Genomic DNA, 59,108 nt, shown 5'->3' with positions numbered 1-59,108 from the left:
CAGACAGGTTTTCCGTGCCAGGGAGCCAGTTGCACAGACTCCTGCAGCGAAGGTCCTTGAATGTGCATCAGGTTGAGTAATAATAGTCCCTAGAACATTACCTAGAAGAAAGGACTTTGTAGATTTTCATGAGATGGGGGTGGTGGTGACCATGAATTATCTGGTTGGTCCTACACGCAGTCACATTTGTATGTCCTTATAGGAGAGCGACAGCTGAAGCAGATGTCATGCCTCTGGCCTTGAAGGCCATAAAAAGGTTAAAGAACTAATGGCTTCAGCTCTGAAAGCTGGCACTGGCAGGAAGCCAGATTCCTCCTCAGAACCCCAGAGGGAGCCCAGTCCGCTTAGAGCTTACAGGCATTGGGGTAATTTATATCACTTTCAGGGCCTGGTATTTATGGTGGTCTGCTGCAACTGTGGGGAAGGAACACTTTCTGCTTGCTCTGAGTCAAGGAGAGGGTATCAATAGGTGGATTTGCAAAGATCAATAGGTCCAGTTCTCATCGCCCTGATCAAGGATTTGGTCTCGACTTTGGAATCTATAGAGGTAAGTGTTGTGGCACATGCCTGTAGTCCAAACACTCATTCCTGAGTGCTCAGTGAGAGGATTTAGCATTTAATCTGGCCTGGGCTATGAGGTGAGAATATATGTAAAATAAGGCCAAGCTATTGGCATGTTCTAAGCAGGGGAGATATGATCTAACTTTCCCTTAACAAAGAACTTCATTCTCCGGTGGAGTTGTGATCCAAACTCATACGGGTGGGGATAAGAGGAGGAAGTGGGAAGGCACTGAGGAGCTAGGGCAGGCTGGGTATGGAAGAGATAGAGCTAGGAGTATAGACCTCAGAGATTCTCTGGAAGCAGATGCCCAGGGGCTGATGGGTAGATAGAGAGGGCCCAAGGAAAGCGAATTGTCTAGACTGACTGAGTTTAGCCCTGAGTTCCTGGAGGTGGGGGACAGCAAGTACAATAAACTCAGAAGGAAGAGACTTCTGTTTTGGGTAGTCAAGTTTCCTGCTCCTAAGAGAGGCATTTATTCTGATGAGCCTGGAGCCTGGAGTGGGTACCACCAGAGAGAACAGGGTGGGTGTCCTCAGCACCAAAATGAGTTCTTAGAGCTGGATGACATCATCCAGGGAGAGGTTAGGAAGAAATAAGAGGTCAAAGCCAAGTGTGGGGGTGCGCACTAGTAATCCCAGTGCTCTGGAGGTACAAGTACGGAAACAACTAGGGTCCTCTTTGGCTACATAGTGAGTTGAGGTCAACCTGAACTATGTGAGACTCCGTATCAAATGAGAGAGAGACAGAGACAGAGACAGAGAGATCAGGGAGAAAGATGGAGAGAAGGGGGATAGGGAGAGAGATGGAGAGAGTGTGGGGAAGAGAAAGAGAGAGGGAGAGAGAGATTACATAGAACAGGGAGAGAGAGGTGGTGGCGCACGCCTGTAATCCCAGCACTCTGGGAAGCAGAGGCAGACGGATTTCTAAGTTCGAGGCCAGCCTGATCTACAGAGTGAGTTCCAGGACAGCCAGAGCTATACAGAGAAACTCTGTCTCCAAAAAACCAACCAACCAACCAACCAACCAAACAAAAAAACCCCAAAAGAGCAGGCAGAGAGTTGGAGAGAGGGTGATGGAGAAAGAGAACAGGGAATGAGATGGAGAGGGAGAGAGAGAGAGAGAGAGAGAGAGAGAGAGAGAGAGAGAGAGAGAGAGAGAGAGAGAGAGAGAGAGAATTGATTGATTACAAGGACCCAGACAAGAGGATGGCACCCAGATTTTGGTAGGAAAATTGTGGTGAGTTCAGTGATGAAGAACTTCCCAGACTTTGAGAAGGCCAGCAGACAGCACTGAAAGGACTCTTGGGCCTGAACAGCTAACCAGTGAACTTGAGTTCTTAGTCTTACATTTCTTTGGCTGAGAGGGTCCTGGAGAAGCACGTGGGCTTACAGCGGTTGGCTTAGCCTGGCACTTGCACGTTTCCCATGTGGCCAAAAGTACCTAATTCCTGTGTGCAGAACAAAAGGTACCAGAGCGGGACACTTTTCTAGATTTTAGTTTAGGAAGCTCTTCAGACTTCAGTTACAGTCATCATGACCCTGGGAGAAAAGGGATCTTGAGTGTTCCCCTCACCCCTGCTTCAGCCTCCTCCACAGTCAGGAAATAAGATACTGAAATGAGTATGTGGCATAGAAATGTGATCAAAAGGCTGGGGGCGGAGCTCAGTTGGAAAGCCCTTGCTTAGCCTGTGTGCAGGCCAGGGTTGAGTCTCCAACACTAAAAAAGAGAGAGAGAGCAAGAGAGCGAGAGAGCGAGAGAGCGAGAGAGCGAGAGAGAGAGAGAGAGAGAGAGAGAGACAAAGAAATGAAAAGAAAGAAAGAAAGAAAGAAAGAAAGAAAGAAAGAAAGAAAGAAAAAACAAAGAAACAAAGAAACAAAGAGAGAAAAGAAAGAAACCTAGGATTTGGGATAGTGGCGCCAGGTCATCTGGGACATGGGGGCTGAGCTGATCAATTTCCTGTTTGAGAGTTACATCCAAACAGACTATTTCTGTGTAGACTGGCAACGGAGGAGCTCTTTGCCAGCTCTTTAGCCATGCTCCTCTGAGATTCTTGTTGTTTTGGTTCTAAATTTCATCACAACCTATAATTCCCTTCTCCAGCAGCCCACTAGCCAATCTCTCCAATCAGTCTTTCAGTCAACGTACCGGAACCACTTCCTTCCTTTGTCTCTTTCCAAGCTTTTTTTCTCCTTGATCCTCCCCGGCCCCCCCATGATTCCTGCACTGGCTTTGAGCGTGTCATCTTCCTGCCACAGACTTCCTCCTTGTTTGGGTGACAAGTGTGGACTGCCATGTCCAGAGAGCTTCTTTTTTTTGGCCCCTTGGTTCCATGTTCTTCCGTTTCTACTGCTTCCATCCCAGGAAACAAGGGGCCTCTTGCCTGTAGCAATCGCTTAGCAGGTCTCCTTGCTTCTGTCCCCGGCCTGAAGACCAAGCCCAGTAGAACCAACACAAGACAATGTCAGCCACTGCTCTGCTCTAAGCCCTCGTGACCTCTCACCCAGGGTAGAATAAAGACAAGGTCTCCTTCTGGGGTTCCCTTTGTCACAGGACACCATGTTCTCTACAGTATTCCTTTGCTGAGGGGTTCTTTGCTGCTTCCAGACATGCCCAGCTGCCTTATCATTCCTGTGGTGCCACTATTCTCTGTGGTATATTTGTGCCTAGTTCCTTGTTTGTTTGTTTTGTTTTGTTTTGTTTTTTATAATCACCTCCTTGAGGAAATCCTTCCTTGAACAGTATGCCCCCCCCCCTCCAACCCTTACCCCTGCCTGTCTCAGGGTCTTCTCAGTGTGGACTCTGGGTGCATTTGCCTCTTTCTTCTTGATAGAGAGTTTGGGTCTTGACTATCCCCTGAAGTCTCATGTTTTACAGACCTAATTGCCAATCTGTGGTTCTATGGAGATGCGGGCTGGAGCCCACTGAGATGTCTTCTGTTTATTTGGGCCTCTTCTTCACGTCTCTTTTGCTTCTTGGCTGCCACAAGGGAATCGATTGCCACCCTATAATAGTTTGAAACCATAGGCCCGAAGCAACAGATCAAAGCACCCATAGAGACACTTCTTCCTTACATACATGAGAAAGTTAATTTTCTCACGTATTCTGTCACCACAACAGAAGGCTGACATACGTTCCCTGGAATAGCAGCTACTTGAGAACTGGGACCAAGCTCACTACAGTGCCGCACAGGGTACACAGCACAGAGTAGGCACTCAACTGTTTTTTTTTTTTTGTTGTTGTTGTTGTTGTTTTTTAAACTAAGTGAAGAGCTCACTCAGCCTCTTGCCTGCACGTGTGCAGTCCTGTATGTCTGGTGCCCTTGGAGTTCAGAAGAAGGCATCAGATCCCCCTAGAACTGGAGTCACAGGTGGTTGTGACCCACCATGTGGGTAGTAGGAATTGAACCTGGGTCCTCTGAAAGAGCAGCAAGGGATGATGACTGCACTGGACACGAGACCATGCTTAGTGTGTGCACTGCCCCAGATGGGTTCCAGATGTGGCACAAATGTGTCAGAGAGGAGCACTAAGCCTTTTTCTCTGTGTGCTTTAGACTAGGCCACAGAAATCACTCATCACTGATAATAATACTGATAAGGGCTCAAAGTAGGGAGCAGTGGCTCAGTTGGGTTAGCTTCAAAATGATTAAAGCAATCCTTTTTATCACATTGAAAAGAGCTTTCCAGTGGTCAGAGTAAAAGCTTCCAGATGGAGTCTTCAGGTGTGCCAGGAGTCCCCTTCTCCAGAGGCAAGAACATCTGTAACAGAGAGTTCTCAGAGGGTACTCCTCACCCATGATCACGACACCCACCATGGCGGCTTCTGTGGAGAAAGCGATGGTACCCTATCCTCACCTGCAGGGATATCTGTCTACCGTAGCTTTTGTGGCTCGGAGCCATGTTCACGGGATTGGTGGGAACACATCAGGAATCATAGAAGCTGGATTTGTGACTGGAAGTCATCATTCACGGGGCTGAGGACTGGCAGGGACAGGGGGCAGAGGATTGTGTTAAATACAGATGTGGAGTAAGCAGAATAATATGAAATAAACGCAGGGCTTGGTGAGGCCTGGGGTAGCCCCGGGAGGTTCGGAGCAAGCAGGGTCTATGTCAGGGGCGTGTCAGCGCTACTAAGAAACGTTTCCTTCGGTACCCACTGTGAGTTGCTCAACAGCTCCTTAAAATGCTATCTGGATGCAGTCTAGAGAGGGCTGCACCCAATTCAATGGCCGTGCCGTGGGGCTCCTACACATACAGTAAGGGAATTAGCTGAGACAGCGTGGGATCACATTCACAACAGGGCTAAAAACCCTTCAAGGAGTCCCACTACTCCAGGCCTGAGGACCCACCTGGCTCTGACACAGGGCAGCAGCGTGCTATGGTGACAGCGTTTTCCCTTCTCAGTTCTCTCACCAGGTCGTGCACTTCCTGTTCCCTTTGGGGTGTCCCCTCAGCCCCTGCTGACATTCATGATTGCTCTCTTACTTTGCAGGAGCCTTTTCAGGCTGCTTCAGAACTCCCAGAGTTCTTAGACAGTTCTTTTCCTGACACTGAGCTGTCAACGGGGACCGCAGGAGGGGGCGGGGCACTCAGCGCCCCTCCCCCAGGAAGGCAGACCAGCTTTCCTCTTTTCTACTTAGATGTTTCCTGATAGCCGCTCAGCTACTTAACCTGATCTGCAGGGAGCCAAGCCTGGGTTCGGTGGGACAGGCTGAGGGTAGGGAAGCGCTGAGTGCCCCGCCCCCTCCTGCGGTCGCTGTTGACAGCTCAGCCCCATCAGTGGGGTCTGGAGCCATCTGAAAGGATTGTGGGGAGAATTTGGACTTGGGTTGGGCCTTACTTGGAGCGAGGATTGTGGAGGTATAGTAAGCACTTCAGTCAGAGATACCATTTAAACACAGGCGACGAAACAGCTTCTGTGTGACTGAGGGAAGCTATTTTCCCCATTCTGGACCTTCATCTCCCGTAAAACGAGAATGAAAGATGAAGAACTGCAAATAATATCTAGCATGACGATGACATAATTTACGTGCAGTTCTAGGCAACAGTACCAACTGACCTGGAACAGTGACTAAGGGAGAGTCTGCATGTAAGCTTTGCCTTGGCTGATGATCTTGGATGAAGTCAGGCCTTGACTGACACCTGACCCAGTGAGCATGTGTCAATGGGGGTGGGTAGGTGGGGGAACAAGTGAGGTCCCTGATGGTGGAGTGGCAAGTCATGCTGAAGCAGAGTGCTCAGTTGTACTAGATGCCACCATCAGAAAGGACATAAAGACACTTTCACCAGGAGTGGCAAATCTCATCTCCAGGAGCCAAGGGACAATGAGCGTGAGAGAAAGGATTTGAGGAGAGAAATCAGAATGGGGAGGACTGTGGCAATCTGGAGAAAATAAGACTGCTTGACTCACTAAAAGATTCCCAAAGTCCACTTCCTCCACTCTTCTCTTCCTTAGTGGATGGAGTCAAGCATAATGTTTTCCCACACAGCCAGATTGGATCTCTGGATCCTGCCAGTGTCGTGGGAGAATTCAGATCTATAGGGGAGTGTTGCTGTCTAAGGCAACTGCGTACTGCTATTGATTTATATCACGTTGCCAGAGCTCAGGAAGCTGGGAACAGGCTATGTGCATACCAATGGGAAACAGAGAGTGGAGGCTTCGGTTTTCAAAAGATGCCAATTTCATCACGGGCGATTTCAGCAGGGAGAGGAGTGGTGAGTGTATACGGTCAGTAATCACCCATGTGTCTGTCTGCTCCTCTGTTCTTACTAGATTCCATTCTTTGGATTTTCAGAAACATGGCAGTCTCCACCGGGGAAATTTGTGTCATGATTAAACACACACACACACACACACACACACACCTCTTTCTTTCTCAGTATTAATCACCTTCTCCCATAATTAGTAGTTAAAATGTCAAAGGAGAACGAATTAATTAAGAGAACTATCCAGTGAAGAAAGACATGTGCTGCCAGGCTCTGGGACTGATTATTAAAAGAGTTTCTTTAAATATTTTGAGCACTTTTGGGAGTCAGAATCCTCCTTTCTAATTGAAAGATCCTTCGCTATACTCTCAGTTCTGGCTGGTGGCCAGAGATGCAGTCCTTGCAGTCCTGGGTAAGGTGGGAAAGCCTTTTTTTTTTTTTTTTTTTTTTTTTTTTTTTTTTTTTTTTTTTAAATCCTTAGAAGACTCTCTCCAACCTGGGAGAGGTGGCCACAAAAGTTCAAAAAACAGCATCTGTCTCAGACCCCATCTGAGGGCAGGAAGAGCTTCAATTTGTACAGAGAGTCTACTGTTAGGAGATATTATGTAGCATTTCACAATAATCCGGTAAAACAGGTGGTATTAACACTTCCATTCTACAGATGAGGAAATCGAGGCTCAGTATGGTTGGGAGTTTCCCGTGTTACATGTTGACAAACTGAGAAAGAAAACATTGACTCTAGGAGTAACTCTAAGCTTTGCTCTTTCATGGAATCCTGAAAACTATTCTCAGTTCTTCTCTGGATCGCTTCCCACCCTAGTTTTGACAGCTAAGCCAAGAGCCAGACCCGCGCAAGGAAGGTGGAGCTAAGAGCACAGCGCCCCGCCCAGGTGTGGTTTCAGCCAATGGTGTCGTGGCACTGGCAGCCTTTAGCCAATCAGTCATTGCTTTTCCGCCCCCTCCGCCCCTTCTCCTCCCCTCCGCCCCTTCGCTTTCCCTTTGGCTCCACCGAGCTTGACCGAGCGGAAAGTCCCTTCAGCCCGCACCGTGCCAGCAGCCATTGGAGGAAGGTCTGTTACAGAAAGACCCAATCAGAGCACGCGCAGGGACGGATCTCTGGATGTGATTGGCTAGCGAGGCATCTACCCTCCCCGCCTTCGCTCCTCCCTCCCCGCGGGCGGTTCGGAGGCGGGGCAGGTGGGGGCGGGCCCAGGTAGCAGGTTCGGCTGCGCGGGGGCCCGCGCGCCTGAGGTAAATATTGGGGTGGTGGGTGTGGGGCGCCGGGCCGGCCCGGGACGCCGGTTCTGAAGCCGGGGCTGCGGCGCTTGTGCGGCGGCCGACGCGGGTGAGTGTGCGCGGCCGCGCGGCTGAGGCTAGGTCCTCAGCGTTCCTGCCCTGCCTCAGGCGCCCTGAACCGCGGAGGCGACCGTCGGGCCTCTGCGCCCGCCCGTTAGCTGCCCCGGGCCGGACGAGCTTCTGACGTCAACCGCGGCTGTCCACCTCCAGCCTGCCGGAGGGCTCCGGAGTCGCGGGACTCCTGCCCCAGAGGGCTGGGGTAGGAGCAGCGCAAGGCAGGGCTCAGTTTCTCTCTGGCCCGCCGTCGTTGACAGATGGGGAAACTGAGGCCGGGACCCTGCTTGGCTCCCAACGGCTGCAGGAGGCAGGGAGAAATTTCGGGTTATGGTACCTCACGTCTGTGCTGTTTTGTAGGGTGTTGGTGACTCCGCTCCCGGAAGAGCAGCTAATGGCGTGTTCTGCTTTTTCTTTCAGTTTCTCTGGTCCGGGTGGGTAGGGGGAGGGGGAGGATGGTGTTGCACAGTTGTGTGGTTGGAAGGTGCACCCTGTTGAGACAGGTACCTTCCTTTCTTTTTATTATGGTCAGCCTTGGAGGAGAATGGCAAGTCGTGAATGATCACGGTCTTGAACTGAGTTCAGCCGGGTCAGCTGCAGGTTATTCATGTCCCTGGCATCTTTTTCTATTCCACCCCTTGGCATTTGCATGTTTTAGGGGTATGTCATCCTCTAGCCACCAAGCCTTGCAATCTCCCAACCCTCATCTATCCTGCCACCTTCCTCTCTGATTTTCCCTGCAAGTTGTTTTTTTAGAGGAGCATTCATTCATACCTTGCATTGTGTGTGGTGTGTGTGTGTGTGTGTGTGTGTGTGTGTGTGTGTTGGGGCTAATCAGGGATTCCTAATAAGATTGCTCATTTTTGTAATCATTGGCTCCAGAGAAGAATGCAGGCATCAAGAGGGCGTGCATTCGAGCATCAGTCTCCTGCACACCCCCTCATACCTCAAGTAGGTTGAATGGCCCCAAGAATTTAGCCTGCTGCTCCCCGCTGGGTAGTGGGTGGATTTGCACTAGAACAGTATTAAGAGAAAATGATTTGCTGGGAATTCTTACTGAAGTTCATGTAATTTGAATGTTGACAGTACCCAGAACATTCTCTAATGTTCTACTGCAAATTTTTAAGGTATTCTTTCAAAGAAAGCCTTGTTTGGACTGGTAACTTTTGAGATGAGCTGATAAGACCAGCAACTTGTTATGTAAAAGTGACATATTAAACAGAAGATACCTCAACTGTGGTTAAGTGATTTAAGGAAGTCTTTAATACATGAAGAAAGGGCAGTAATTATGCTGCCCATCAATCTATACTTAGTGTTTTGCTCCTAGTCTGTATACTGTCGTCTTACATTTAGTTTAAATGAAGCTCCAAACAACCCGTTTTCATAATTGTTTCTACTTACACTGTGTAGCAGCATACTATAACATTGATTGCGATTTTTTTTCCCAGAGAATTAATGATATTTTAGGCAAAAGTCATCTGTCTCCATTTCTTGAATCTTATTTTTAACAGTAGAAACTTCTGGTCACTTAAATAGGACAAGGAAATAGCATTTTGACTTCCACTGTTACCACCAAAGCTTATTAAGTTTTCTGGTCTAGACCTTGGAAAGACAAGGAGTAGAGAAGTCACAGTTTTAGAGCCCAGTGACTAGGTTTAACCCACAAGAGACAGCATTGTTCCTGTCTTCCTGATGTGACTGCAGATGCAAGAGACAGACTTGGTGTGTGTGTGTATAAACCTTATAAGTTCTACTTGGTTTTGTGACTGTCCTTGTGTCACAAGTTATTCTGGTCTTCATTTCTATTTACTGTTTAGGCATGTAACAACTTGTTCTTTTAGTAAGAGTTGTTTTTTCTTAAATTAGTCATTCTAACTGACGAGAAGCATTTGGAAAAGAGGTGGCTCTTTTTCTTGCATATCCATGCCAGCCTGCTTACCTCTTTGCCATTTGTGATTTGAGCTGTATTTAGTATTGTAATTTCTATTGTGCTTTAGAAAGCTTTCCATGGTGTTTTAGAACAAGGAGGCTACCTCAGAACAGGCCAGAAGTTGTTGAATTACACCTGTCTGTGTGAGTTTCTTAGGGATGGTACAGCTTGGTCGCTTGAGCATCCAGATGTCTTACAGTCTAGAAAAGCTATGTTACCACTTTTATGTAGCTGATAACCATTCATATTGTGATACTTAAAACTTGGTAATTCTGATATTTGTTGTAAGACTTATATCCTGATCATCTAATCATTTTGTTCACTGAAAATTGGTCAACATTTATTTTTTTAACCCTCATTTAGTTTAATGACTTTTATCTTAATATAATGAAACCTTCCTTTACTCAGAATTCAGGCCGTCAACAGTCAACAAGCTCATAACCAGATAATAATTTCAGATTTCTGTGATTCTTTTCTGCTCCCTCATCTCCAGTGTCCCCAAGAAAGGCCTCTTTTCATTTTTGTTTCAGGCTGAACAGTTTGAGGCTATACTGTTGTGATCCAGCTCTTTGATACTCTTCTTTCAGTATTTCAGGACTTAATCAAAATATACAGGATTACTGTTACCCAGTTGGCATAGGACAATGTTTAGCTGAGTTGTTCCTGATACACTCGCCTTCACAGTGATTCCATTTGCCAAGAAACAAGAGAGTATACTTGAAAATCTCTCCCTCCATACTAACTCTCTCCTTGTCACTGTGAACTTGCTGTCTAATAGCAGTCATGACCTGTACTTGAAGCCGAAGCCGAATGGGTGGAAAATAGTCATCACACCTTAAACTGTGTGGTTTTCAGGATCTAACCCTGACTGTATCAGGATATTGAATGCGATCTGGAAAGAGCTCACAATGTGATTTTGATGTTTCTCTTTGTAGAGTCTTGAGGCAGTTTTTATTGCTTGGGATTCTAAGGCTTTATTTAACTCCTGTGCAGATCCCAGAGGAATGAGAATGTTGGTATTATATTCATTACTACAGGGGGAGGAAAGATGTGTTAGGGTATTTCTGTTGTAATGCTGATATTTTGAGATGATAAATGATCATTTGGTTTTTTTCATCAGGTATGTGTCTAGAGACAAAGTTCTCCATATTATTTGTAATAAAGGAAATTAATTTTAATGTTTCAAACATACTCTTTTTTTCTTTTTATACAGTTTATTCTTATTTTACGTGCATTAGTGTTTTGCCTGCATGTATGTCTGTGTGAGGGTGTCAGATCCTGGGTTACAGATAGTTGTGAGCTTCAATGTAGGTGCTGGGATTGAACCTGGGTCCTCTGGAATTATAGTCAGTGCTCTTAACTGCTGAACCATCTCTCCAACCCACTGAAACCTATTCTTGATATATTCCTTCTGAAAGTGCAAAGCTTCACACATTTCTTCTCTTTGGATAATACCTTCAAAAAGTATTTTGTAATGTTTGCTTTGACTATTCTAGTTGTCTGTTGTACCTGTCCTGTTACTGAGTATAAACTCAGGTTCACTTGTGCAACAAGTTGCAGACATTTATCATTCTTTGTCTAATTCATTTAAAAAATATTCTTGAAAACTTCTGTTTATTGCCATAGACCTTTTTACAAACCAAGCAGTTATATAATTCTTAAAACTGTGTACTACCTTTTGAGATCAAATTCATTTAAATATAATATCCTGAAACATACACAATTATTTGTTTTGTTTTGATAACATTTCATTAATACTATTTTTTTAAACTTCAAATTGTGGCATTAATTGTTTAGTTAGAGAGTCAATAGAATAGGCCGGTTCCAAATTACCATCTAAAGATATCCAGTTTTAGAAAATTTTAGAAATAAAAATAATTTATTTAAAAAATAAAATGTTTTTGGTCAAAAATTCTGAAATGCATTTTAAAGAGACCTCCAAACAATAACTACAATAACTCACTGCTTTTTGATTCCCTCAACTTGGGAGCAGTCTTAACAGTCTTAACAACCTCTTTGTAATAAGGCCTTGTGTTCCTTTTTTCTTCAGTACCCCTCTAGAATTCGTCTTCACTACCCCTCTAGAATTTCCTCTTTATTTGTGTTGCTTTGCTTTTTTCAGACACACAAACATAGCTCATCACCTCACTTCTTAGAACTGTTTAGAAACAGTAAATAGAAAAGCAAGAAGACCACAAAAACAGTCACAGGCAGACTGCAGGAAACCACAGAAAATGGCTGATTGCAAGAGGGACATATAAGTATATACTATGATTTATATAAAACAGGCAAGAGAGCAAGAGGACAGGATGAAAAGCTTTATAATAAAGTAATAAAGTCTTCTATATTAAGACACACTAATAATAATTTATATTTCTAATGATACCTTGGTGATCAAGAAAAAAGTAATTTCCTTAATGCTGACATAATAGCATTTTAGTAAAAAACCCAAACACTATCTTTGTTCCTCAGAGGCACAGAGCCATATTAAAGGGTTGTGTAGCTTCTTGGGTGTCCTTTTGAGGGAATTGGTTTACATGGAGGTAAGATTGAGGTGTCTACAGGTGTATTATGTAAGCGGCAGATATAAAATGATTCCCTCTCTGTTGAAGTAGACAGTGCCCTCAAGTGGAATTAAAGAGCACATTACCAAAGGAAGCAGAAGGAGAAGCTCATGCTATCACTGCCTCCATCCTCAGCGAGTGTGCAGATGCTTCAAGTGACAGGGGTTTGGAGGAGTGCCTGCCTTATCCTGTCTTGGATGACCTGAGTCTCTCTTTTGGGTTTGCAAAGGGACAGACTTGTGAAAATGATGGAATATTTCTAAGAGATATGTTACTCTGTGTGTGAAATTCCCATGTTGCCTTGTCATTGAGTCAAATAATACCATTTCTGCTTTACTTCTAAGTGTATTTGATTTTAATTGCAAGAATAAAATGGGTATATATGATAGCTTTATTAATTGCTACCTTTAGCCACAGTGCTGGAGATAGATACCTCTGTCTCAAAGAAGGATGAAACAAATAACCACATTCTTAGGACAGAGATACATGGAACTCTTTTTTTCAGAAAAATAAATAATGAAGCCCTTAATTTGAAAGGATGTAATCGTGTTTTTAAAAATTTGTTCTTTAGCAGTGAGCCCCTATGCCATGGATTCTGAACTGGCTTATAATATCTGGCATGGATTCCTTTTAGCAGAGCAGTCCTCCAATCTGATAGAGCATGGTTGCTTGATCCCATCATGGTCATGCCAACTAGTGGCTCCTGCTGGGTTAGTATTGTACTTCACAGGGTTCAAATAAGTATGTAGTATGTTTTGGTTACCCTTGCCTCACCTCAGTTTTCTTCCACCCCATCATACGCCCTCCCTGCAGGTCTCTTTATTACATTCAGGTCTTTTTTCTTTTGTGACCCATTAAGCTTAATGAAGGCCACCTGTTGAGCCTGGTTGGTCTCTATATTGATACATATCTGAAGATGATGATTATCTTTCCCCCAGGATCATCTAGTAGCCAATAGTTTAGCAGGGATATACCATGAACCCCTTCCTAAAACATGACTAATTATTGACATGGCCAGTCTTAGATGGGCCCAATAAGCAACCACAGCTGCTATGAGTGAATGATTGCAGTGGCTGTGTTATGGCCAGAAGATAGTGTTTTGCTCTTATTTCCCCTATCTTCCAGGTTTTATATGCTCCACCCCAACTCCACCCCATTCTGCAACATTGTCTGAGCCTTAGAGGGAGTGGTATGAATGTTCTGTTTGGAGCTGAGTATGCAAGTTGTCCCCTTTTCTCAGACCTTGGACAGCCCAGACTCTCTACATTCACTGCTGCTCATTGTAAAAAAGCAGCTTCTCTGATTAAGGCTGATAATGTTTGCTGTGGCTATAACCAGAGATGTTTAGAAGACAGTTGGACACCGTGCCAGTTTATGTAAACAACAGTAATAAGTTAAACCCTAAGCTGTGGGTTTCTGAACTTGTTTATAATATCCCATCACAGTCTTGCTACTAGTAGGCATGTTGGGTTAACTTGCTTGCTGAGTTGCTATTGTAGTCCTGGGGTTCACAGTTGGGTAAGACCGCTGATGTCCTCCTCTCCCCAGTGTACATAGCATCTTTCAGCACTGTGAAAGCTACTTAGCAGGGAGGAAGTGTCCTTCTCGGCTCTAACTTGGTTTCTCTATATCTTATAGCTAAGGAGTGTGCTGTCTTCAGCAATAGAATCTCATCATCTAGTTCTGGTGGCAACCAAGAGGATTGACAAGAACCTGTATTGTCTGGGGGCCTTTAGGACCTCCATGACTGACAGTTCATAAGGAGGGTATCCCATACCTGCCACTGGGAATTTTGTTTTAATAACCATGGCTTCCAGGATCAGTAGTCTAGCCAAGTAGGATATCTTCCTTCTAATTCTAATTTTCTTTCAACTTGTATTTTTAAATTGACTTATAAAATAGTAGATTTTGAACTGTCAAGATGGCTTGGCAGGTAAAGGTGCTTGTTGTCAAACCTTATGACCTGAGTTTGATTCCTAGAGCTGACATGGTAGACGGAGAGAACCAGTTCCTGCATGTTGACCGTGTACTTTTCTTATGAACTATGGTACTCATGTGTAGCAAGAGTGAATAACTTTGCCTTGCTCCTTATTTTAGGAGAATTGCTTTAGGTTTTTCTCTAGCATGGTGTTGGCTATGGGCTTGTCATATACAGCATTTGAAATTATATAGTTTAAAATTATCAATTAAAGTAGGCTTTAAAATGAGGCTACAGATTTGTGTAATTATTTTTCTAACAGTTTTAAGTTTAAAATTGTAGCTGGAAAATAATCACTTGTATATTCTTTTCTTTTATACATAGTTAAATCTGTGGCATAAACCCCACAATTTATAGATATAAACATCTATAAGTCAGTATTATTATCCTATAGTTATAGTCATTATTACATAGTCTAAATTTTGAGGCTATAAACCTTTTAAAATATTCTTTATGTACTTAGATTATAATATTTATGCTTATTAATTATAAGAGATTAAATAGTAGTTATAATTAATATAGTTAACCTCTCCCTGTCTAAGCACAAAATATACAAGATTATGAAAATGAAAGTGAGGGGGGCTAAAGAGATGGGTTAGCAATATGTACTGCTCTTCCAGGGTACCTGAGTTCAGTTTCCTGTACTCATGGTGGGTAGCTCACAGCTACCTATAAATTCAGCTCCAGAGGATCCAACCATCCCTTCTTCTGGCTCCCTGAAATACCTATACACATGTGGCATATAATCTCACAAATACAGCATATATACATGTAAATAAAAATGTATAAAAATAAAATTGAGTCAGATAAAACAAATGAATTATAGATGAAGTTTCCAAATGTAATATTGTCATATTTGTATTGATAAAGGATGATCAGTACTATAATGTGTAACTTTTACTTAAGTTGCATGCTTAAGCCGCTCCTCACAGTTAGAAATAATAGCCTTTTTAATTAATAAGATTATACGTGCTTTCTCAAAGCACTGTGTCTTATCCATTCAAGTAAGACAGAAATGCTACTTTATAGTTTAAAAACTGGGCAGTAGTGGTCCACACCTTTAATCTTATTACTCAGGAAGTAGAGGCAGGTGGATCTCTGTATTCAAGGCTAGCCTGGTTTACAAAGCAAGTTCTAGGACAGCAAGGGCTTACACAGAGAAACCCAGTCTCAAAAAATTAAAGCCAAACCAACCAACCAAACAAAAAACTGAAAGAAAGAAATCTTAGAGTCTGTATGTGAAGGTAACCTTAAAGTTTTTGTTAGATTCTGATTTTATAATTTTGAAATAGTCATCATTGTTAATGTCGGCAAATACTTTGTTACTGACTTTCTTAAAAACGCAGTTACAGTAGACATAGTCACATATCTTTTAGCTCTTTGAGATGTGTGTATATGTATGTATGTGTGTATATATGTATATATATATGTATGTTTAAATGAGATTTAAAAAATCTTTAGCTTTAATTTAAAGTTGTACTGAATGGAGTCTAAAGCTTGCTTTGCTTGTTTGCCAGGCACTTTGAATTGCTGTCTTTTTACAACATGGATACCAGGTTGCTAAAATCTTGCTTTGGGACTTACAGTGAGTTCATTTTATTGGATTTTATGACAGATTTACTAATGGTTCCTTTTTGCCAGTTAATGTTCTGAAAGTTACTGTCACAATGAGTTCAGGCCTGTGGAGCCAAGAGAAAGTTACTTCACCCTACTGGGAAGAACGGATTTTTTATCTGCTTCTTCAAGAATGCAGTGTAACAGACAAACAAACACAGAAGCTCCTGAAAGTACCCAAAGGGAGTATAGGACAGTACATCCAAGACCGTGCTGTGGGGCATTCAAGAGTTCCTTCTGCAAAAGGCAAGAGAAATCAGATTGGATTAAAAATCTTAGAGCAACCACATGCAGTTCTGTTTGTTGATGAAAAGGATGTTGTAGAAATAAATGAAAAATTCACAGAGTTACTGTTGGCAATTACCAACTGTGAGGAGAGGCTCAGCCTATTTAGGAACAGAATCCGACTAAGTAAAGGCCTCCAGGTAGACGTGGGCAGTCCTGTGAAAGTACAGCTGCGATCTGGGGAAGAGAAATTTCCAGGAGTTGTACGCTTCAGAGGACCTTTATTAGCGGAGAGGACGGTGTCGGGAATTTTCTTTGGAGTAGAATTACTGGTAAGTTTGATAAGACATTTTAGTGTTTTTGTGAGTGTGTGTGTTGTGCAAGCACATACATATTTCCCCCTTTTATATGCAGTATATTTTTTATATTCATGATTCTTAGGATTTATGTTTTGTGTTTGTTTATGGTGTAATTCTCAGGATAGACCCCAGGGCCCTCTACCACTTAGCTGTATCTCAGCCCCTAAGTTTATTTAATGATAAATTGAGAGGATCTAAAGTCATTGCTTGAAAATTTTAATTTTAACTTAAAAATTGTCTCTTATGACAGAAATATATAAGTTATTATTTTGGACTTCTGTATTTAAGAAGTTTTAAGTTATCTATATTAAAAATTAACTCTACCAATTTTAATTAAATACTTCAAAAATTGTGAACTATCTTGTGATATTATCTACAGGGTCCTCAGTTCAATATGTATGCTATTAAGTATAACAGTTTTGAGGCAAGAGTTTTGAAATATGTTATAACAATTTCAGTTTGTTTATGCTTCCTGATTTTTATAAACTGCCTTGGAATTTATTTCTTTTGGAAACATACCTAAAATTTTTTTTGAGTATTTCCAAACTGAGTATTGGTTCTCAGCAAAGTCACATTCTGACATTCTTGTGACTAGAATGCTTTATTTTCTTCTTGATTTGGTTTTTCAAGCAGTGAGATAGTTAGGTTTTGACAGCTGGTTGCGGTTTATACTAGCAGGGTTGCTATACCTGGTTAACCAGCCTACAACAAGTTCTCCAAATCTTACTCCTCTGTGAAGTGCTTATAGCACGTGACTTGGAGTGTGGCTAGGATACACTAATACGGTAGATGGCATACAACTCTTTCTCAGTAAATGGAGTAAATGCTGCTCTTTGCTTAAGGTAGAATGACAAAAATTATAGTAGAATTCTACTATAAATTTCAGTCTAACTCTTTGACAAAAGAATTATGATATGAAGTTATGAGATAATTTCACTCTCAGATATAGCTTTATTCATTAAATACTCTAAACCCAACTGCAACTGTTAGTCATGATATTTCTTGTTATGCATGTAATTTAGAGTTTTTCCAAAGTAATTGCCCTGAAATTCCTTTAATGAATAATCTTTCTATATCTCTCTCTTTTTTAAAAAAAATATTTCTCTGAAAACTAGGAAGAAGGTCGTGGTCAAGGTTTCACAGATGGGGTATATCAAGGGAAACAGCTTTTCCAGTGTGATGAAGACTGTGGCGTGTTTGTTGCATTGGACAAACTGGAACTTATAGAAGATGATGACAATGGATTGGAAAGTGATTTTGCATGCCCAGGAGATACAATGCAGGTTGAACCTCCGCCTTTGGAAATAAACTCCAGAGTTTCTTTGAAGGTTGGAGAAAGTATAGAATCTGGAACAGTCATATTCTGTGATGTTTTACCAGGAAAAGAGAGTCTAGGATATTTTGTTGGTGTGGACATGGTAAGAAAGTTTTGGATTGTATTATTGTGAATATATGTATTAGTTTCATTCCCAATTTAAGTTTAAATTGAATACTTAAAATGGATTAATATACAGCACTTTAAAGAAGACAGTCCAGTTTATCTTTGGTCCAGGAACATTGAAATAGGACATATGAGCAGACACAGAATGCATCTACTACATCCTTTTCCAGTTTTAGTAAACTGGGAGAATGCTCTCAGTCTGTAAATTTTCCTTATTATAATTGACCAGTGAACAAAAGCAAAAATCAAACCAAACCTAATAAAAGAAACTGACAGTTCCCTGACCAAGCCCAAATTATGATACTGTATTTTAATTTAAAAAGATTTTATACATGTTTTGTATATATTTAATAAAGTTTTATTGATTTCTCTGATAATAATGAAAATAAAAAGTCACTAATAAAAAATACCTAGGAAAGAACCATACTGCATTTGAGTAGATGGAGTATTCCCACATGATTTTGCACTGTTTAAAACTGATTTCTTATTGTGGTCAGATATGTCTAATATAAGAATGCTTCCACCTTAACTATAGTTAGAGAATAGTTCAGTGGCATTTGGTACATTCTCATGCCTTTTCCATGGCTGTCTGCTGGACTTTTCTGTCATCTCATGGGGACTCTGTTCTTATTAAAGTCTGCCCAGTTTGCCCATGCCTGTTAACTACAGTCTGGGTACCAGTCTGCAGGCACTTGGTAAGATCATACACTCACCTTTTCTGTTTATGTCACTCATTTTTATTACTGAATAATCATACTTGTTAATAATGGATACATTCCAGTGCACATACTGAGTTAACTTGTGGCACTAAGAGAGTGAGAAGAAAGAGGTTGAGAACATTTTTTAGTATAGATTGGACATATGGGCAGAAGTTCATTATGCATGAGATTCCTTTATAATAGCAACACTAGGATGTATAGGGAGAGGATATAAGCAGTGGGCTCACACAATGGGGGATTTTTAGTAATCATTTTTATTTATTCAGAAATACTATAAAGAGATGATAGGGCACAAATGTTTCTAGCATGTTCTTGTTACCTTGTGCTTAGAAATTGTGTTGGATGCTCACTAGTTAGGTATAAAATAAGAACTTGCCAGACTCTTACTATGTGAGATTAGAGCCAGAGTGAGACCTGTGGGCTTCTCAGAATTGTTAATAATTAAAGCCAGTGTTCTTTAAATGTGAGTTTAGTATTTTAGAGGTGAAGTTGTAGGCTGGGTAGAGAGAAGGTTGGAGAAAAAAAGCCAACAATCTTTGGACTTAGTCTCCATCTAAATTCTTTGGCCCAGGCTTTCAGTGTGACAGGAGCTGTTTTGGTCCTCTCCTCCCTTGATGGTGGCCTAGGGGTCATCTTGTTTAGCTCACACAGGCTGTCTTAAGGCTTGCCTGTCGGGTCTGCCCGTGTTTTGTCCATCACCATTTGATTTATGCAAGCATCACTTCCAAACATTGTCTTTAGGTTTCTTGAGAAGAAAGTTCTTCAACTGCAACTTTCCTAATGCTTTAGGGACACTTTCCACATGCACTTCTGTTCAGAGCAGTTGTTTCACTGGCTCATCTGTCTGCACCTCAACAACCCGTGTGGCTGGTGATACAATAGAATAGAACTTAGAAAAATCTCCATTTGGGGGAAAGTCTTGTTTATCTTCAAATGACAAAAGAATTCTGAGGACTGGAAAGATGGCTCAGCAGTTAAGAGCACTGGCTATACTTCCAGGGGTCCTGAGTTCCAGAGCACCTACATGGTGGCTCACTGCTGTCTATAAAGGATCTGGTGCCCTTTCCTGGCATGTAGGTGGACATGTAGCAGAGCACTCATACAATTAAAAAATCTGGAATAACTACCATTCTGCTTATAGAAAGTCATTTAGTAATTCAGATGAGCAAAGTGCCCAGGGGTATAAATGTGTGATTAACTTTTGAGGGTATGTTTCTGAGTAAAACAATGCATTCCTAGTGAATTTTTATATGCAAACAATGTGACATTAAACCTCAGGTGGTGTTATTAATACAGATTAAAGTATGAAAAGCACTTTAAACTATTTTTCTGTATGTTTGCTATAACCTCCTCATTTTCCTCCTCCTTATTATTATTATAATATAAAACCTTGTTACTTTAGCAGCTATTTCTAATATAACCTTTCTTTTGGGCAAAATAGTTAAAAGTTCTCAACATAAAATATTTTAGAGGATTCTTTTGTAAGAAATGTAGATGTTTATATTTACATTTAATTGAGGAGGGCTTAAAGGTTTGCTTTTGTATGTTATTTCTAGGATAACCCTATTGGCAACTGGGATGGAAGGTTTGATGGAGTACAACTTTGTAGTTTTGCAAGTGTTGAAAGTACAATTCTCCTGCACATCAATGACATCATCCCAGGTATGTTTCCTTTATGTATTCAGAAGACAGTTTCTAACGTGTGTTTTGTTATGAGAATGGAAATATAATCTTTAAGATAGCTCTTTGAAATTGGATTTTATAAGATTTTATTAATGACAAAAATATTTATTGTCATTAAATAGAATATCCTTTATTTACCCCAAACAAAAGCAATAAAGGTTATTTCTAAAAGTAGTATTTCTAAAAGTACGAGTGAAGTTTATACATTATCTGTTACATTGTTTTCTCCTAAATATTCTAATAGAGAAAAAAAAGCCTTTCTTATAATTGGAAGGTTCAAAAATACAAAAACTGCGAAGTGTTGGAGTAAAAGTTCAAAGTAGGACTCGGTAAAGAAAAATTGCTTATCTCATCTGCACTCCACAGTGGAGTCAGGATTCCTGTTAAATGATGGCTGAAGTTCTTTTTGTTTTAAGATGGCATTATGATGCCTGTATAATGACTGTAGTCAGAAACATCGCATAATTTTATTATATATTATAATTATTTATTATATGAATTATTACAGAAGTAATAATCAGGGTGAACAAGATGGCTCAGAGGGTAAAGGCAATGAACATTTGTTATTGGGGATGGAACCCAGAGTCTTACACTTGTGGTACAAGTGGCACCGCAGTAAAACTCTTTACTACTGAGCTACAGCACAGCCTGTGAACTTGAAACCAAATGAGAAAATCACCACCACCACTAAAAACCTCTGCAAAGCTTAAGAACCTTTGATTTTGCTTCAAATAAGTATCACTCTTAGCTGCTCTGAGGTAATTGGCAGTGGTAGCAACACCAGCCCCAGCTATTAGCACTCCCAGTGAGGCTAGTGCAGTGAGCCAACAGAGGCATTCAGAGGTGGGGATGTTGTTGAATGTTTTCTAACTATGAATAGCAGGATGTGCTAGGCCTGGAATTAGATGGTTTGTATGCTATCTTTATGTTCTAAACCAATTTACAAGATAGGTCTTGATAATTTTTTTTTCTGATTTAAAATGTAAAACAGAACAAACAGCAAAAGTAACAAAAAAATAAAGCAAAACCGTGGCTCAAATCAGACTTGGATTGTCTATGATGAAAGCAAGTAGCAGAGCCAGAATTTATGTCTGCCCTGTCTGGTTATCATCATGAGTTCGCTTCAGTCTCCAACAGATCCCATATTCTCAGAGTGCTCTTGCATTATGAAGAAATGCATAAGAAGCCATATTTCTTAGTGTCACATACTGGGGATATTGTTTCTATGGAGATGTATTTTGTCTCTGTTTCTATAAAAGATGGTTTTACTGTAGCAAGAATCATAAGTGAGCAGCAAACTTTTTTTTCTGCCTAGTGTTTTTCCATTATTGGTAATGTTAACATAAAATGTTTTTGAGTTTCTTTCTATAGTTTATTTTCAGTCCTGAATTTCTTGTTTCATAGAAATGGGAAATGAAGGCTTCTGGGCTGCACCCTGCCCTTCCTGTCTCCCTGTTGGTGTCAAGGCATAAATACTTATTTTACAGTTTGAATGTTTCCCGTGTAGCTTTTAGTTTTGTAGCAAGAGATTTGAGACTCATGTAACAGCTTTATTTCAATTTTGCTATTAAAAAATTCTGTCATACTTTACTTTTGATTTCTTTCAAGATCTATTTGTTATTAATTCATTGAGAATTTCCATATATACATACATATGATATATTTGATTATAACACCCCCCCCATCCAACTCCTCTTGGGTCCCCCATTCCCAATTCCTTGCCCAACCTTTTGGAAACAAATGGTTTATATTTAGAGGAAGCATATATGTGTGTTCATATTTTATTTAGTAGTATTTGCTTTTTCATGCCTGTTTTGTAGACAGTATAGTTTAGTAAGTTTATGAGTTGAAGTACTTTTTAATGTTATAGTGAGTGCTTATTGTTTTAAAAAACAGTAATATAAAACACCATCCATTCAGATAGTAGCAGGCCCTTACATAGGCTTCTTTAGATAGAGATATTGTAGGAAGCAAAGCAGGTAAGAATTACTATGGCTGGAATGTAGCTCCATGGTAGAACACTTGCTTAACATGAGTAAAGCTGTAAGTTTAAGTCCCAGTACTGAAGAGTAGAGATTATTAGGGCCAGCAAGATGGCTCAGTGGGTAAGGACACTTCAAACCTACCTAATTCCTGGAACTCACGTGGTAAAAATAGAGTGGTTCTGACCTCTGGACACAGATATACTTGCATGCATGCACACATGCACATGCATACACTCAGGCACATAAATGCATGATAAATTAAACAAATTTAAAGGATGTAATAATTCTTATGCCAAGCTTTCATTTAAATGAATGAAGATAGACAATCCATGAGTGGAATCTATGGTCAGTTGGATGGTACCAGGCTACAGAACAGTAAAACAAGGGGTTGGAAAGAAGGGGTGTGGCTGTCACTTCCATGTGTTCCAGTAGACCTTGCTATGAGACATTTAAGCAACCACACAAGGAATTATTTGGCCTCAGATTTTAGTAGAGCTGAATTGAGAGGCCCTGTCTAAATGCATTTGGGGAGATATGCTAATTTTATAATGCTAACTTTCTGGATGGCTGAGAAGAAGGTCTTGTCATTTTTCTTTCATTATTTGTGAATTTTTACAGAGGAACCAATTCTAGGTAAAACTGCTTCTGTATAGTCATATCCTCCGGTGAAATTTTACTTCAGTTAGCAAAAAGATATGTTTGGGCATTTTCCTTTTTAAGGAAGTTTTCCCCCAGGGGGCCATCCAGTGGTGCTTTTGAAACCTTAAAACCTGTGACATTTTTTGAGTGAATCTAACTCATTTTTAGCTATCTTAATTGCATTGCTTTTGAGTTTTGTATTTTGTAGCTGAATGAAATATGTTATATAAAAGTTGTGGGATTGGAGAAACCAGTAAATTGGTATTAAAATTAAAGAAGGGAGAAGATCCCTGAGTCGTAAAGCTCGCATATGCAGACGTGGCTGTGTTATTTTCATTCTTCTGTAGAAGAAAGATTTGAAATGTTCCACCCTCTCCCAGCTCTTTAGCTGCATTTCTCCTTTATATTATATATGTATGTGAATAACATAAATGTATACATTTCACCTCTAAATTTGTTTGAAATGTAAACTGTCTTAGATTCTGCAGTAGCACATAAGAAATGGAAAAGAGAGAAGAAAAAAAAAGCCATTTTTATTTTCTCTATGTTGGAATTGGGGTATAACCTTACAAATAGAATTTGTTTTTCCTTTTTTATAGTACCTACATTATAATCATTTCAATTATATTTTATTTAAATACTGATAAGAATTAAAATAGTAAAACCATTAACAAGAGAAAACCACATAGATGTAACAGTCCCGTGACAGGGATCTTGAGGATCCTTGCTTGTTATTAATATCATTGCTAGTTTAGAGCAGTCATGAGAAAGGAAGAGAATGCTTTTTCTCTTTCAAAACTATTGATATTCATAAATCTTGAATAGGAGATAATTAAGAATGATACTGCTTTTATACACATAAATTATACTTATTTGCCAACAAAATAAAGCTTGCAAATAGACTTTTAAAAAGTAAAGTTGTTTAGATGAAAATTAATTTAATTTGAATAAGCCTTTATCTATATTTTTTTGTGTCATTAACACTCTTTTCTTGAGGGGAAAAAGCATGAAGAGTCTCCTTTAGTTCCTTAGGTTATTTTTTTTCTTGCTCAATTACTTCCATTTGTGGGACAAAATTAACATTTCCAGCACGGAGGAAAGATTCCTTTTCAGGCAGCTGAATAGATGGTGAGATTTGGAAAGAATTCTTCCCAGTGAACTATTTCTTACTGTTGGTGTCTAGATACCTTTGCTTCAGCCTGCTATAAAAATGTCCCTCTTTGCCCTGCTGTTTCTGATGGCCCAAAGCATTAACACATCTGATGTGATACCACATCCAAGTTTGTGAAGTGCTGATGAAGCCCTTTTGTGACACCCCTAAAGTAATGCATTTCTCCTTGTTGAGGTCTGTCTCTGTCTTTTAGTTGTGAAGGCTAAGAGTTTAATACAATTAAACAACTCAGACTACACAGTTTATGCATATTCACAGAAATTTAAAAAGGAAGTTGTTTAGTGGGACCCTTTCCTTCTGAGGCTGATCCCAAGCTCATGATTTCTTTTATATCCTTGGTGCGTGCATGTGTGTGTGTGTGTGTGTGTGTGTGTGTGTGTGTGTGTGTTGCATGTCTTCATAGTTCATGTCGTTTAAAAAGGTGACAGTTTTGTTGTGCCGCAATTGATGCATTGCTATAGAACACTGCATTTCAGCTCTCATCAGAGAAACTTCTGAATGCAGTAGATGACAATTGACAGAGACCCTCAACTGGTCATGGTACAATGAACAGGAGACAATGGAGCACTCAGCCTTAAGTGGGAACATAATATCTTATACCCCTCCCACCAAGACTCAGGGAACTTTACAGAAGAGAGAGCAGGAAGGTTTTAAGAACCAATGGTAGAGGTTAACTTCAAGAAAACAGAATTTTCTGGATACAGCAGGATAGTTGTATATATAATCTCACATGAATTGTGTCAACATGCACAAGACCCATTCAGCCTCAAGCCTGACAAAATCTCAGCATGGAAGGAGGGGGTAGTAGGTATGAAATCCCACTACTAGCTGAAGCACTGAAGCACTTGGTAGCTGTGGGGAGATGGAACATTTGCAAACACCAGTCTGTTCTTTATTTCTTTAAGTTGCCATTTCAGAAAAGTTATATGTTAGTGGATTTGTATAGGACATAGTTTGGGGGAGTTTTGATTGACTTTTTATCCACCATAATTCTCTGGAAATTTATCCGTGCTGTATAAGTTGTCTTTTCCTTTTAATTGCTAACATAGTCCTTATTTTTGGTGTACTGCTCATTTAATGAATGCCCATTGAAGTACATTTGAGTTGGGGTCATGAGCAATGCTTTAATGAGCATTGTATGCTGAGATTTGAGTGAATTCAAATCTTAATTTTTCTGGCAAAAAATGTAGAAAAATGTATATTTTTCTTTGTGTAGTTTTAGAATCATGTTATTTCCACAGTAAGTTTTAAAAAACGTTTTATTAGTATTAATTATATATAATAATGGGTTTCATTATAGTATTTTCATACATGTACATCATGTATTTCAACCGTGATTACCGTTACTTTCTTGACCCATCTCAGTCCCTCTAATCCTTCTCTTCCCCACTAGTTCCACTTCAATGCTTCTGTGTATGTGTCTGTGTCTGTGTGTGTATGTGTGTGAGTGAGAGACAGAGAGACAGAGAGACAGAGAGAGACAGAGACAGATACAGACAGACAGACCCAAACAGACAGACAGACAGACAGACACAGAGAGAGAGACTGAGACTTAATGAGTTTCATTAGGGTTGCTATAGGAGCATGTATACTTTACCTGACTGGTTAAAAAAAAATGTCTCGCCCTTTCCTATAAACCATTAACATTGTATAAATCCTTAGGGACCCATGAGTCCCTTCCTTTTCCATGACAAGCCCATTCTCATGTACATCTTGTTTAAGGTATCATAGCTGCTGGAAGTTCAAGAGTGCAGCAACCTGGAAGTCAGCATTCCACATGCTTCTCTACTTCCCGCTCTTACATACCATCCACCCTTTTCATGCAATGTTCCCTGAACCTTGGAAAGGATGATATAGATGTACCATTTATAGTTGGACATTGGGCAACTGTTCTCAGTATTTTGACCACTGCAGTAGGAAGCTTCTCTGACCAAAATGACAGTAACACTGTGGGCATAAATATAAGTTACCTAGAAGGCACTTTATGAGCCACATCATGTCCGTTTAACAAAACAAGGCAGTAGTTTATGTATTATGACTTATGACCACCTTACCCATGGGCTTTTGATTGATGATATCCACTCTTGTAGACTAGGCCCCAAACCTAATCAGGAAACGTTGGTTACCGCTGTAAACTTGCTGCTGTTGTACTAGTGAGCTCATCTGGCCAGTCATTGTTGTTATACATAGGGCAAATAGCTGAATACGACTTGATAGTTTCCCCTAGCAGCCTGCATTACATTTTCTGCACTATAAGGGATAGTTAGCAGAGAGGAAGGTCTCAGCCTAGTTCTAGCTCTATTTCTGTATGCTCTGTGAGAAGAGCATGTGATATCCTCAGCAATAAAGGCTCACTGTCTAGATCTGGTAGGCAACTAACAGCAGCAGTTGTTTTTGCTGTTTTGGGGACTTCAAGAGCGTTCTTGACCAGCAACTCAAAGCACTGGGAGGAACTCTATATACCCATGCAGAGTACCACTATTCTTTACAATAAGCTTTTGTAAAAAACTGCTGCACTGTTTTATAGTGACTACTGTATGGTGTCACATGACCATTGGAAATATACAAATGATCGAGTTTCCACATCTCATCAGCATGGCTGCTTTTCCTGTTAGCTGATCTGAGAAATGTGTGCTGATAGTTCATGGCAGCTTTGTTTCCTTAATAGCTCATGATACTGAATGTCTTTTCATGTTTTTATGCCCTATGTTTATATTTTTCAGTAAAATACATTTTTATTTATTTTGGCCAGGTTTTAATTGAGTTATTTGCTTTTTTACTATTGATTTATAAAATTAAAAAAATGTATTCTAGACACTAGCCCTTTGTTGAATATGATTTACAAGTATTTTCTCCTAGTCTTGTCTTCTCATTCTCTTCACAAGGTTTGCTTTTGGGATTAAGTCCAACAAATTTTACTTAGTTCTATATTTGGAAGTTTTTCTTAGTTTTAAAACATGAAATGTAATTCATATACCACTACATTACTCCATTAAAACATAACTCATCAATATTACGTACATTTAGAATATCATACACCAATTGCTGTTGTGTAGCTCTAGGACATCCCAGAATGAAAACCTGTTACCCACTTCCAATAACATCTGCTCTCCAGACCTTGGCAACTGTGAAGCTGTTTGCCTATTCTGTAATTTCTTCTGTATGGGAAGAACTTCTGGTCATGGGAGACAGTTAGAGCCCAAGGGAAGGATGATTTGAAGTACCAGAGCTCAGAAGGCAACTCTGATGTTACCTGCAAGGTCCCTTACAGATACAGTTATTATATACCTTGTCTAAAATGTTTATTCTAATTAGTCATCCAAACTTACAGAGGTTTTTAGATAATTGCTGTGCATAGCATGCCTGCACATGAGGGTTTTATAATACCCTCATTTTTGTTACATATTAAATTCTCATTTGGGTTTGAATTCTATACCATGGATAGATGGATGATGTTGAACAATGCATCATTTAAACAACCCCTCTCAATTTAATGGGCTATTCAAGTTTATAGACATTCTGTTTGAATAACTTGTTCACTCTTTTGTTGTTAGGATTTTCAGCCCAAGAATCTCCAAAAATACTTTTTTTCCCCTTACAGAACCAAAAAAGAGTAATGATTAAATTCCTAGTTCTATCATTTTGAATGCAGTCCTGCTGTGTGTATACTATGTATACTTGAGATCTGGTTTCTTTTGCTCAGCAGTGTTCATGTGTGTAGCAGTGGTTTGCTCCATCTTATTGTTATGTAGTAGTATGTTTATTAATAGTAGTAAATTATTATATTTTTAGTGAACTCTATCTGTTGTTTGCTTGTGATGCAGGGTTGAACCCAGGGCTTTGGGTATGCTGGCAGGTGCTCTACCACAGACCTTTATCTTCAGCTCACAATTTTATATGCCTCAATCAGTTTATTTGTTCTATAGAATAGATTGGTTTTAGCCATTAGTTATTTTGAATAGGGTTACTGTGTGCATTTTGGTGTGCTATTGGGTGGACTTATTATATCCTTGAATATCCTTAATCATGATAATTTCAATCTTTAAAAACTGTTAAATTTATTCCTCACCCTATCAACTATATCATATTTAAGTTCTCTTCAAATTTAAGCTATTAAGCCTAATTTGCTTTATGATTGTATACACACACACACACACATTGAATTACAAACATTTCTTTTTAAATGGAGTTATATACTCTTAATTATAGTTGACAGTGGGCATAGTTGTCTTTAGTCAGTTTATATGCTATAACTTGGGCATTTCTCCAGTGACAAAGAGTTATGTTTCTTATGAAAACTCTCAGAGATGACATTTATAGATACTTGAATGGTAAGGTCATAAAGGCATTTTTAGTATTTCTTTTATTATATTATATATGTTAAAATTATGGTCATTAAGTATAATTTTTTAATTGAAATGATATTCCAGTATTTCATTTGATTGTTTTTGAGATGTTTAATATATATAATGTAATATATATTTCCCTCTTCCTCCAACCATGGAAAAAGATATCAAGCATTATTTATATATAATTAATTCAGTGTGACTCCCTTTTTCATTTTAAATGTCCTTTTCTCTGTTTTAAAATATAAAAAAATTTCCTATTTTTCCTTTCTGTCCTCAAAATCCCACTGTGGGTGATACCGTTTTTTGCTGATAACAGCTTTATCAGGTATGGTTCCTCAGCCTTGTGCAGTGCTTCATGGGTGTGCTGTTGAACTTTCTAGGGGACATTCCTCCTAATTCTCTTATGTTTATTTGGTCAGTGTTTATAAGTGTTGTATGAATGCTGCCAGGTTTTAATTAGAAATATCTTTGAATCTAACGACGTTTGCCAAACCTTTTTATATCTGTACTTTGGAATGAAACTTAGATTGCTTTCTTAAAAAAAAATCATATTGTGTGTCCCTGGCTTTCTGCATTATTGATCTGTGCATAAATCTGTGTTTTTCTTATTTACATGTGTTTGTATACACATCTGTTATTTTTAATGTGTAAAAGTGGAAACATATTTGCTACTCCGAGCATTCCTAACCCTGATCTGTCTCATAATCAGATGTTATCAAGCTATCTCTGTGAAATACTTTAGTCTGAGATTCTCACTAGAGTGGCCCAAATGTTTTATCAAATGCATTTAGTATGCCGCATCATTTAGAGATTCTTTAGGCACATCAGTGTATAAAGACTCTGGTTTTTGCAGTAAATAAATTGTCCTTCTTTACCTCAGCACCATTTATACATGCTTGAGTGTAAAACACTCTGTAATATGGAGGGTTGTCCTGGGCATGCTGATCTGGAAAATGCAACAAAAACTATGAATAAAGTTTTCTTTGTAGCTCTTTAAAACATCAAATGAAATTGACTTCATTGGACTAACTTTTCATAAGTTAAAGCATTTGGAAAGATTTAGGAGTGTATTTTCTTGTAAATTACATAAGAACAGTACTGATGTTCTTTTCCCTGAGAAATTACTTTGCAGTGCTTTTGAGTCTTTAAAGAGAAACTGCATGTCTCTAAAGATTATGCTTTTTGTTGGAAAGGATTTGTTTTGTTTTGTTTATGCTCTTGTCATTGATTGCTAACCTATTGCTCTTCTACATGAATTTATGTTTATACTAAAAAGTGTATTTACTGTTTCAGATAGCGTGACACAGGAAAGGAGGCCTCCCAAACTTGCTTTCATGTCAAGAGGTGTAGGTGACAAAGGTTCATCTAGTCATAATAAACCAAAGGTTACAGGTATGGAGCTATTCTTGATAGGTTACATGATATCCGATTTTCCAAATGTTAAGTAAGCTATATAGTGTGTGTGTGTGTGTGTGTGCATGTAACCCAAACATTTTATGAAAACTAATATTTTATGTATATGATTGTGAGGGTGCAGTAAAGAAACCACCATAATGGCCACCCCACAGATTGTCAGGGGAGGTTTTGATTGTGGATAAGAGAGCGAGAGCATCCCGAGGCATCTGAAAGAGTCCAGAGCAGAAAGAAAAAGAAGCAGTCTAGACATGATCAGGGCTATTTGCAAGAGAAGCAAGAATTGTGGGGGCAGGGAAAGAAAACCCTTGCCTTTATATAGCCATCCAACAAATGGATGGGTGGGAGTAGGGAAGCCCATGAGCTGGAGGGAGTTAGTGCAGAAGAGGAGGTGAGATAGCATGGCCTGAGAAGTGTTTAACAGATGCTTAGGATGCTGAGGGAGCCTGGGGGCCAGCATGCACTCTGCTATGCTGATAGACACTACACATAACCATCGGTCTCTTCTACCAGTGCTTAGGGAAATGGCTCCTGTGGTACAGAGGAACCAGCTTCAGAAGTTCTTGAGGAATGCTGGCTTTTATCTAGGCACCTGAAATCCTTCTATAGTCTAGGACTGCCTTTTGGAGTTTGAGGAATTATTGTTTCCTTTTGGCATAACACCGGGGGCATGGAGACTAGGGGATTCCTGAGACTTGTTAGCTATTACTAGCTAGTCAGCCTGCCTATTTTAATTGGCAACTTTTAGGTCAGTGGAGACCTTCAAAGAAAACAAAACACAATAAGCTCTTGAAGACTAACACACACACACACACACACACACACTTTCTCATACACACATACCTACATGTCATACACACAGGAAACGTTCCATAAGATCACTACTCTCAAATATAAAAAAGCTATAGGTTTCTAATTTGGGGGTGAGAGTCTTGATAAGTTTCCTATGATGATTTTAAACTTCTGGACTCAGGTGATGATTCCTCTGTCTTAGCTTTCCAAGTAGCTGGCTACAGGCATACCACATGAAGTATGAGTTAAACTGTGAAAAGCAGAGCTTTTTACTTTAAATTTAAAAGCTCTTGGCTTCAGTATGGGTTGAGGAATTTGTAGTGATCACCAATGAGGTGTGTCTTTGTGTAGCTAAGACTGAGGCAGGGAAGTATCTGTACCTGTTTGCAATGCAGGTCTACTTCTGATTTAACTATCACCCTATAAGCCAGTGGTTCTCAACCTTCCTAATACTGTGACCCTTTAATACAGTTCCTTGTGTTGTGGGGATCACCAATCATAAATTGTTTTGTTGCTATTTCCTAACTGTAATTTTTCTATTGTTATGAATTGTAATGAATACCTGGTATGTGATCCCCCAGTTGAACGACCCACAGGTTGAAAACCATTGCTATAAACCTATGAGGTATGTGGAAGCTAATAGAAAAAGAGATGTGTGATCTCTACATGTAACACGAGGAAGATTCTGGTAGAGAAAAACATTTTTACTTAGCATTTTAGAATTCAATTTGCATTAAATATAGTTATTAAGACCACATAACTAATCTCTAGTACGATTTGTCCTATAATGTGTGAGAAATTATTGTGCTTCATTTTTTCAGGCATGAGTAAATTAAGAAATTTTATTTATTTATTCATTTATTTATTACTATGAATGATACTTTATTCAATCATTTTCTTTAAAATTGAAATCTGGGAATTCAGAATTAACATCCTTGCCTGTGAGCTTCTTATAAACATCAAAGTTTTGACCCTGTGCTCCACTGTTGTTCTGCTGTGCTTTGTGTCAGTGACCCTTTCTGAGCCTTATATGTGGTTAGGCAAGTACTTCATCACTCAGATATAGCTCCAGACACTGACGGTTATATTCTTTTTGTTTTGTTTTGTTTTAGTTTGTTTTTGTTTTTTTTGTGGGAGGGGGACGGTAGTACTGGGATCAAGCTTAGCACCTTACACAAACTAAACCAGAACTCTACTACTGAACCACATACCTAGCCTAAACCTGAAAAAGTTTGATTATAACACTTGAAGATTACAAAGGGAAATTAGAATCACAAGTCATTTATTAGTAGGATGTATTCTGAGCAGTGCATTGTTAGGCAGTTGTGTTTTCTGTGACTTTCAGAGAATGCACTTACACAAACCTTGGTAATAGAACTGTGTACATACCTGGACTCTAACATTACTGTACATTTGTTCTTTTGTAGACTGACATGTCTTTATATGGTAGCAGTTCTCACCCCATGGGTTGTGATCCCTTTAGGGGTCAAATGTCCTTTCACAGGAATTGCCTTAATTCCTGTGAATTAAGCTGTTGAAAAACCCAGACATTAGATTCATAACAGCAAAAGTACAGTTATAAAGTAGCAACAAAACTAACTTTATGGTTGGGGGTCCCAGCACTAAGGAGGTTGAGAGTCACTGGTATATGGTATGACTATAATAGGTTAAATGTGTGAGTTAGTAGTTTGATCAAATGAAATGAGAGGAGGTAATTTTGACATTGAGAAATAGACTACATGGGATGATTTATTTTTATTGACATGGGACTTCTCTGTGTAGTTCTGGGTGTCCTCAAACTTGGTCTATAGACTAGGCTGGTCTTGAACTCAGATCCATCTTCCTCTTCCTCCCTAATGCTGGAATTAAAGATGTGTGCTACTACTGCATGTGGAATGATATAAATGATAGTGCTTTAATATAAAAGTAAGCAGGCCTTAGCTTGTTCCCATTCTCTTGTGTTGACCAACTACCAAACTTTTAAAGCTGAAGACAGCAATAAAGTACATTGTTTGTCTATGTCTGTTATCTGTATGAGTGCTGGTACACAGTACTCATAGTAATTTACTTATAAAAATCTCTTTTACACCATATTTATCTTTTTAAAAAAGGAATTTTTCCTTTCCACAGGATCTACCTCAGACCCTGGAAGTAGAAACAGATCTGAATTATTTTATACCTTAAATGGGTCATCTGTTGACTCACAACAACCCAAGTCCAAAAATCCATGGTACATTGATGAAGGTAATTTATAATTTTAGTACTCTTTATAATGATTCTCTCTGTTTAGTGTATAAGGGAAAATGGTCTTTTAATCAATTTTTGTAATTTTTGGAACCAGTGAATAGACCATTACTTGACATGCTAATATTGCTAAACTGAAATATTAAATGTAGTTTGAACTGCTCTGCTATAAGGGTTACGATGCATTTGAAATGCGTTAATAGTCTGTTCTTATCTCTTAACTCATGTGCTTAGGATCAAAGGTTTCTAGAAATGAAGTGACTCATTTAACAACTATCATTTTCCTTCCTTTACAACATTTCACCTTCCCTTGTTTCTTAGACATCATTTTTCTTTATTCATTTCTTTCATCTGTTCAGCAAGTAGTTATTGAGACATTCTCTGGTTACTATGACAAAGAGTAAAATATATATAGCCCTAACCCTTTTTGAAGTTGTAGTCCATTTATTATTATAGAAATCCATCAGTCACACATATTTGGAATTGTAGTGTTGATAAATGCTATGACTGGACTTGGTGCTGTGTGGGGTGCTATAGAGGTCACAGGGCAATCCACTTTGACCAGGTGTCTCAGTGTTGTGATAAAACACCAAAAGCGACATGGAGAGGAAAAGATTTATTTCATCTTATGCTGTCAGGTAACAGTTCGTTACTGAGGGAAGTCAGGGCAGGAACTCAAAGCAGGAACCTGGAGATAGGAACTGAAACAGAGGCCATGAAAGAATGCTGCTTTCTAGTTTGTTCTTAATGGTTTGTTCTGTCTGCTTTTTTATATAACTCAGGACTATGTGTCCTGGGGTGGCACTGACCACAGTGGGCTGGGCCTTCTAACATTCATCATTAGTCAAGAAAAGACCCTATAGATTTAACGTACAGGCAATCTGATAGAGTCATTTTCTCAATGGAGGTTCCTCTTCTTGAATAACTTTGCCTTTTGTCAAGTTGACAGAACACTGAGTAGGACACTAGAGAAATGATTTAGAAAGAGTAATAGCACACGGTAGGTCATGGAAATAGTATATATAAAGTCCTCTGAGAAGAATGGAACCTAGTAGACTAGAAAGATCCGGAGAGGGAAGGAAATAGTCAATGGAGCCAGGTCACACGTAACCTCCTTATACCTCTCTGAAAGAAAATGGAGAACCACTGAAAACATTTTAGCAAAGACGTGGTATAACCAAGTTTGTCTTTTGCAAACAGCATTCTGCTACAGGGCAGACAGTAGATTCAAAGTGAATGTAGTAAGTAGATACCATTGAAGGCTGTTACAGTAACTGATTATAATGATGATGAGATTTGGGAGAGAGATAGAAGTAAATTGATATAAAGGGATATCGAGAGTTGGATTGAAAGGAGCTGGATTGAATATAAGAGTTGAGGAAGAAAGGCATACCAGTGGTGACCCCCGATTTTCTGGATCATGTATTTAGATGGCAGGAAGTAGGTGGTGGTGAATTTAATTTTGAATATTATTCATTTGAGGGGTCCTTTAAACTTCCCAGAGGTAAATCATTAAACAGGGTTGCTTGGATGTATAGGTTTAAAGCTTGGAAGAAGGGTAAGAGCTAGAGAAATATATTTGTAAATTGTCTTCACATGGGGATTAAAGTTCTTTGGTTAACAGTGAAGCAAGGGGGCAGGGATTGAAATACTGAAGGACTGGGATGGAAGGAAGATAAGTCATTAATGGAATCTAAGGAAAAGTGACTGTAGAGCTTTGGGTAAAACTAAGAGCCCATTGGGTCAGGAGTGCATTGAGTAAGTGGACAGCACCCTTGAATTCTCGGTGGAGAGCACCACATAAAGCTTATTAGATACTGACTCTGGAAGTCATTGATGACCCCAGTCAGTTCTGTCAGAGAAGAATTCATCAGAGGCTCTGTTGGGGTGTGCTGAGCATGTAGACTGTAGTAACTGACACAGGGCAAGAAGCTTGGGTTTGTGTGTGTGTGTGTGTGTGTGTGTGTGTGTCTGCATGTGTGTCTGTGTCTGTGTGTGTCTGTTGGTCTGTCTATGTCTGTCTTCCCCACTTTCTATCCTTTTGTGCATATGATTAATTGTCTGGACTAGTTCTTCCAGTTTAATGGTCTGGCTGACTGCTATTCACCTCTTAAACTGAGGCTATTTTGTTTGTCTTTCCTTGTTCTTGCCCACTCTCTTAGGTTAGGTTAAACATCCTTTGGTTACTTCCCTGTCTTTTCTGTAAGTTCGGAGTTCTTCTGTAGTGTTTTATATTCAGTAGGTTTGGTAAACTGAACGAAAATATGAATTTGTAGTGTCGTAAGTCTCATTGATGACTTTGTATCACATGGTTTCAGTTACAGGCTAAAACACACAGAAAAATCTGCAATTGTATAACATAGGTTACATATATACTTATACAGAAAGTGACCTGAGTGGATATTATCCACATCTGATTCCTGCACTGAGTGGGGTTTTGTGAGTGTAGCCAGCATGATCTGCCTCTCCTAAGAACTCATCCTTGCCTACAAGGCAGGATGTGTGCCTAAATGGTGTTCCTTTAAGAGGGCCTGTCTCCTGATGGGTTACTTTTGTTAGGACTTGGTCTGTATTACCAATTCTTACTTTTTGAACTTCTGGAGAGTACTTGGTAGGAACTTTTGGCCTCTGCTGGTCTCTGGATGTGCTCGGAGACCATCTAGGGTGAGGGAGGAAGCCTGATCATGCCCTGTCATTCCCTGCAGGTTCACAAATGCTCTCCAAGGTGCTGATTGATTTCTAAGAAAAAGGAGCAAATGGAAATAGAGCCTTTCATAATTTAGATGATGATTCTTCCAATTTATGCCATAATTTCATCTTTTTATTAATATACATTTTGCACTGTACTAGTATCTTAGTTACTTTACTGTTCTATTACTGTGAAAGAGACAGTAGGACCAAGGCAATTCTTAGAAAACATTTCATTGGGGGCTTAGTCCATGGTCACCATGGTGGGAAACAGTCATGGTGCTAGAACAGTAGCTGAGAACTTTAAGTTCTGATCCATAGGCAGTAGAGAAAAAGAGACTGGGTCTGGTCTGCTCTTTTGAAACCTCAAAGCCCACCCATAGTGATACACCTCCTCCAGTAAGGCCACACCTTTTAATCCCTCTAATCCTTCTCAAACACAGTACTCTGTGGTAACTAATCCTTTAAGTATATGAACCTGTGGGGGCCATTCTCATTCAGACTGCCACAACTAGTATATTCATAACTTCTTGAGCTACTTGAATTGAATGTATTGTTTAATAGTTTTATGAAATAGTATTGATCCTGAAAGACTTAGATGAAAACTGGATATGATGATACATACCTAGAGTTTTAGAATTTGGGAGATAAGAGGCAGGAGGATCCAGAATTGAAGGATAGCTTTGACTACATAGGAACTTGGAGGATAGCCTGAGCTACAGGTACCCTATTTCAAAAATTAAAAAAATTTTAAAAAATCACATGTCATTTTATCTTCCAGCTCTCTCATTCTTTCCGTTCCTTCTTCTGCAGTATTCCTCGAGCCTTAGAGAGGTTGTATAGTTTTCTTGTTTAAGGCAAACACTCAGCAGTTGTACATTCTGAATCTCTACATTCACCCTGCTCACTCTGTTATAAAGAGTCTCTTAATTAAGAATGAGAACAGTGTGTAAGACCCATAGGTTTGAAGTGACATCTATGGGTCTTGTGTTTTCACTTAACCTGTTTACTAGTGTGGGCCAGGATCTTGTCACTGATTTACTAGTTCGTCTGTGAATTGCCTTTTCAGATTTTTCATTTATTTTTTTCTTGGTCCTATTGATGTTCTAACCCTTTTGAAAAAAGTATATTGCAAGTATTCTCTCCTTTGGTTCAAGGCCACTCACAGTTATGACCTCTTTTCATGAACAAGTTCTTAATTTTAACCAGATGGTGGTCGTTGTCTCCCCTTACAGGCTTATATGCTTACATGCAATTGCTCTCTTCCTTGAAGCCATAAAGAACATTCTTCTGTGTTGTAGTCTAGACATGTGTAGTTTTCCAGGCACATTGTTTTATATGCTACCTGGAACTGATGTTCACAGAGTATGAATAAGATCCTGGCTTATTGGGTTGTTTTGTTGTTTGGTTTTTGTTTTGTCATGCCAGGAACTAAACTTCAAGTCTTACACATGCCTGGCAAGCTCCTGCTATATTCTTAGTTCCAGCTTAGCTTTTTAAAAGTTTATGTTGTATGAGTGTGTGCACGTGTGCATGTGTGGATTCATGTGTGTGTGTTTTTATGTTTATATTTGTGTAAGTTCATGTGCCACCAATGCATGTAGGAGCCACAGAGGCTAGAAGAGGGATCAGATTCCCTGAAACTTGAGTTACAGACAATTGTAAGCTGTCATGTGGGTGCTAGGAACCAAACCCAGGTTCTCTGAAAGAGCCACAAGCATTCTTAAGTGCTGAGCCATCTTTCTAGCCCCAGATGTTTAAACATATGTATTACTGATTGTTTCAACAACATTAAAAAGGCCATTCTTTCCTGCTGAGAAGCAATGTACGGTGTGCCTGCCAGCTACATTAGTCACTTAAGAAACAGCTTCTGGGGCTTGTTTCTAATCTTTAACTTTGTTTTCTTGGGTTATTTCTTTGGTGTTTACTTTGGCTTAAGCGTCTTTATTTTTTTTCTCTTTCATTTATGTTTTGTTTTCTGTTTGTTTTGTCTTTCTCATGTACCAAGTTTATATGAGTTAATTAATACCTAGCTTTTTTTCCTAAACTAAACTGTCAATTGTTTTATAAATACTAATCTGTGTTTCACTTATATTTTTTGTTCTTTGGTTTTTTTTCTCTCTCTCTTTTTTACTTTGTTAAAATACTGAGTTTATTTCACAAAATGAAGTAAGACAGAATATTTCAAACTGTTTAAACAATTTTCTTAAAAAGACTTCCACCACTGCCAGAGACCTTGAGTAGCCTCCTGGTCAGTCATCCAGAAGCAGTTCTTCACCATAATTAATGAACTTGGCTTCCACTGTGGGAAGAAACCACCTTTTTCTATACTTGCCTGTAATTTTGCCTTAATGTTTTCTACAGAACTAGGTTCTTTTGGTGTTTTAGGATTTTTTTTTCCTGTTTTTTGAAGGAGTTGAGTCTTTGATCTTGGTGATGATGGTTTTACATATCTTCCATTTTGGTTTGATTTTTCTGTGCATTTTTTGCTGGGGTATCTTGTACAGATTTATTCACTAGTATTTTTCTTCAATTTCCTCCTCATCAAAATCATCGTCATCATCTTTGTCATCATCCACAGCATCTTTATAAAGTTTTGCTTTTTTTCCTGTGGAACCTTGTTACATCTCTAGGGGCAGATTGCTTTCTAGACATATTTAAGAGTTTTGCACCCTTCTCATCTCCATCTTCTGACTTTATCTTCCTCTAGGTGCTGTTCACTATTGTGCACAGGTCCTGATACTTCAGCCTTAAGACCACAGGTGGTGAAATTTCAAAGCCCCCAAGGGAAACTATTGGTTGTACAGACATTTTCACAATTGCCAGTGTTACTTCAGTTAGTTCATTGCTTCTGCCCTTACATGTGTAGTTCGGCTTTTGCCCCATTCCTAAACTTAATGATAACTGGTACTTATTTCCATCATTATGCACTTCAGAGTGATGATCTTTGTCAGCCTTTAGTTCACAACTGAAAAGGTAGTTCTGAGGCCTAAGGAAGTCATGTCCATGTCCATCCAGTCTTCCGTGAGGTGGAAGACAGAAGAAACTGACACAGGACAGACGCACAGCAGGACAGAAGCCCAGCAGCACTTTTATTTTATCTTTAAAACTTAACTTATGTTTTTCTTTGATCCATGATTTATTTAGGGTTGCTACTTGCTTTTTTTATATTTGTTCCCACTGATTCCTAGCTTAGAGAATATAACCTGTGTGGTACTGAGCAGACACAGATGAGCAATTGGGTGCCAGGTCACTGAGACAGGAGAGCTGAGGTAAACAAGAGAAACAAGGACAGACATTAGGTCAGTAGGTTTACAGTGCTGTGAGCAGACTTGCAAAGGGATCATGTGCTCAGTTAGACTAGATCTTTTTATTGTTTTTAGAGATACAAGCATATTTAATGTTCTTGAACAACTTTTTCTAATTAAGAACAATTTTTCATAGTTGCAGAAGACCCTGCAAAGTCACTTACAGAGATGTCTTCAGACTTCGGACATTCATCACCTCCACCGCAACCTCCTTCCATGAACTCCTTGTCTAGCGAGAACAGATTTCACTCCTTACCCTTCAGCCTGACAAAGATGCCTAATACTAATGGCAGCATGGCTCATAGTCCACTCTCTCTGTCAGTGCAGTCTGTGATGGGGGAGCTGAACAGTACACCTGTCCAGGAGAGTCCACCCTTGCCCAACTCTTCTGGGAATGCACACGGGCTAGAGGTGGGATCACTGGCTGAAGTAAAAGAGAACCCCCCGTTCTATGGGGTTATCCGTTGGATTGGCCAGCCACCAGGGCTCAGTGACGTGCTAGCTGGACTGGAACTGGTAATTTAATTTGGCCAAAAAGCTACAACTCTTTTCCTGCATGAGGTTTTGCCTAGGTTTTTCCCTATTAGATATATTTCTTGGAAAATCGTGTGTGTGTGTGTGTGTGTGTGTGTGTCCCCAGTAATCAAGAAAATATTCTTACTGTATGGCCTAGCTTCATTCACCCTTTGCCATTCCTTAAGCTCCTGGCTCACTTTTTCCTCTGCTTTTTTGTCTGTGATCGAGGAGTAAATGGATTTTTAGGCTAGACTATTTAGCTTCCTTATATTAAGTATAATGCACCTAACAAAGCAATTACCAGCTTTTCTTCTTATTCCCCAGCCTCCTCTGATATGATTGGCTTTACAATTAATCACCATGTTCAGAGGTCTTTGGTAGAAGATAAGGTTTTTCCTTTGGAGATTAGAAAAGAATATTGTGTGATATTTCATATCGTGGACGAAGAACTTGAATAAACTTAGCTTTTACCTTAATGTGGCTTTTGGTTAATTTTTTTCACTTGCTATCTTGATGGTGAGAAACTAGATAAATTAATCTATTTCCTCTTGCCCCTTGATCTTAATATTTTTGAAATGGCTCAGGGCAAATCAGTAAACCAAGAAGCTCTGAATGCATATTTTAAAAGGAAATGCTTGGTGGGCTAAAGATTTGTCTTCTTAAACCACTAGCTGAGAGCTGAAGCATCAGTTGTCCCTTTTCTTGATGCTGTTCTGTTCAGTACAGATTTGATGAAGGGATTTAGACTAAGTGTTAAGTGCCATAATTCTTCCCCACTCCTTCTGCAAGGTGCAGTGTAACACATACCGAAGAAGACTTTCTTTTTCAGGAAGATGAATGCGCAGGCTGTACAGATGGAACTTTCAGGGGCACACGCTATTTCACGTGTGCCCTGAAGAAGGCACTGTTTGTGAAACTGAAGAGCTGCAGACCCGACTCTAGGTTTGCATCCTTGCAGCCTGTTTCCAATCAAATTGAAAGGTGTAACTCTTTAGGTACTTGGATACTTTTAATTTATTTACCCATCTGGAATGACTGTCTCATGCTGCTTTTCAGGTTCTGAGGATAACAGTGTTTAAATGATTTTCTTGCCAATGTTCTTCAAGTTTCTAAGTTGTTAAAGATTGTAACATGGTGCATAAGAAAGTTGTCCTAAGAGGAGATACATTAAAAAAGTGTTAGTCAGGAAAAGTGTTTAGGATCTAAAGAAGGAAAAGTAATGGTTTGTTTTTTCTTCTCTTGTAGTGATTATAGACATTTAATTTTTTGGCAATATGGGTAGTAGAAATGAAAATGTAGTCCTTTTAGTGTTAATAGCCTCCTCACCATCTTATTTAAGCACCTCATTCAGGTTATCCTATGTAGAAATCTGATACAATCTGGGGACACAATCAGCTTGACAGGTGGAGGACCAGCTCTTGTCATCGCTTGTCATCAGCTTGCTGATGCTGGCCTTTCCTAGTTCTGGACAATAGTGAGAGTCAAGCAGGGCTAAATAGGGAAACCAACTTTACAAAAAACATTTTTCTAAATGTCAAAGAGTAATTTGGAAGTTTTTGTTTTCTTTTCACACTTGAAAATGAAACATTTGGACAAGTAACAAAGTATTTATTTGACAGGTCCTTAATTGACTTAATTTTCTAAGTTCTGAAAGGACTTAGCTGAAGGAAGCAATGTTGAAAGTGAATAATACCATTTGTACAAGCCCAGATAACTAACAGTTAACTAAAGGTTGAAAAAATTTACACAGGATGTTAAAATATATTTTAAATGATGACATATACATGTGTAACACATGAATATATACTGTCATGGTTTAAAATAGTTATTTTCATTTTTTTATCTTTTCAGCATTTGGGGGCTACTTAAGTGAAGTAGTAGAAGAAAATACTCCACCTAAAATGGAAAAGGAAGGTTTAGAGATAATGATTGGGAAGAAGAAAGGCATCCAGGGCCATTACAATTCTTGTTACTTAGACTCAACTTTATTCTGGTAAGTTCACATTTTCTGCAGTAGGTGTAGATAGTGCTTTATTAGGGGAAGGAAGACAGGGGTGTGTGTGTGTGTGTGTGTGTGTGTGTGTGTGTGTGTGAAATGAGGTGCCTTTGACTAGGAGTTAGTAAAGATCACAAGATTTGGTCCTTGACGGTTAACGAATTTCCTATCTTATTTATAGATTTAAAAACCTAATATAAAAATACTTCAGTGAGTAATGAGTAAAAGCACTGATCCCTGTGAACAGATACGCTGAGGGCATCTGCTTCCAGTGTAGCAGACTACACTTGATTGATTGGTTGGTTGGTTTTGGTTTTTCAAGACAGGGTTTCTCTGTGTAGCCCTGGCTGTCCTGGAACTCACTCTGTAGACCAGGCTGGCCTCGAACTCAGAAATTCGCCTGCCTCTGCCTCCCAAGTGTTGGGATTAAAGGCGTGCGCCACCACCTCCTGGAGTGACTACACTTGACTGAGCCAAGTAAAGCTGGCAGTAAACTATCAGCTTGTATGTGTATGCTTTTAGTATATTGAGGTGATCGTAGAAATTCTTTATATATTAAAAATTATTTCCAGGAGGGAAGGGGGCTTATGCGACTTTCGGGGAGTGGGGGACCAGAAAAGGGGAAATCATTTGAAATGTAAATAAAAAATATATTGAATAAAATAAAAAAAAATATTTCCCATGGGATCACTGTTGCCTTCCTTTAGTTTTCCCTAAAGTGGAGTGAATAATACAAGGAACAGTAAGCTCTGGAGAGTGAACTGTGAGTCTGTGGCCTTAAGGATTGTTCACTGCCACTTAAACTAAGTGGCTCTGCCAGCCCTGCTCTATAAGCTGTGCACAAGAGTGGGGCGGGGTTAGCATGGACTGTAGGATTTCAAAAGCAGAGAGCAGAATAAAGGCTGTGGGCCTTTTTGTTGGTGGAATACTTTTGATTAAACAAACCTTGTAGTATTGCTATAATATTCTTTAGATTTCCTGATAAAAATCTGTTTTAGCCAAATGTTTTATTTTTTTATACCAGTAAGTTTCTGCTGCTAGTCACTCACAAGTTATTTTATGGAAGCAATGTTTCAGGAGAGCAAGACGTTTTTGTCCTACTAAGTGGCCTCCAACTTTCTCCCCATGTTGTCTGTGTGTATGTGTGTGCTTGTGCATGTGTGTGTGTGAGAGAGAGAAAGGGGGTGGGGTGCTTATTTCCAGGCTCTTCTTGACTTACGTAAAGCTTTTTTCAAACATTCCCTGGCATGTCTTTACCCTGTGTTTGTGGTCTGGAACTTCAGGGTCTGTGGGCACTAACGGCCGAACACAGGCCTCTGCTGTCTTGATATGAATTCTTAGGCCATCACTCCCCTGTGCTTTGTTCCTCTTTCTTTTCTAGCTCCTTTAAGAATCTTTCTCAAATATCAGTGTATTTATAGCTTAAGGGGAAATATTCTTTTTCTTTTGCAGCTTATTTGCTTTTAGTTCTGCCCTGGACACTGTGTTACTTAGACCCAAGGAGAAGAATGATGTGGAGTATTACAGTGAGACCCAAGAGCTACTAAGGACAGAGATAGTCAATCCTCTGAGAATGTAAGTAGAAGATAGGTTCTGTCTTTACTTAGTGTTCTGTTTGCTGCTTTTTTTGTGTAGTAATTCTTGCTGTGTACTTATATAGTAAAAAAAAAAGATAAACAGAAATTAATTCTCATGAAATATTGACTTTTTAAAACCTTTAATGTTCTGCTTCTGCTTTATTTAGTGTACATAATAAGTATTCTATGAAATGATGTGAATCATTTGGTATGATGTATTATAAGTTAGTAATGACACTGTAGTAAAAGCAGATGAAGTGCATTATAGTAATATGGTGTTTGTTTAAAAGAATATATTTAGGTCTTCCTCTACTCCTTTACTAAGGTGAGTTGTAAATGTGCAGACGACAATGTGGGAAGACTTTAGTATGTGGCATTGGTGATGTGTGATGTTTAAGTGGTGAAGAGTTCAGTCATTCAATGATCACCAAACAAATAGGTCAGAAAGACAGAAAACAAACTACGCAATTTAAAGGCCAGTTATGATCAGTTTAAATTTTGTTATATACTCTTCTTAACAATGAAAACAAAAATTAATTTAATAATTTTAAAAATAACAAAATATGGAAATAAAAGGAATATTCCAAATGTGTCACATAACTAAGAAAGTAGAAGAATAAATTTCTCTATTTAGATACTTGTTTTCTGTAATCATTTTACCCTTTAAAATAAATATGTGCTTTGATCTTTACATTAATTATTTTGTCCTATGTAACCACTCAGGTTTTTCTTTCCGTATATACATGGTACACCAGTCCAGGCCACTCACAACAAGGCATGCTGTCACAGCTTTCCTTCTTTTAAACACTGTAAGCCTTTCCAGAATAGAATTAATATTCTTCACCTTGTGTTGTTCGGAAGCAGTCCAGAATTGTAGTTAGCATACTTTGTTTCTCACTGTACACCAAGAGATTGTCAGATGCCTGTGAGGTCAGGGTGTGTCTTGCCAGACATGGTGTATACCATACATCTGCAATCCCAGCACCTGCTGGCTCAGGAGGCTGAGGCAAGATCAGTTGAGCTCAGAAGTCTGAGATCTGGTTTTGGTGTCCGCAAACTTATATCTGTTGTTTGGACACAGGTTTTGCTTTATTGCAAGCTTCCCAAAAGCAGATTGTTTTTTGGTTGGTGGTTTTTGTTTGTTCATTTAATCTTCTCCTTTTGTATTCCCAGTGGCAAACAGATTTTTACAGAGTGGTAGGTGTTTAGTGTATGCTAATTGGAAAGAGTTAAACAAGTTAGTGAACAGTCCCTCTAAAAAGCAAGCACATGCTTAGTGGTCTGCTGGCTCTGACTTGCTCTGTTAAGCACATGGTCTCCCATAATCAAATAGAGGATTTCTTAATTATGCTGACTGGTTTGATTGCAGACTTTAGATTTTTAGTATCACATTAATTCCCCTTTCTCATTCTCTTATCCTACATATTAAAGTGACTTTTCTAAAATGTGAACATTCTATTTTATAAAATAAGTATTTTAATAATAAGCAAATGTTACTTAAAAACCATTCACCAAGACTTTTAAAATATTTTAGAGTTGTATTAGTGCATGGTAGTTATTTTTAAGGTGTTTAATAATATCTGGGAACAACTCTGGTTCTCAGTCTTTCGCTTTTCAAAGTTTAGTAAGAAGCCTTCAATTGTATTTTTAAAAATAACTGCCTAGTCTATTGATTTGTTTCACATGTTAGGATTGTATGGGAATAATTGATTATTAAGATGTGTCATATAATTCACTGTGCCAGTGTCTGTTGATTCATTTTTATCAACATAGATATGGATATGTGTGTGCCACAAAGATTATGAAACTGAGGAAAATACTTGAAAAAGTTGAGGCTGCATCAGGATTCACTTCTGAAGAAAAAGGTGACTTTTCTAATTTATGAATTGAAAATGTTAGTAAACAATATGTTAAATTATTTCCTGAAATATATCTGTTTTACTTAAAGAGTTAATATTAAATTAGAATTATTTGAGAGGGCTAGTGATACATATCTCAGAGATAGAATATGCAAAAAATCCTAGGTTTGATTTCCAGCACTGCAAAAATAAATGAAAAAAATTCTTTTCTATGTGACATGCAAATTTCTCCTGGTATTGTAAATGATTCTTCTCTTCCCAAGTGACTGATGTGTAGTAAAGAGCTTTGTAAGATGCTGGTCCTACAGTAGATGATTAAGTCCTGCCTCCAGCAGTGCTGTTTGGAGTCCTCTCCTCCTGTGGTGAGCTCAGGCTGCCCTGAGCCACTCACCTTTCCCACCCAGGCTCCTGGTGGAACAGCTGTGGGGCGGCTGGGCAGTTGCCGTCTGCTCACAACTGAACAGTTTGCTAACAGGGTGCTGTAGTCAGCTGTGACATTCATACACGTGATAATTACTTAAGGAGAAGGAAAAATAGGGCTTATTTTAGCTGTTATTGTATTGAACACCCACCCAAAGACATAAAAATGATTTCACTATGTGTGAATGAATATATTCTGCTAAATGGGACAACATCACAACAAAATGGAAAAGTAACATTTTATTATAATCTGTAAGTAAAAGTTTTTCCTTGTTAGGAAAGTTTGAAAAAACTAAGCCTTTAATTAAAATAATATTGAAGGAATGAAATTAAGTTCGGTTTAGAAATATGTTTGTCCTAAAGAATAGAATGCCTTTTAAATTTTGCCTGTGACTTGTTTTTTTGTTTTTTGTTTTTTTTTGTATTTTCTTCTAGATCCTGAAGAATTTCTAAATATCCTGTTTCATGATATTTTAAGGGTTGAACCATTGTTAAAAATAAGGTAACTTTCAAGCTGTCTAGAAGCACTGGGAAGTAGATTTTCTTTTCCTCTGCCGTCCTTCAGTAGGAGTGAAGTGCCTGCTGACAGACATCAGCATTTGTAGGAAGCATTGTAAGGGCAGACGAAAGTGGGTTTCCCTCGTTCCGTCCTTTCCATTAGCTACATTTGCAGAGCACAAGGTGAACCTGCCCTTTTAATTAGCCCTAGTGACAGATGTGCCCACAACTTGTTTATTTATGCAATTGAATATGAATATTTTTGGAAACTCAGTTAATAATCTTTTAAAGAGAATCTTATTGTAATTGAATTTAAAAAAAGAAAAGAAAAAAACCACCTGAGAACAATGTTTTTGACTTCCCATCACTTACAGAAGTCAGTTAACCTTTAATTAGCTCTCTAGTTCTCTGTTTAGTAGCTTGATCGCTTCCTTCTCTCCATGGTGAAAGTGTTACCTGCTTTTACAGTTCTTAGTGAGATATTCTAAATGTCTGCACTTCCCAGGTCATTTAAGAGGTTACAGTGGAAGACCTTTCTCCATTTTAATCTTGGTTTCTCTGTTGAAAATCTTAGGAATCTACCTCCTTAAGATCCCAACACGGATGAGTTCTCTTACCCCTGTGTCTGAGTGATGCAGTTTGAACCAATGTTAAACTGATTTGTGGAAACAAGGAAAGTACACAGTGAAAGTTTGGTACTGCTTAGGAGTGTCTAACAAATGAAATTACATGGTGCATAAACATTGAGTGTACATACGCAGCAGCAAGTCAGAGTTGCTATAGCTTTCTATCTGCCTAGAGAATCAGAGAGAATTAACAAGAGTTTATAATCCAGTCATTTAAAAAGTAATTATGGAAAAGTCAGTAATATTATTTTATTCCTTCAAGCATATTGAAAATTTTATGTTTTAGGAAAGAAAAATAGGCAGCAATCAATTTTTTAAAAGTAGAGTTAAAAAAACGATTTACATTGAGCTAAAGGGTAGATTTGGTTAGTGAGAAATATTGAATAAATATGTAAGTTTTTTTCAAAATAACTTGCATTTTGACAGAATCTAATCTGTTGTCCTTTTTTTTTGAAACTCAAGAAAATGATTTTAGAGTTTTCTATAAAGTGAAGTGGTTAAAAATGCTGGCAGGTTTTTATTTTGTTTTTTGTTTTTTTTTACTTTGTATTGGTTCTTTGTGAGTTTCACATCATATACCCCAAGTCTGCTGCTCATCTCCCCAGCCCCTCATATCCGCCCTTGGAATTCCCCCCTATATAAAAAAACGTACAAACAATACAAAGCATAGAAAACATCTCATCGTGGAAGCTGTGTGCCAAGGTGTGCCCCACAGTCTATCCTCTGTCCACACATCTTCCCTTGCAAATGTTCATTGAAGTGGGTCACTGGTCTGGTTCATGAACTCTAGCCTCTATGACAGCATCAATATTGAATCTCATTGGGACGCCTCCTGGTTGTCCTGTTGTTGCTCTGTTTCACAGAGATCCTGCGTCTTTGGATCATCAGAACTGGCCCTTTCATGTGTCCCATTTGCAGATGACATGGATTTTGAGGTGGGCCAACTGAGAGCCCTGGATCTGGGCCTGGGTGGTAGCTGAGCTGGTCAGTACACTGCCTCTCCCTTAGCCACACCACTAGGATGAGCTCTCCAGCACTGCCCAGGCTAGACCACCCAGTGCTGCCTTTGGCAGCAGGCAGGGTCAGCTCTCCTGTTCTCATGCCCCCAGGGCCTACTCAGCCACACCCACACCTCCAGCGCCAGCTTCACCTTGATGCCCAGTGAGGGTGCTGGGCCCACTCTCCCAAGAGCTGCAGCCCTTGAGGGGATGGGCTAGCTCTCCTGTTTTAATATCCTAAGGGCTGGCCCACCAGAGCCTTCATCGGGGTTTGCTCTCTTCCTCTCATGCCCTTATGGTCAGCTCTCCTACTACTGTAGGTGGTGAGGGGCGGAGGAGGGCGTCACCCCTGCACCCTCGTTACCCCACAATAGATGAGTGGTAGGGCCAGCTCTCCCATACTCTTGGCCTCAGGGCTGGCTCATCCAGGCCACATTCCCCCAGCCCCCGACCCCCAGTCATTGTCCAGGGTCAGCACCACTGTGCCGACCAAGGGAGGTACAGGGCATGCACTCCTCAGTGCTGCATCCAGGGAGTGGCAGGGCCAGCTCTCCTGACTACCACAGGTGTAGTGTTCTTTCATTAAAAAAAATTCTATTATAATTTATGAAGGAAAAACAATAGGCATTAAAATAGTATATAATTAGAAGTATTTATTAATAAACTTGAATAGGAAGCTCAGTGAAAAAATATGATATAGGACATCTGGGAGGTAGTTTGAGAAGAAAACATGAGTTTTGTTTTTCATCTTTTAAGTTTTGTATTTGTTTTTACCCTGAAACGTGCCTTAGAGTGTCTCCATGGCTGGCCTGTAACATGCTGTGTAGACCAGGCTGCCTGTCTCGCCTGCCTGTGCTCCCTGTGCTGGAATTAAAGGCATGTGCCACAATACTGAGACTCCTTTAAAAGTTTTTTAGAACAAACATAGATTTCTTAAGGAAAAGCAAGGAAAAAAACTCTGAGAAAGAAGGGACTTCAAGAGAGGAATAACCTGTTTATCTTTTAGCAAAATAAACTGAGGATGCTTAAAATTGTTTTTAAAATTTTCCCCTTAGTCTAGCCATATATAAGGAACATCAGACTTCCAAGGTTTAATATAAGTTGAATACTGTAGTAATTCTCAGAGGTAAGACAGTGCTCAGATACTGTTCAGAGTGTGAAGGCCTTTCTGGAATTGGGAAAGGCATCTAGGCAAATCTTTACCCTCCCCCTCACACCTCCAAGCAACCTGTTCATATTTCTTCCAACTCCTTCTAAAGATTGTAAGATGGTATTTTGAGTTCTTGTTCACCCAAGTGCCATTCTTGTCTTTATGAGGGAGCTCAGCTGACAGCCAATAGGGGGCTGAATACTGTCTTAGTTAGGGTTTCACTGCTGTGGAGGGACTCCGTGACCAAGGCAACTCTTATAAAGGATAATGTTTAATTGGGTCTGGCTTACATGTTCTGAATTTCAGTCCATTATGATCAGGGTGGGAGCATGGCAGCATCCAGGCAGGCTTGGTGCTAGAGAGGGAGCTGAGAGTTCCACAGCTTCATCTGAAGGCAGGCAGCCAGGAGGAGGCTCTTGTCTACACTTGGTGAGTGGATCTTAGGCACTAGGAGTCCTCAAAGCCCAACTACACACTGGTACATTCCTCCAACAAGGCCACGCCTAGTCATTTAAAAATAATTTTATTTTTAAATTATGTGTGTAAATGCAGTGTCCACAGAGGGCAGAAGGGGATGCGAATCACCTGAAGCAGGAGTTGCAAACTCCCTGTTGTGGGTGCTGGGAACTGAGCTCTGGCCTCTGTAAGAGTAGTGTGCTGTTTTAATTGCTTAGACATTTCCTACCACTTTTGGTTGTGAGCCTTAGTTTGTTTTGTTTTGTTTTGTTTTGTCTTTTAAGGATGAGCTCTTTCTCCAGCTCCAAACATATAATTTTAAAGCTATTACTTTTTACTTCTCATCCCTGTAGGCTTGTGGCCATCTTTAATGGAGAATACATTCATTCTAACTTCATAAATCTTCATAATCTTTAATAGTTCCAGCACTGTTCAAACATATGGTCTTTTTAACTGTGATCCCATGGGAAAAAAATCAATAAACAAATTTTATACTTTCAGTTTAGAGTGGTGCAGGGAAGCTTCTCAATTCCAAAAGTAGGAGTTGGGGGCGGCAGAGCAAGAAAAGGTCCAGCCAAAGCCAGAGGACACCGGTGCTATGGCCACTAAGGCAGGGCCATCCCAGCTCCTTGTAGCACCTGTGATGGCGTCATGAGCCACATGCTCCCCATGGAGCTGCAGGACCTGGGTATTCTTAGTGAGTGAGTACAGGACCCACCTACTATGGTCTGCACCACAAAGACAGATAGACCCAAACCACTCCAATCTATGAGTTTTTATATTAATATTTGTAAAATGTAGATGTCCAGTTTTTAAAAGTTACCAAGTTTATATTCGTGTGCCCTTGGCTTGTCCCTAGTAGAGAATATACAACCCAACTAGCATGGTTTGGTACACTTTCATGACTTTGTTATGATTCTGTAGGCTCTTTCAGACTTCCAGAACTCGAGCCATAAAGTTATTGAATTTTTTATTGTTTTCTAAAAATTTCATAAACTATATTATGTTTAGTGTGCGTCTCCTATACCTTCATCCCTTCCCATCCCTTTTCATGTCTTCTTCCTGATGGTCCCTTTGTTCCCTAGACAGCTTCATAATACATTCATGTCATATACACATAAATGCTTAGTACAATCTATATAAAATCTAGGAACCATAACATGAGAGAAAACATACATTGGTTCTCTTTATGGGACTGCTTTAGTTTGTTTAATCTGATTATTTCAAGTTGCAGTCATTTTTCTATGACTGATAGACTTTGTTCTGTATGCTTGAGAAGAGCTCCAGTGTGTATTTCTAGCTCAGACACTCTTTTTTTATCTAGCTCAGATACTTTTTTAAAAAAAAAAAAAAGATATATAATATTGAATGATTAAAAATAAAACTTCTAGCTGGGCGGTGGTGGCACATGCCTGTAATCCCAGCACTCTGGGAGGCAGAGGCAGGCGGATTTCTGAGTTTGAGGCCAGCCTGGTCTACAGAGTGAGTTCCAGGACAGCCAGGGCTACACAGAGAAACCCTGTCTCGAAAAAAACAAATCCAAAAAACCAAAAAAAAAAAAAAAAAAAAACCTTCTTAGTAGTGTTTTAAGGACTACTACTAAGATTTTAGTTTCACAGTGATGGGTGTTTGTAGACATTTATGTGGTATTTATCAGGTCAGTGGGTGACCATCTAAAGAGCAGCTGGTAGCTACAAGGCCAGAGGACAGTTGTTAGGGTCCCTGGGCTCCACACCTGGGGCTGCTAGCCTGCTAGAAAATCGTCCTTCTCTACCTCTTAGGGCCTGTATTTTACAGACTAAAGAGAGGTTGATCTAAAAAGTGTAAGAGCATGTCATTGAGCCATTTAAGCATTTGCTTTAATCATTAAAAGCAACTTATTGCGTTCTAGATTTATATGGAGGGAGAAATCTAACTGATTATTTTCACATAGTGTTTCTTGACTGGGATATTAGTCTACATTTTTCTTGTGATCACAAAGAAAACTTGTGAATAATTTATGAATAAAGCAGAAGGAATAATTTATGAGGTCTTCTGCATAGTGCATTTAATTATCTCATCCAAATCATTGTCTTTTACCTGGCACATCTGCATCATGGTATCCTCTTCTCAGATCCTCACAGCTGGCTTGATACTCTGATTCAAGCATTTAATAGATAACTTATGTGCATTTCTTTCTGATGCTCGTAGATCAGCAGGTCAGAAAGTTCAAGACTGTAACTTCTATCAAATTTTTATGGAAAAAAATGAGAAGGTTGGAGTCCCCACAATTCAGCAGTTATTAGAATGGTCTTTTATCAACAGCAACCTGAAATTTGCAGAGGTTAGTGATTCTGTTTTCTTGTTGTTGTTATTTTATGTCTTAGCAATGGGCAGTAGGGGTTGTTAAACTCAGACTTGTACCTTTCTACTCTGAGTGCTGCTCCACTCAGCACTCTCAGCTCTCACTCACACTGTTAAGAAAACACACGCAAAAATGTGTTTCAACCTTTTTTTTTTTTTTAAAAGAAAGTTCCTTAGCTTAAGTTGAAATGTTTTGGAGTTAGGTGCATAGTGGGGAGAAAGCTAGTGCTTAACTTGAACACCTTTAAGGTAGCTTAATTCCAAAGATATGCATACACATCTACATGTTTATGTTTGTAGTTGTCATTTTACCCAAGCATAGTTTCTAAACATTTCAAAGGTAGTGCTAATTTCTCCCTTTGTTAAAGATAAAATGCCAGTGAAATCTTCTGTATGGGTTTGTTAGTGAATGTAGTAGAAGACTTTCTTTTACCTGAGTGGACGTTTCCATAGTGCAGGCCGTGGTCTGGTGCTGGCCCATTCATCTCACTTACTTTGCCAAAGTGTAGGTAGTGTGCTCTGTGGGGATGTCTGACAGGGACACCGGGAGCTCCTGGAGCTCACTGCTCTGTGTCCACACTGCACAGTCACATGTGGGCCAACAGCACTGTGCTGAAACCACTGCTGGGTCTGACAGCTGGGACTACTTCAGTGTCTTAGGGAAACGTGTTTTCACACTTTCTCTCCCATAGTGCAGGGAAAAGACTCGAGGCTGTAGGTGTGCTGCTCTTCTAAGCTGAGTCCCCAGCCCCTTAGGACTTGGATTTCTAAAGTGATGTGTCTATTGTTGTTGTTGTTGTTATTGCTATCTTTATCATTATTATTTTTAGGCACCCTCATGCTTGATTATCCAGATGCCTCGGTTTGGAAAAGACTTTAAACTATTTAAAAAAATTTTTCCTTCCCTGGAATTAAACATAACAGATTTACTTGAAGACAGTAAGTATACAGTCCTTTGTTTGTTTGTTTTAGAAATGGTCACATTAGTTGTGGATATTGTACTTTGTCAGGCAATACAGTATCTGAAGAGCTTGGACATATTAAGCCAATAATTCAAGTGCTGAGAATTTATTCTGAAAAGGGTAGAGGTAAAAAATAAACACTTTAAATGCAAAATAACTAACCATTATGTGATAAGAAATTAAAGACAAGTAAATGTTAGTACGAGGCCAAAGGTTAATTGGATTATTCTTTATAACAATAGAACTACTACCATTAAGCACATGAGTATGAGGACCACACAAGTGGAAACCATTGTAAGTGGAAGGGAAAGTGCATTGAGAGGCTGAATGGGAGATGCGTGAAATACACATGTACTGGATACACACAGGTATATAGATATGCAGACATACAAGTGTTAGTGAAATGTTATAATAATGGCAGGGGTTTTCTCTTGCTGACTAAGATTATATGTGCTATCAGTTTTCTTTATATTTTCTTTATATCTTTTGGGTCTTTTATGACCAGAGGAACAGTCTTAGAATAGGTTATCAAAAATGGTTATTTGAAAAAAATGTCCTAAAAATATTACAAATATAGGAAATCCAAATGAAATTTTAAGAGGATCAGAGGGGGCTAGGCCTTCCCAACCCCCACCCCGAGCATTTTTCTTTTGAATGTGTACCTCTTACTTTTAGTGACAGAATACCTTTTTAAAGGCTTCTTCCTCCCCTTTCTGCATATGCAGCTCCCAGGCAGTGCCGCATCTGTGGAGGCCTTGCCATGTATGAGTGTAGAGAGTGCTATGACGACCCGGACATCTCAGCTGGGAAGATCAAGCAGTTCTGTAAGACCTGCAGCACTCAGGTAACCCGTAGTCACCTGGTGGATGTGCCCTGTACATGTAGTCAGCTACTGATGGTCCACAACAATTCAGGACTCGAAAGCATTTCAGAGCCAGAGCACATTGTCGATAAATGTTGTTGCTCATGTCTCTTCTGCTGGTGTGTGTGTGTGTGTGTGTGTGTGTGTGAGAGAGAGAGAGAGAGAGAGAGAGAGAGAGAGAGAGAGAGAGAGAGAAATTCTTGGTTGTGTTTATAAGAGATGTGTTCAGTGAAAGTGGCTAGAATCTGCTCCCTTGAAACATGGTATTAGCTCATGTGTGTCATTTTCTTCATGGTCCTTTTTAGGTTCACCTTCATCCCAGGAGGTTGAATCATACTTATCATCCAGTATCACTTCCCAAAGACTTGCCTGACTGGGACTGGAGACATGGCTGCATCCCCTGTCAGAAGATGGAGTTGTTTGCTGTTCTCTGCATAGAAACAAGCCACTATGTTGCTTTTGTGAAGTATGGGAAGGACGACTCTGCCTGGCTCTTCTTTGACAGCATGGCGGATCGAGATGGTATTATACACCTTCCTCTTGTACTCAGCATCCTGTAGTTTGGGGTATGGCGTTTCCTAGTGAGAACACTTGTGTGAAGTAATAGGGTGTTTTGTAAGAAAATACTTTAAGGAATAGCATGGTGTTACAGACTCTAATCTTCAAAGTGTATTAATAATTCTGCTACCCAAATGGAGGAATAATAATGTTGCAACATCTTGGCCCTTAAATTCATTTGTTAAAGTGTATTGTCTGTGATCTCAGCACTTGGGAGATAGGGGATTGTGAATTAGAGGCCAACATGTGTTACATAATGAGAACCTTCTTTTCAATTTGCCTCACCTTAAAAGAAAAAAATCCTAAAATTCTTCTTTTAGAGCTGATTTTACCATCTGCTTCCTTTCAGTTCTGTACACACTGGAGTGGCCATTTATTGAGCACCTGTATGCCAAGCTCAGTGGGAATGCTGCAGTCGTAGAAATTATACCTGATTTTCTGTTGTCTTAGTTAAAGTGGTGAAGATTGCATGGTTTGCATGTAAATCATTCTTCCTGATCTCCTGCATTCCATTTCATGAAGAAACCTTCATCTAATGAGCTGTTTCTAGGAAGCTTAGTCATTCCTTCATACACAGTTCATTTGGAAGTAAAATGCTTGTTATAGTACACACACACACACACACACACACACACACACACACACACACACGAATTCTGCAGGTATTCTCCCAAGCTGTAGTCCCTAAGGCCTTCTGGTGTGGCTCTCTAATAAGCCCCTAGTAGCAGCAGCTCCTTGACTAGAGACACAAGACCAGCAGTTCTCCATCTCTTCTCAGCTCTCAGACGCCTGAGGCCGCAAGCCCACCCCTCCTGTGCGTATGCTTCACCCAGTTAGCATTAGCAGCGAGACATTTGGGAGAGCACTGGGGAGAGTGAAACCAAATGCTTTCCATAATCCAGTCATCAGCGCACACGCAGTCTGTTGATCAGTGTATAAACAAAGCCTGCTAGAGGTGTGCAAGTATGTTCTTAAAACATATGGAAACAGCAGTGTGCATCACTAGGATTGTCAAAAATTGGGCATTTTTGTGGGAAAAAATGTCAGGCTGTTTTAGTGTATGGGAGGCAACATGCAGGTATGAGGAGTCAAGGCCATGTGTGCACATGTGGTAGCAGCCTGCAAACCAGGCCTGTCTTAGGTATGTGTCCTTTCTCCAGTTCTCTCCACCTTTGCCTGTGGAACCCTCTCAGAAGCCAAGGAGACTATAATTCAAGAAACTGAAAGTCAAACAAAGGTTTTCTTCCAATTCTGAGAGTCAGTACTCATTAAATTCTAGGATAGTAAAATTGTTCTGGTAGGACAGGGTGCCAAGAGGACTTAGAAGTTCACTTAGAGATTTCACATCCCCTCTCTCTAGGTGGTCAGAATGGCTTCAACATTCCGCAAGTGACACCCTGCCCAGAAGTGGGAGAGTACTTGAAGATGTCTCTGGAGGACCTGCACTCTTTGGACTCCAGGAGGATCCAAGGCTGTGCGCGCAGACTTCTTTGCGATGCGTACATGTGCATGTACCAGAGTCCGACTATGAGCTTGTACAAATGACCGGGCCGTCCGCAGTGGCAGAGAGCAAGCGAGCGCAGACCTAGTGCTGCGTCGTCCTCCGGCTGGCGGTTCTGTCCGGCGCCCATTGCCGGCAATGGGTGTCTCCCGTGTTGATGGCCCTTCAGCAAAGGATTCCCGTGTTTCCAAACCAATTGCTTTTGTGTTTCTGAAGTATTTAATAAGAAGCATTTTGCACTCTAGGAAGTATGTTTGTGTTGATTTTTTAAGAAGTCTAAATGAAGTTATTAATATCTGAAACTTTAAGTTAATTGCATTGATGATATGATATTTTTGGAAGCATACAATTTTAATTGTGACGTCTAAAACCTCTTTAAGTCCACTGAAGATGTAAATAAATATTTCTTCTTATGGACCAAGGATATGAAATCATTTTTCTTTTGTAGCTAATGATTGCCTTGAGAAAGACATAATATGGTTTTATTAAGAGTCTACCTTTACTCCAATTGTTGAAGGTGTGCTGAGTTTGTTAATTTTCCTATATAGTGCTGATTTCCTGCATGTCTGTACTTTGCTGAGTTTCTGTGTTCCTGCAGCAGTGGTCAGAACATGCTAAAATTCTTTTCATGGTGTTATTTTTATTTGTTCTGGTTTTGAGATAAATGAGTGACTCTGTCATAAAATGTTCATTTTTGATGTGTTCTTGAAGGATTAGGGCACAAAGCAAGCATCTTAGTCATAGTAACAACTGTTACTGAATGGAGCTCCTAAATATGGGGCGAGATACAGTAGTTTCTGAAATTACTGAGTGATAAGTAAATTATATATTCTTATACAGATCCACAGCCCAGAGAACTTATAGCTGGCTCAGAGACAGTACCAACATTTCCCTGGAAAAACGTGTTAGGTATTTAAGACTCTCATCTCAAATAAATTATTTTATTTTTAGTTTAAGTGAATTTCTCTTAATTTAAATAAGACTGATAATTTTGTTTGAAGAACCTTGATGTCAGTTTGGTGTGACTGAAACAATGACAACCACATTAGCATGTTACTGCAATATCAGTGATAGTTTCAAAGAAAAAATGGACATCATCTTAGGACTGCTTGTAGTGTATGTATAGACCGTGGTGGACGCTGTAGAGTGCTTGTTGTCTGAGTGTTGTTTTGTGGTATGGCTGTCTCTCAGGTTGTAATGTCAACCTTACAGAAAGAGAAGGTGTTATATGTATAACATATGGCTTTATAAAAGATTTAATGTCAAAAGAGTCTATAAATATTGCTGTTATTTTTAAAGGCACTTTACTCCTTGGTTTTATTATTCCGTTTTGCTGGTGTGTATTAGCTTTATAAATCAGAATGTACAAACTCTTCCATCTTGTAATCTTTGTACTTTTACAATGGAAAAGTATGTATGTTGTGCCCAGACTTTTATATAGCTGAGCGCCTAGTCGGGGTGGTGAGGCCATGACTAGATAGCAGTAAAGACCTCCAACTGCAGGCTGGCCTTGCCTGCCTCATCCCGGGACGGGTGAGATGGTGAGAACAGGGTCTGAGCTTGCAGACTGACCAGTAATAAGTATGCAGTTAGTGAGTCTGTTAGGGTGACTTTGAGGAATGACCAGGACTATGCACATAGGCAAACTTGGCTTAACAGTGAAGGGGAGGGGGCTGAGGAAAACCATTTTGTTGTTGTTGTTGTTTGTTTGTTTGTTTGTTTTAATTTCAGAAATAGAGGCAAAATCCATATGCATGGCTTTCAGAGCAGGGGTCTCAAAACTTGTTTGCAGTGGTTCTAAAGTTGGGGTGTCACTTCGTGAACAAGGAGGACCATATTATCCACAGGCAGTCCCTTAGCAAGATTGTCTCAAAATTGCACTCTGTGTTCCTTAGCAGTAGTGGATAGTGGCCGGGGAAGCCTGAGGAGCACCGGCCGGCAGGAGCTTTCCCACACCGTCTTGTCCCTCTGGACAGCCCCTCCTTATGCCTTGTTGCAGCAGAGCCTGGTTTGCCCCTGGGGCAGCAGGGTTGGACTGCATGGTGCAGATAGCCCCCATGCCTGTGGATTAATTTAATTTTTTAATTTTAGGTTTTCTGTACTGTTTTCCCATTGCCTTTTAAAATATTTTGATTGTCCTCCTTATCAAGATGGTAGTATATATAGTAGGATTGTTTTATTTACAACATGGTTTAGGATCCATAGCTACAAATAGAAAATATAAGAATTCTGTTTCTCTACTGTGAGGCAAGTCTATATATATGTATGGAGAGTCAGGAGGATGGACGAAGGCAGAGGGAAGGGGCCAGGCACATTTTTAATCCAAAAGCTACAAAGTGTCGCACTCCTCGCTGCTAGCTTCATAGAGAGTCCAGCTCAACTCATAAAGTATTTTCTAAGTTGGGGGAAATGCATTGAAAAACAGAGTGAGGTATCTGTGTAGAGCAGCTGTTGGTGGTTGCTGTGCATTTTATCCTCAGAGTAGCTTAGGTTATGTCTGCCAAGTGCTTAGGTAAATGGTTAGGCCCCTCTTACCTCTGACTCATTTCTTTTCGCTACATTCTTGTGAGCACAGGGGCAGTCAAAGGACTGACTTCTGGAGCTCGCCAATTCTCTGGTTGACTGAATGTGGCATTTTCATAAATAAAGGAGCAGCAGCCCTCTGAACTGCATCTTAGTAAGCAGATAGATAAGCTTGCATCTGTTTTTGCATCTTCCTACACTGAGTTGCGAGTGCAGAACACAGTATTTGGCCTTGGTGAGTAACTGTCAACAAGTCTTTATGGGACATTTGTTAGGTGGCTAGCATAGGCACAGGGCCTATGAGACCCGGGGCTTGCCCTCATACAGCTTACCGCTCAGAGCATCTGTTGGTGGCTTCTTAGCCTAGGCGTGGGTGACAGGCATGTCTAGGGACCACTGTGGGAGACAACCTAGTGTAACCTTAGTGTAAAGGACTCAGGGACAAAAATCCTGGGTTCTTTCTCCATCGTTTGCTCTGTAGCTGAACAACACCTCAGTTTCCTGAGCTTCAGTATCTTACTCTGTCTGACAAAGGGGTTGGATATGTAGTTGGATGGGGGAAGCAGTACAAATTGTCAGGGTTGCAGGCCATGCCTGCTAAATCTGATTTTTTTTTTTTTTTTTGGAGGTAGGAAATTTCAACTCAGAAACTCATCCATAGAAAACAGTGACCAGCAATGGGTATGGAATCATAAGGTTGGAAGGCTTCAAAGACCCCTTCTCCTTCTGTTACCGTGGGTTCAAACAACGCTGTTGCACATGGCGGTTATTCTATGTACGTGTGAAGAAGTGGCTACTGAGTCTGTTGGTCTCGTTTACATATGACCTGATAGACGTGCCTTTGGCATGCTCCTCCACCCTCGATTGCTGGAGGGATTAGCAGGCGCAGGCTTACTGTAAGCATCAGGACACTCAATGGCATGCACTTGGATGTTTCTTTTCACTCTGTTTCTATAGATGCAGGTTCTGGGAGCCAAAGAAGTAGAAAAAACTCACTGAGCTTATTTCTCTCTACTACTTAATAATGAAAACATTTAAATTCTTGGAAAGACTCCCCCCGCCCCACCCCTGTAACAGGTCAAATAGGATTTCCTCCTTAGAGAAGGTAGATCGTGAAAAAACCAAGGTGGCTTTCCCTGGACTTGGTGATTCCAGCTCTTCACCAGTGAAGGAATTCTTTAGTTCCACAATGCAGCTGGGGTGGGTGGAGAGGAGGCTGTTACAGTGGGAGCCAGCGGGCAAAGAGAGTTGAGTTGCAGGAGGCAGAGAGTGCCTCACACAGAGGGCAGGGCTCACAGAAGGTAAGTCGGTGGCTCCGGGCAAAGGTGTTAGAGCATGGCTTCCTGTGAGGCGTCCTCTTGCACCTGTGTGAGCATGTGGTCTTAGTGGGGGGGGGGCTGGGGTGCAGATGTCAGGGGAGATATGCTTTGTCTTGTTATAATTCTAGAGTTGCTGAAAGGGTTCTCTTGAGCCCAGATGCAGTGCCAGAGGGTGCGGAGCAGAGCTGGGCAGTAGTGATGGGTGTGTGTGTGGGGGGGGAGGGAGCC

The 59,108-nt window shown here is 39.8% G+C and overlaps 1 protein-coding gene and 1 pseudogene across 7 annotated transcripts; one reads left to right on the top strand and one right to left on the bottom strand.

Annotated features, from left to right (window-relative positions):
* Positions 1-7,447: 7,447 nt before the first annotated feature.
* Positions 7,448-55,994, top strand: Cyld (CYLD lysine 63 deubiquitinase). Of its 7 annotated transcripts, none has more exons than XM_052167363.1 (18): positions 7,448-7,515; positions 15,604-16,257; positions 17,400-17,702; positions 20,001-20,106; positions 29,565-29,663; positions 32,607-32,720; positions 38,853-39,232; positions 40,062-40,227; positions 41,084-41,225; positions 42,681-42,803; positions 44,579-44,670; positions 45,520-45,586; positions 47,072-47,143; positions 51,003-51,135; positions 51,986-52,094; positions 52,843-52,961; positions 53,285-53,501; positions 54,898-55,994. In XM_052167363.1, exons 2-18 carry the CDS (start codon positions 15,754-15,756, stop codon positions 55,080-55,082), a joined length of 2,931 nt encoding a protein of 976 aa, XP_052023323.1. In that variant the 5' UTR covers positions 7,448-7,515; positions 15,604-15,753; the 3' UTR covers positions 55,083-55,994. The 7 variants fall into 7 exon arrangements, with proteins under 7 accessions (XP_052023323.1, XP_052023328.1, XP_052023326.1 ...); XM_052167364.1 differs by lacking the exon at positions 7,448-7,515 and adding an exon at positions 7,522-7,609; XM_052167365.1 differs by lacking the exon at positions 7,448-7,515 and adding an exon at positions 12,680-12,818.
* Positions 37,561-38,755, bottom strand: LOC127672072 (nucleophosmin-like; annotated as a pseudogene).
* Positions 55,995-59,108: the final 3,114 nt, after the last annotated feature.

The sequence above is a fragment of the Apodemus sylvaticus genome, chromosome 21 (assembly GCF_947179515.1).
Source record: "Apodemus sylvaticus chromosome 21, mApoSyl1.1, whole genome shotgun sequence".
NCBI classification, from domain to species: Eukaryota; Metazoa; Chordata; class Mammalia; order Rodentia; family Muridae; genus Apodemus; species Apodemus sylvaticus.
Note: the sequence above shows the minus strand (reverse complement) of the source record. Positions and strands in the feature narration are given on the sequence as shown.

Excerpts from the sequence above, each read along its gene's own strand:
- Cyld (XM_052167363.1), top strand. The coding sequence starts at position 15,754 with ATGAGTTCAGGCCTGTGGAGCCAAGAGAAAGTTACTTCACCCTACTGG. Across the intron at positions 17,703-20,000 it reads ATTTTGTTGGTGTGGACATG|GATAACCCTATTGGCAACTG; the intron begins GTAAGAAAGTTT and ends TGTTATTTCTAG. Across the intron at positions 29,664-32,606 it reads TAATAAACCAAAGGTTACAG|GATCTACCTCAGACCCTGGA; the intron begins GTATGGAGCTAT and ends TCCTTTCCACAG.